At 40.0% G+C, this 71728-nt stretch overlaps 4 protein-coding genes across 7 annotated transcripts in view; 1 reads left to right on the top strand and 3 right to left on the bottom strand.

Annotated features, from left to right (window-relative positions):
* trpm7 (transient receptor potential cation channel, subfamily M, member 7) overlaps positions 1 to 27299 on the bottom strand; it is a 41871-nt gene extending 14572 nt beyond the window's left edge. Inside the window, exons 1-21 of the mRNA XM_072695834.1 lie at positions 27190 to 27299; positions 13863 to 13942; positions 11974 to 12012; positions 11666 to 11861; positions 10797 to 11010; positions 9484 to 9608; positions 9114 to 9285; positions 8773 to 8947; positions 7789 to 7912; positions 7285 to 7357; positions 6508 to 6608; positions 5786 to 5920; positions 5189 to 5242; positions 4893 to 5033; positions 4088 to 4219; positions 3284 to 3561; positions 2755 to 2983; positions 2497 to 2649; positions 1540 to 1683; positions 358 to 486; positions 23 to 274 (exon numbers count right to left, since the gene is read on the bottom strand). Of these exons, the coding sequence (XP_072551935.1) occupies positions 23 to 274; positions 358 to 486; positions 1540 to 1683; positions 2497 to 2649; positions 2755 to 2983; positions 3284 to 3561; positions 4088 to 4219; positions 4893 to 5033; positions 5189 to 5242; positions 5786 to 5920; positions 6508 to 6608; positions 7285 to 7357; positions 7789 to 7912; positions 8773 to 8947; positions 9114 to 9285; positions 9484 to 9608; positions 10797 to 11010; positions 11666 to 11861; positions 11974 to 12012; positions 13863 to 13942; positions 27190 to 27192 (2949 nt within the window). The 5' untranslated portion in view covers positions 27193 to 27299. The remainder of the gene's footprint in view (positions 1 to 22; positions 275 to 357; positions 487 to 1539; positions 1684 to 2496; positions 2650 to 2754; positions 2984 to 3283; positions 3562 to 4087; positions 4220 to 4892; positions 5034 to 5188; positions 5243 to 5785; positions 5921 to 6507; positions 6609 to 7284; positions 7358 to 7788; positions 7913 to 8772; positions 8948 to 9113; positions 9286 to 9483; positions 9609 to 10796; positions 11011 to 11665; positions 11862 to 11973; positions 12013 to 13862; positions 13943 to 27189) is intronic.
* Positions 27300 to 29219: 1920 nt separating this feature from the next.
* Positions 29220 to 44365, bottom strand: LOC140575052 (signal peptide peptidase-like 2A). Of its 3 annotated transcripts, XM_072695184.1 has the most exons (17): positions 44169 to 44365; positions 43093 to 43203; positions 41568 to 41750; positions 41127 to 41216; positions 40678 to 40814; positions 39239 to 39390; positions 38886 to 38982; positions 37681 to 37782; positions 37303 to 37384; positions 37078 to 37152; positions 36520 to 36576; positions 36339 to 36392; positions 35071 to 35170; positions 34629 to 34709; positions 34194 to 34354; positions 32413 to 32446; positions 29220 to 30111 (listed from the first exon to the last, which is right to left on the bottom strand). In XM_072695184.1, the coding sequence occupies exons 1-17, from the start codon at positions 44217 to 44219 to the stop codon at positions 30071 to 30073; spliced, it is 1608 nt and encodes a 535-aa protein (XP_072551285.1). In that variant the 5' UTR covers positions 44220 to 44365; the 3' UTR covers positions 29220 to 30070. The 3 variants fall into 3 exon arrangements, with proteins under 3 accessions (XP_072551285.1, XP_072551288.1, XP_072551287.1); XM_072695187.1 differs by lacking the exon at positions 36339 to 36392; XM_072695186.1 differs by lacking the exon at positions 32413 to 32446.
* A 1777-nt stretch (positions 44366 to 46142) lies between these two features.
* On the bottom strand, positions 46143 to 53015 carry LOC140574903 (CDC42 small effector protein 2-like). The gene is made up of 5 exons (XM_072694970.1): positions 52973 to 53015; positions 51601 to 51901; positions 50445 to 50546; positions 48387 to 48462; positions 46143 to 46891 (listed from the first exon to the last, which is right to left on the bottom strand). The coding sequence occupies exons 2-4, from the start codon at positions 51652 to 51654 to the stop codon at positions 48391 to 48393; spliced, it is 228 nt and encodes a 75-aa protein (XP_072551071.1). The 5' UTR covers positions 51655 to 51901; positions 52973 to 53015; the 3' UTR covers positions 46143 to 46891; positions 48387 to 48390.
* Positions 53016 to 60031: 7016 nt separating this feature from the next.
* Positions 60032 to 64697, top strand: mibp2 (muscle-specific beta 1 integrin binding protein 2). Of its 2 annotated transcripts, XM_072695418.1 has the most exons (8): positions 60032 to 60304; positions 60947 to 61037; positions 61515 to 61563; positions 62406 to 62586; positions 63106 to 63177; positions 63428 to 63534; positions 63829 to 63913; positions 64466 to 64697. In XM_072695418.1, the coding sequence occupies exons 1-8, from the start codon at positions 60279 to 60281 to the stop codon at positions 64482 to 64484; spliced, it is 630 nt and encodes a 209-aa protein (XP_072551519.1). In that variant the 5' UTR covers positions 60032 to 60278; the 3' UTR covers positions 64485 to 64697. The 2 variants fall into 2 exon arrangements, with proteins under 2 accessions (XP_072551519.1, XP_072551520.1); XM_072695419.1 differs by lacking the exons at positions 60032 to 60304; positions 61515 to 61563.
* The last annotated feature ends 7031 nt before the right edge of the window (positions 64698 to 71728 follow it).

The following is a 71728-nucleotide window of genomic DNA, read 5'->3' on the forward strand; positions in this document are numbered from 1 at the left end:
CTGTGAACTCGAAGTTACTAACCATTTTGCCGATCATCATGACATAAGGTCCAGCCTGCTGATTGACGGCGAGAATGTCGAGTAGACGAACATACCAGAATATGATGTTCAGACAGTAAACAAGCCTGCCAGCAGTAAAGACGTTCCCAGAACCGAAGCGCAGCCCAAAGCCCACCACGAACATGATGATGGCAATGAAATCAGACAGGTTAAAATAGTCGCTGAACCACACTTTGATCTTCTGACTGATCTTTCCTCCCTCAGACATAAACATCTGCACAGAAAACAAACAAACAGTTTAAACAAGATCAGGCAATCTAAGTTTTGCTGTGCCTCTGTGGGGTGTTGGGAGAGTACCTCTCGGATCTTCTCAATGGCAGAGGTTAAGATGTATAGGATGACTGCCCACTCCTGCGGTGAGGGGAACTGTGGTAGTTGCACCAAAACCACATAGGAATAGAGCATCAGGAAGCCCAGGTAAAACAGCTGCAGAGAAAACACACACACACACACACACACACACACACACACACCTCAAAAACAGGACAAGCACAGTATTTTTTTTTGTATATATAAATATAAAGAGTAAAATAAAGCAGGAAGGCTTTTTAACCCTAACCCATGCTAGACACTGCTTTTAATGGAAGCTTAAATGGAATGACTGTGTCAGCAGCGGGGGCACCCTAGAGCATTAGACCATTTCATTTTTTTTTTGCCACTATGAGGCAAAATTGCTTGTGTGCTTTGAATCATTGTCTTGCTGCATGACCCAAGCCATTCAGCTTCAACTCACAAACAGATAAACCATAATTGCCTAGACACAGAATGCAGAAGTCATCCAGATTCTGATGCAGCAAAGTATCCTCAAATCAACACATCACTATCACCACACTTTATAATTGATATGAGATTCTGAAAAGCAGTTAGCTTTTTCCCCAGATATAATGAGGTCAATATTGGTCAAAAATCTCCACTTTAAATTCATCTGTCCATAAAATAAAGAACTTTCTTTGCAAATTTATATTTGAGTCATGAACACTGACATTAAATTTAAGCAAGATAAGTCTGCAGTTACATGTTGTTATTGGGTTGTTGGCCACTCTCTGCATGATTTGGATCTGAGAATGTTCAAACAAATGTCAGGTTCTCCATTTGTGATCCAATAACCACAAGCAATTCCACCTCACAATACTTCAAGAAACAAAATAATTTTTTGTATAAAATTTGAGGGACCAGAATGCAACAGCTTCACAATTTAAGGTTGGACTGAAAATTAGAATAAGTCAAAATAAGTATTTTTCAGCCAGTTTAGAGTGTGTGGGTCTCAGCGTGCTGATTATAGCAGAGTGTAACAATGTGTATGGCTGCAACAGGACTGAGGGCTGTACCCATGTGTGTCTGTGTGTGTGAGAAATTATGGACAGCAAGGTTTCACTGATGCTATCACCTTCACTAACACCTGACCTCACACCTGAGCTAATGCTGCTGGAAAACAGCCTGGAGCCACATGCACAGACGCGGAGCGTGGGAAGGCAGTACCGTGTTGGTCCAGAACTTGACGATTGGGGCGTGGTAGAAGGCGTAGAACTTGCGTGTGATTGGCAGACGCCGAGAACGTGTCACAACCTCAGTCTCATTCTTCACCTCCACATGCTCACTCATATGTGTCTCCTTAAACACATCCTATACATAGATGCACACCCACACACAAATTGAAAACACAAAGAGGGCACAGGAAAATGTTTCTTCTCTGATAAAATCTGTCTTTTAAAATCTACTGTGCTTTAAAGTCATATTTAGTCATATATATGACCCTTCCATTCCCATCATTACCCATCCTTATCTCCATCCATACCCAGTGACACCTATTTATACCCTTACCATTCCTAACCATATCTACTGACACCCATTCACATCACTACCTATTCCCATCCACATACCCATCAATTCCAACAGGCATTCACACCATTCCCATAATTTCTATTCATACCCATCATATCAATCCCCATACCCATGGATACACATGGACTCATACACATGGATACCCAAATTACACACCCATCACTACTAATCCCCACACATATTAATACATACCACAATCCACGGCCATTCATGCACATACCCATCCCCATCTATAAGTACTGACACCCAAACTTATTTACACCCATCCCCAAACCCACCAATACCCAACCCCTAACCAGAGATATTGATAGTCATCATGCGAAATGGTGGAATAAGTTCTATTAGGTTTTTAGTTACATTAGCTGTTTAGCTCCAGTGTAAAAAGCATGACCAATGCCATGACCAGGGAGAAGTGTGGGGTAAATTACCATGTTTTTAATTTAACTTGCTAAAAACATTAACACATTAGGTAAAAATGCTGGACACATTGAATAATGAAATCTTCATTTCAGAATTTTTAGGAGAGACCGTGAATGTGTATGTGTGTACCAGCTGTATGTCATTAGGAGAGACAGTGAATGTGTATGTGTGTACCATCTGTATGTCATCAGGGTTCTGCAGGTTGTGCTCACTGTCCTCCATAGTCATCTGGTGGGCATCCTGAGATTGGGGGATATGAGCCATCTCTGCTTTACTCTTGTACTCCAGAACCAGGATTGCAGGAAACACCAGGATACTCAGGATCACCTACACAAACATGCGCATCAATTAGAGTGGTTCGGTGTGAAACTCACTCTTAATGTCTATCTTAAACACTGAATTGTGCTGTTCGAGCTGGTGGAAGTTCTGCACCTTGTACCAGGAGTTTTTGCGCATGTTGAGCCGTCCCATCCACATGTCGGAAAGCAGCATCTGTGTGCAGGTGTGAGCCACAAAGGGCCGCAGGCGGGACGACACAGCCAGCTTCAGACACGTAGAGTTACTCCAGTTCTTCAGTTCATACGTCAACAGCTTCATCGCCATTGTCTCGTCCTGACGGAATGACTGCTCCAGCAGATCCACTGCCAGCTGACCAAACTCACTAAACACAAACCCACGGAGTTGGTAAGTGACAGAGAACATTTTAATCAGTTTTTCCTCCTTGCAGTTTTATTAAATTTAACCTTTATTTGTCTCAAAACGTCAACCAAGACATGTTAGGTCTGAAATCTGCTTTTTAATGAATATGACAGCTTCCTTGTATCCTCTCTGGGTGTGGGAACAGTGACATCACCCTAAAACTTTAAAAGACTTCCTTGGTAGCATACACTTGTGAATCTTCTGCTGCATCAGCAGATGTTTGAAGCTGCTTCTCTCATATAATTGAGTGAATCTGACTCACTTTGAGTACTCTTTCAGCTCCTCCGACGTGTCATCGACAACATCGCTTTTTTTGGCTTCATAGCACATGGAGCGGCAGAGTTTGCAGGCCACCAGGGCTTTGGCCATTGACTCCTCTCCGTGCTGCCAGAAGAACAGGGACATCTTCTGCCTCTTCATCAGCACAGCCCACACCAGCAGCTCGTTAAACGGATAGGGGAACCGTCGTGTCTCCGGATCATCGATATCCACCACTTCTTCCTTACTGCGCCTTTGCTGCAGATCACTGGATGACTCCAACTGAGGACACACACACACAGTAATTTAGTGATGATGGAGCAGCTGTGTGATCATGCTTAGGATACACATTCAACACTCAACTCGTCTTAATCAGTGCGTCTTCCTCGTCACATGCTTATCATAACATGCACATTTGCTTAATGCTGGTATTGGGGCAAAAGCCACACACGTCTTACTATTTTCAGAGTTTACAGTTTACCAATTACAGCGACATAAGATTCTGTGGCAATGGATGTCCACAAATCTTGTTACAGCTATCCTACCCGTTTCTTCAGTGATTCCATGACTTCGGTTTTGGTCTTGTGTGGAGATTGCGGTGTCAGTATAGTATCTTTGAGAGGGTGCTCATTAAGCTCATTTAATTATAAAGGACCTAAAACTACAAAACGCTACCACTAACATTAACAAGTGTGAGAGTGTGAGTGTGTTCTATTCTAAAGAAACCAGGTTAGGTTATTATACTTCATAACTGCAAACCCACAAATAATACAATCTTTCTATTAAAAAGTAGCAAAAACAGGCTCACCTTTGGTTTGTACGGTTGTGCGGTTTTGATAAAGTGGTTGTGCCTAGTTTTCTCTTTTTTATCAGCATGGATGCTGAAGGCCTCATGGTTTTTCCGCAGGGGAGGACCACTGGACGGGGCACGACCTGATCGCTATGGCAAAAGGACACTCATTACACATTTACCGACAGATACAAAATGGGCAACAAAGCAATTAAAAATTCATATTTGTGTACGGTTTGACGTTACCTTAAACAGTAACTATACAACTATACATTCATCACATTAAAGCAGCACTTCGCTCAAAATTCTAAACCTCTAAGTAACTTATTCATCAGAACTGCAAATAAGAAACTTCTGCCTCATGTCGTCTGATCTGAGCATACCACAGCAGCAGCAGCAAAGCCAGTAACATGTTTAAAACAGAATAACTGCTTGTTTTCTTACATTTGGTTGGTGTAATAATGGGCGTAAAGTCCTCTCTGAAAAGCGGTCTTAGCTACAATGACTTGGCAGGTAAGCTTAGTTAAGACCTGTTTGTGCAAACGGGCCCTGATCCAGATAATGAAGACCTTCCAGGGTGTCTGAATATTGGAGCTGGGTGTGTTGATCTGAAGCATTATCCTGGCACTTTTTGGTGCCATTTCATGTACCAACAACCTATACTATAACCTCATGAATGGTTTTACTGACCTGATGAGTTGGGTGTTAGTAAAAAAGCTACAGCTCACCTCAAGTTTATATTGCATCTCAAGAAAGTGCACCAAAGGTACAAGAAAATACTGCACTAGAGCACTTGAGGATGTGTTTGCGTGTGTGTGTTTACCCGGGTGTTGCCATGGAGATTGTTGTAGATTATCCTAAAGCGTTTACGAGTGTAGTTGCAGCGATAAGTCCCGCCCATCAGATACTCAATCACTAATCCCACGTCAATTAGTGTGATTTTATAGTTAGGAGGGAGATTTCCCTGCAAAACCAACAACAAGAACAAAGGCCATACTTAATAATAAAAATGTATGATATAATAATAATTATTATAACATTTTTTTAAAAACAACAACAACCACAAGAACATCAATAACAAAAATAATTATTATTCTGCAGAAAAAAAAGTGGTTGTACCTGTTTGACATCTCTGACAAGCTGAAACAGGTTTGGGTTTGTTGGTAACTGTTTCTGTGAAAAGAGAGTAAAAAAAATGCAGCTTTACACGGCATCAAATATTTACCACACACACACACACACACACACACACACACACACACACACACACACAAACCTGAACTGCAATAAACATGAACATTATTATTCTGATAAGGAGTTCCTGGGCTGATAAGGTGACCAATGATTAATACCTAAATGACCAAGATCAAAAACTGATTATATGAATGCATTAAAGTTCTACATCACTTTATGTGCATGTCTGACATGGTTTATGACATTCAGAGCAGTACGAATGTAACAAAGACTCTTATTGTGCCGTTCTGTTTTTGGTGTATTTCTTATATACTCTCATTAGTGTGGTGTTCTCCACTGCGCCATCCATCTGTGAGAGTTTATAGGAAGCAGATTTCCACTGCTATAATCTACACAGTGTAAGCTAAAGCTGAGAACTAAATAAGCAATTACTCAAATCTGTAATTTTGCCAATATACTACTTATTTTATTTTTTTGGAAAACACCATAATCAGCTGTTTAGAATTTAATGTGTGTGTGTACCGTGTTGTAAAGCTCTTCTAGCCGTGAGATGGTGAGGAATCGGTGCATGCTGACTCCGTTCTCTATCAGCAGCTTCACAAAATCCACCCGGTCCATGACTAATGCATCCAACATCGCCTGCTCCAGAGACTCCACCTATACATCCATACACACAAAATTATGATTTGCTTTGATCTGAATACAACTCATTAAGATAAATTAAATTACAACTCTTTAGGAAATTATATAATTTGATTCAGTGATACAATTAATATATTATATTCAATAAATAATCAGATTTGCTATTTATAAATATATATATAACAATAATTATTCAATTCAATTATAATTTCTCCAGATTCATATTCGACAATGATTCTTTAGGAGAAAATCAAAAATTTTATTCACTGCAATTCAATTCAACCCCATTTAGAATCATTCTTAAAAACACACAGACACAGAGTGAAATGCTGTAACTGGAGGAGCTGTTTACACAGTAGTGGAATATAGACAGTAAAAAGGATTCATTTTAGATTGCAGTCTCTACCTAACTATGACTGATTCAACTGAATGTTCTGTTTTAGACCAGCATTTCTGAGCAGTGGGAGTTCAGGCTGACCTCTGTACGAGCTGTAAGGTGTTTTCAGTGAACACAGAACATCAGCAATGTGATCCCTCAGGGGAGTTTAAATTTCCACTCTTTTAACAGAGGTGATGGAGTTTAACCACACATACACACTTACCAGTAACTTCTGTCCATAGACAAACACGTGATCTTTTGCTATGTCCACTCTGTTCCACGCCAGTGTCAGCACCAACTGGTCAAACGCAGACGCATCAGTGCCTGCATGCATACACACACACACACGGTATGTCACAAGAGCTGTTGTTACTGTACAATGACCAAATGGCTCATCTTTGACCTTCTCCCTCTCTCTCTCACACACACACACACACGCCAACCTGTACATACTGGACACAGTTTCCTATCCTATACTGGTGACGATGCTTTCACTGACTTCCTAAGCAAATTACACAAACTATACACTTCTACACTTCCCTCACTACACTAATAAGTGAATTAGTGAAAAAGTTCCTTTTTTTCTCCCAATTTGGTGCTGCCAATTAACCCACATGTTTGCCGCTGTCCCTAGCGCTAGCAACACTCCATAAACTAGTAGGACAAGGGCATGTCTCCTCTGATCCACGCAAAGTCAGCCACTACCAGGCAGCCAACACTCTTGGAGAGAAAAGACACACCAGCTAACAGACCTCTGTGCCAGCATTGCTTTAAGAGCACGGCCAACTGTGCTCTGGGACTCCAGCACAAGTGCACTTCTAATGGCGGACCACTATTCTTGCACACTATTTAGTGAGGGAGTGTGCAGTTTTCAATACGGGCTTTGTGTTTGATGTGAGAATGCCAGTTTATGTGTAAAAATGTTTTTGCAAAATGACTCAAATTCATCAATGAACAACGTCCCAGAACGAGACAAACTTTCTAAAGCATTAAAACATACCTTTCAGCAGAGCCTTCAGAATCGCCACATCAATGTCCTGATGCTCTTCTGAGCCGACATGAAACACAGTTATCTTTTATTGTTACAGTGCGCACACAGAGAGAGAGAGAGAGAGAGAGAGAGAGAGAGAGAGAGAGAGAGAGAGAGAGAGAGAGAGAAAGAGAGAGAGAGAGAGATATGATTATATGCAAAATGATTCACAATATACTGTGTATAATTTACTAGTTTACTACAGTTCTACATCATCACTATTGGAAATGTATGTAAAAAGCATAAAAGCCTATTCAACCTACAGCACTTTAGCTCTACCCATTCACCATACAGCAGTTTAGTCTAATCTGTTCAGCCTGCTGAAATTTAGCCCCACCCATTCAGCCAACAGTAGTTCAGCCCATGCATTCAGCCTACACCAGTGTAGTCTGGGGGTGGGCGGTTATTATGCTGTACTGAGTGTATCATGTAGGGATGCACAAAAACATGAATGTGAGTGTGTGTGTGTGTTACCAGCTCTTTGTTCTTCATGCACTCCATCAGAGTCTGGAACAGGTGAACAGCGTCATTCTGACTCAAGTTAAAGGTTTTTTTGATTGTTGCAACAATGTCCGTCTCAACACCGTCTGGAAGGCCACTGTGGGTTAATTCACACAAGCACACAAACAATTTCTGTAATCACCATTTGAGGAAAATCGCATGCACACACACACACTTCAAACACACACTTATCCAGCATGACTGCAGGCAGGGAGGCGACAATACAGAACTTCATGCAGGATAAGTGTGCCGGGAGCGTGTGTGTGTTATTTTCACCGCATATCTATAAACAGACTAATTATGGTGTTCACATTTACACTGTGTTATTTTATAAAATCCAAAAAAAAGGTCATGAGGTTTAACAACTACTTTAAAGTGACACTTCAGCAAAAATTCTAATTCTTGCTCATGGGTGCTGCAGCTGCAGCTGTTTTTAGCGATGTGATGTAGTTTGTCTATGTTTACAGATAACAGTATTTTAGACACTGTTTCCACACACCGCTATATTACCTGCATAACCTGCTCACATTCAGCCTCTATGTCATTCACACCCACAGCCCTTAAAGGAATGGTTCAGTGAAAGAGCAAGTTTACACAATTTTCCGTTTACCCCCAATGTGCTGGACCAGCCAAGAAGTCGCTGATGTCTGAAGATTGCCCCTGTAGCTCAGTGTCATAACATAGTAACATAGCTAACAAACAGTTCAATGTTTCTTTACTGCACACTAACACACTTCTCTTAATCTGATCAAACCCTATCCAGGTCTCTAAAAGATACAAAAACTTGTTTCTTGCCAGAAACTGATTGAGGAGTAACAGTTTTTGACCTGACAAAGAAATTGTGTGCCTTTCCAAACTATGTTGTATCCATTCAAAGCTTAGCTTTGACTGTTTTTATTCTCATTACATTTTATAACCCTTAACATCATCATCTGTCCTTGTGTGCGTGTCACTGACCCGTCATCCTCTGTCTGTTTGTGGACATATGACAGTATATCTGCGGCTCTGCCGGTTCCCTCACACACCACCACAGGTACAGGGGGGCTCTCCTGCAGGTACTCCAGAACAGTCAGAATCACATTTGGACCACCTTCAAATATCAGAGCCACCACCGGCACACCCTGACCAATACCTGTACACACACACACACACGAGAATTTATTTCACCCATTGTTTAAAAGCTATAGAAAAAAGAAACAGTTGAAATGTATCTCTTTTCCTACTTCTGATCCTTAAGTATTAAACACTGCATATGTGGGTTGGAGAAATAACGAGTGCAAAATGCAGTAGGAACGCACGAGCATGTATCCTCTGCAGATTTATGTGTTTCTCCAACTCTCTGCGCAGATTGACCTCCGCTCCGTATTTCCCCACGGTGCCGTCGTCCACCAGGATGAAGTGGGAGTGCAAGTTATTCAGCACGTTGAGTTTACTGAGGGGGTTTAGCAGCGTCTGGTAGGGGGCTACCACCTAAACACACCAAACACATACATGTTGTGACACTCTGATGTATTCATTCAATCCACAATACTACAAGCATTCACTAATTCAGCTGCAATGTTGGCAGACAGACAGAGAGACAGACAGTCAAATGAGAACAGAAGGGATCACATTTAGTGACAGAGAGGGGGGATGGATTGCAGGTGCAGAGCTATTAAAAGGTCTTACATCTCTTCCGATAAGATCATTCCTGTTTTCAATCACACCCCAGGGGGCAATGCCGATGGTGCAGATTTTCCGAGCTGATCGGGACGAGTGCTCTTTCAGTGCGTCACCCACATGTTTCGCCACACCTGGAAAAAACACACTAATCATTATGACTCTATATCCTACTGATGCTCTAAACCATTGCAGCTCTATTTCAGAATTAAATCATGATTAAATCATCAAAGCTCTACTTCTGAAAAAGCTCTATAGACCTGGTCATTAAAGTGCTGTCTGTGTACTGCCATGAGTCGCGAATTCCTCCTGGGTCAGCAGCAATGTTTGTTTTTGGTCTGGTGAGAAATCACTGGTGTTGCAGTGTAAGTGTGTGTGTGTGTGTGTAATATGCATGTAATATGCATGTCTGCTAATAATAATGATGTCTAATGTCCTCATAACTGAAGCTCTGAATAGCTGTCATTATGTGTGTCTGTGTATGTTTGGGTGTAATCTCAGACACACCACACCCCCTTTTCTTCCTGATGTTCAGGATTTTAAGAGTGTCTAATGTGTGTATGTGTGTGTATATTTAACAGCATATATATATGATGTATGGGGTTATACTAGCTAGAATGGCATTCTGGCACCCTGTATGGTCTTGGCAAAGGTTTGTATGTGATATAATATATAAAATATATAATTTGTGCAAGAAGAAAAATTCTACCACCTTCCAAACTCCAACTTTACAACAATAGGCCTGTAAATACTCTGATCAGCCATAACATTTATACCACCTACCCAATATTGAGTAGGTCCCTCTTATGCCACTACAACAGATCTGACCACGCAAGGCATAGACTCTAGCACAAAGTTGTTAGCAGCATATTCTTTATGTTCAGTAATTAGTGAAGTGAGGCCTCCATGGAATGCATTAATAAACCTTTGGTGCCCATGACCCTGTCGCTGGTTCATGGTTGTCCTTTCTTAGACCACATTTGGTAGATACTGACAAATGCATATATGAAACACCCTACAAGATCTGCCTGAAGTTTTGGAGATGCTCTGACCCAGTCGTCTAGCCATCACAGCTTGGCCCTCATCAGAGTGACTCAGATTCTTATGCTTGCTCATTTTTCCTGCTTTTTAACACATTGTCTTCAAGAACTGACTGTTCACTTACTGCCCAATATTTCCACTCCTTTACTGATGCCACTGTAGATGAAAATAATCAATGTTTCTCATTTCACCTGTCAATTTTATGTTAATGTTATGGCTGATCGGTGTATGTGTATAACTGAGTCTGAGGGTGTGTGAGCATGTATGTGCATGTTTCTTGCCTGTGTTAACTCCCCCGGTAAGTATCCAGGCCCCTGTGGTTACAGCTGCTTTAATGAGCCCCTTCCCCACCACCTGTTTGATTCGGGGGTGGAGGTCAAAGTTTTGGATTCCTCCGTGCACTGAGATGACAATTTTTGGAAGATCCATCTGCCACTCCTTCAACATCAGCCTCAGGATTGCTTCGGGCCGTGAATCGTGGGACAGCCGCACATACTGCACACATGCACAAAAACACACACACAATATGCAGTCACAGACAAACACAGGCTCTTTAGTGTTTCACTGAGTCTACTGTTTATAGTTCAGGTCAACTTTTACTGTTTATGGACAATAAAAATATTTCAGACTGCTTCATCTCATAAACGCGGCCCTTACTTTAAGAGTAAAGAGACATTAGAATCCACAGAGCAGTAAGCTCAATGAGTTACTCTAAGAACATAAATAGTTTACATTATTTTAAGACAAAATCAGTTAGCAATATTAACTGTGATGCACATTAAAAAGATGAATAGAGGTTACATCAAGCATGCTGTTCATGGAATTGTTTGTTCCCCCCAAAAATGTCCAAAAGTCTCTCAATACAGAATGGCAGCTTCTCCAACCTGACTAGCTTATCTTCCCAACGTAATGTTTAACTGGGTATTTGTTAATGTGAACAACTGTACATTTAGCTGAAACAGTAAAGTAATATGTGAACATTATGGGTTGTACAATGATGAGTTTTTACAAGCCAACAGGTTTGTGTTCAAACACTAATTGGTTAGTCACTATTACAAATGTGAAAATTGGTCTAAACCTTTGTGGAGCATTTCCAGACTACTAAAGGACATTTGTTTATATTAGTCAAACGGTGTGTGTGAGTTTATACCTTGGCTCTGTAGGAGTGTGACCCCCCTTGGAAGTTAATGATGCCATAGGCGTCAGTGGGGCTTTGCTCTGTGTGTTTCTCTACGCTCCACTCCTCCTGCGGCTGCTGTGCCTCCCCCAGCTTCACATCTGAATATTTCATTGCCAGACTGGCAGTGAAGCCCACATGCTGCCGGACCAGCCGGCCGCAGCAGCACCTGCACACGCAAAACATGTTAAAAAAGTAGCTATATACAGTGAGTAATAACAATAATAATATGTATTAATAATATGAATTATACTCATCATACATCACCATCATATTCTCACCTGACCAGTTGCTGGCAGATCTGGCATCCTGGAAGGCATCTGCAGAGGGAAAAAAATCAAAATCAAAATCAGCGACACCGAGGACTGGGATTTGAATGGCACCCAACATCATATTCCTATTTTATATGAATAAAGTTTTCAATTATAAGAGCTTTTTAATACTGTGCTGTTATTCAGAGACGAGTAAGACCCTTTCTCAGTGTGAGTGTGTGATTAGCGCCTTTGGTGGCATTGAGCTTTATCTACAGGCAGAGAGAGAGAGAGAGAGAGAGAGAGAGAGAGTCTCAAGGCCTCATGGCTTTTCTGACGTTCGTACACACAAAAAAAAAAAAAAAAAAAAAAAGGAAAAGAAGTTGACCCTCTGAAAAGTGCAGAGAAGCTGTTCCCTCCGAGGGGTGGGAGAGAGACTGGCACAATCACAGGAAGCCATTAGAGTTACAATCCAAACAGGAAGATCTGATTCTCAACCAATCAAACAGTAACTCATAACTCTGACTCAATAAAACAGGAGATAACTGCTGGAAAGTGTCAGTGATCTGGAGCTCAGTTACACACTTACTAACACACGTAATGAAATTCGGAGTCTGTGTTAAAATACAAACATCTCTAAACTTTCACTTTTTATATAATTTTATACACACACACACACACACACACACACACACAAACACAAAAACACACAAAATACACGGTCATATTAAAACATTATGACCTGGTTTGGAATAAACTTTATTATTACCCATGATATTAGCTCCACTGACCATATAGGAACACCTAATCTGATTCTCTGCATACTTTGTTAGCCTTCTTTCTCCCAGTTCTTCAATGGCCAGGTATTATTTGGATGGTGGTTTATTCTTAGCACTGACACTGATGTGGTTGTGGTGGTGTGTTCATGTGTGTTGCGTTGTTAGAGAACCATCCACCAGCCAGAAATATCCAGCCAACAGTGTCCTGTGATCACTGATGAATGACTAGAGGAAGAAAAGAAGACCTAACAAACGATACAGAGAAGCAGATGAACTACAGTGTGTAATTATAGAATTACAAAATGCTCCTGTATGGTCATTGAAGCTGATGTAATTAGCAGAGTTCATTCCAAAGCAGGAGTGGTCCTAATATTCTGATATGGCTATATGCATATATGCATTCTCCAATGTATTTATACAGATGTGTGGGTGTATGTGTGCACATGTGTGTGTAAGTAACTAGGATACAGCCGTGTAGCAGAAAGAGATGAAAAAGAGAGATGGAGAAAGAGAGAGAAAAGCTAGGGAAAGAAAAAGGACATAGCTTCTGCTGCATCAGCCAATAATCAGGCAGATTTCAGCCTGAGCTATATAACAACCAATCAGGAGAGAGAGATCAGGGTGATATGAGGCACATTCCAGTGCGTGTGTGGACTTCTCCTGGTTCCCCTCAGGAATGCTGGAGTAAATCTGCTCTGTCCTGCTTTCACACACATCTTTTGCCACTTGGGCCAGCGCTACAGTGATAGCTTGCCTAAAAGCTCCCCCCTACATCCCCCAGCCCCCCTTCTTCCCCAAAAAAGTTGTCCATCTTTCAAGTGCATCTTTATTTTAATACTGGACTAATAGAAGATTCTAGCCCACCAATTAGCACTGGGGCTTCAAAGCTTAAACAGCTAACAAGCAATAGAAACGTGTAGCCCACTAATTAGCATGATTTAGCTATGAGGGGGGCAGGGTTGTTTACATAGTTTCTGACTGTACACTTATCACACTTTAGTCCATACGTACAGATATCAGTGTCACAGAATGCCAGAAACCATTTAAGCAAGTAATTTAGGCAAGCAATAAGCTAGTAATTGGTGGGATGTAAGCTTAACCTAAAATTAAAGAAGTGTGTGTGTGTGTGTGTGTGTATACCTGTGAGGGTCTTTTGACACTGGCAGTATGTAGACACATTCCCTTTTGGTGAAAGTGCTTTCTATCCAGGATTTCTGGGACTGCAAAAAGAGAGAGACAAAGAGAGAGAATCAGTACATGCAAAATCAAGGTGGCATGTTGGAGCAAGTTTCTCCATCCAGACTGCTGTAGATCCGCCTCCCATGAAGCTCAGCTCACGTCATTCATACTTCTGGTGTGCTTGGAAGGGGCGGAGATTCTGGACAGTCAAGATTGGATAGTCAGACTAGAGCTGGATCTCCAGGAGCTTTGAGCTTAGTTGGAAGTGGAGCTGGAGATTGTCCCCTCAGGTTAAACATTCTTGTCATTCTGCCTCATCCAGACTGACGAATCGTTGGTGTTTTCACTCGGAACCTTTAGGGGGTGCCGATTTGGCCTGACACGTGGAGAGGGGAGGCAACCGCCTCCATATAGCATGATCTCACATATAATACTAGGTGAACAAGAACTGCCATATTTTCATGAAATGAAATGTGGTGCTTTGTATGTCAATTATCATTATCAAGAGAGCCAATCACAGTCACTCCCCCAATCACAGTCAGGGGAGGTCAGAAAACAAACAAGGCAGCAATAAAGACCAATCACAATCAGGGCGCAGAGTCTCGGGAAAAAAACAAGGTGGTGATTAGGAACAATCACAGTCAGGGGAAAGTCTCAACAACGTTGGAATAAACAAGGCAGCAATTAGGACCAATCATAGCCCTCTTTCCACTGCAGGGCCAAATGGTTACTAAAGCCATGCCGTACTGTTCCGCGCCAGTACGTACCAGTACGTACCAGTTCGTTTCTCTAGTTTTTCCTTTTGCTAAATCAGGGTCAGGAAGTGCCCGGGATCTCGTAATAATTACGCAACAGTCTCGCACCACAACTTCTAGCCTAATGTAGTTAGTTAACGCTAGCTAACGCTACATAACTTACTAAAGCCGCATGCGGAAATCCCACTCATTTCAAACCATGCCAGGAAGCCCATTCAATAGCTGTAGAATGCCAATTAAAGATGAAATCTCCTGGCATGAGTGTATGTTGATTTCAGTATGTCGTTAGCACTATGCTAACGTATAGCTATAGATGTGGTCCTGGCTGATAATAAAAAATCATTAACATATTCCAGCACAGCTGTTACAAATCAACTGCTTTTTAAGTAGCAGGGGTAGCACTGTTGGATGAGCCCAGTAGACTGGCCATGCTCATGTAGTCGGAGGATTGTTGGACAAGCCAGTCAGCTGGGCGGTGCTAACGCTGCGATCGCACTGTTGGATGAGGTCCGTAGCCGACTCAGGTTTGCTAAACTTGTGCTGCTGCAGTGTCTAAAGTGTACTTGTTGTATTTGTAAGCGCTCAGTGCTGAACCGTGTCCATGTGGAAAAGCCACCGGAACAGTTAATGAGGTGGAGATTAAGACCACTCACAGAAAGGGATCCAATCACAGTCAGGGGAGGGGTCTTAGAACTAACCAGGCAGCAAATAAAGGCCAATCACAGTGAGGGGGAGTCCTTGCTGACTTTGAATATTCCTGAATCTTCCTGTGATGAAACACTCAAACAGCGATTTTGGTATTTGAATACTGCCGCCTGAAAACAGTTGCACAGACTAATTCACTTCAAATAAGTGTGCACTGCCGCTATGAGCAAGTGTGCAGCATGCTGGAGCGACACAGACCCCTCTCTCTGGCTTTGAGGGCGCTTGCTAATCCAGTGCTGAAAGGAAACCCCAGCAGGATCAGAGGCAACTTAATGAAACAAATTTATGTAATCAGAGAAAATCCTGCGTGTTTGAGGTGCGGGTCCATCGGGGGCTTGAATTAACTCCAGCTCAAAAACTTCTCCGCCTGCACAGTTGGAGGGATTTAACTCTGAAGAATTTTTAATTAAACCTCAGTTCCTGATACCTGTCTACTCTCTTGCCCTGACACACCAGGGCCCTGGCCTTGCTTTGTCACAGTCAGAAACGAAACAAGCCCCTGCAGTTGCCATCGAGAGAGAGAGTGAGAGAAAGAGAGAAAGAGAGAGAACGCGAGAGAGAAAGAGAGAGAGCGCAGAGCAAAATACTCTGTAAAAGGCAGAGCTAAACTCACATGAGGCAATCACACGTAAGGGGTTGTAATAAAGTCATGACATTTAGATAACTCCACTGTAACGCCGTAATTACTCTGCGACATGTCTTGCGATACTGTATCGGTTCTCAAAAACACAGTATTGATTTTTTAATAAATGGTTTACTATGTAAAGATTGGCAGCAGACAGTGGTTCAATTTGTGTTGCGTTTAAACCTGACCTCTAGATAGCAGTGTCGGACTCTGTCCCCAGAGCCCCCCGTAATGACTGCATAAAAAGCTAACTTTCCCTCATTTTACTCAGATTTTATGCTCATGATGTTTTTAAATAGTATGACAGTTTTAAAAATAAAATTTGACTGGCAATAAAAAACTAAAAATAAAATCACAACATAATCACCTTGCTTACAGTATCACTATATATCGCAACATATATCTCACCCAAACACAAAGTGATCATCATTATACCAGATAATTACGAGATAATTACCAGATAACAACATAACAATGCTATGCATTGAGTTATGGTATAAAAATGAAGATCTGCTGTGGATGCTTAGCCTAGCATCTCATCTAACAATTAGCAGAGAAGCTCTCAACACAAAGGAAACAGTATAGGCCTGCACAGTGCACACTGAACTATAAGATGAAAGATTAGGTAACTGCTGTGGTGGTGGGCACCAGGATGCTCTGTGTTAATCTCTGCTCAGCGTAGGAGCTAACTTAGCAGTTAGCATCCTGGTTATCCAGGATTTTTTTTTACATAAACAGTAAAAACTATAGTAATATGATTTCCTGACCAGCTGTCTAGGCTGTCTATGTTTATTTACAGCCAGAGGGGAATAAACAAAAAGTCAAGTTCAGAGACTGCTAACAGTAGCGTCTCATTCGTTTTGGGCCTGCAGAACTTGGCTGATTGACTGCATTTGGGGCCAATGATCAATTATTCGATTATTCACCAAACTGTTACTTTAAGGTTTAATGGAAAGTTTGAAAAAGATACAATAGTCGGAAACTTTGGTGCTATATAGAACCCTTTTTGAAAGAACCCTCTACAACAGATTTTCTATGTATAGGAGGGACACTTTCACCAGGCAAAGAATCATATAAGCATCAAGCAAAGGGTCATTTGAATTGTCATGGTTCTACTTAGAACTATTGTCTTGACTACAGAACCCTTGAAGAACCCCCTTCATACAAGTGTAGTACCACGCCAACCCAACAAATCACACTTGGATGCTTAAACAGCTCTATTTATTATAAGTACAGCACAAAAAAGGTTCAAAGAGTCAAATAACATTTTGTTCAGCAGACTACAAAAAAAGCTTTTGTAGCCGGCGATACGTTGCCTTTAAAGGGTTCCATTATTATTACGAGTCTAAGACCTCTTTTATCCGTACTCTATAGAACCCTTCATCATTAGTGTGGTTTAAGAACGATCTACCTCCAATTCCGGATCGTCCTCTCTCTGCAGCAGCACCGAGTACCGGATCATACTGTTGCCCGTCCACCATCGCCAAACACACATACACACACTCACACAGTCCCTATTCCAGCTCAAAGTGATGTGTGTTAATCGCGAGGTGGTAGTGGAGGATGGGGGTATGCAAGTTAAAGGCTGAGCGACTCTCTTCCTCTCTCTTTCTGCTGAAAGGTTAATGAGTAAAGGGCCTGGCTCACCCAGAGAGAGAGAGACATACATCACTGTGCCTTTCTCTCTTTCAGTAACCAAGCACACACTGGAGAATCTCTTTACAGGTCTCACACTCTCTCTCTCTCTCACACACACACACACACACACACACACACACACACACACACACACACACACACACACACACACTACTAAGAACCAGGGACAGGCTGATATCTCGGTCAGCTGTTATTATCGGCTGATGCAGATGAAAAATTCTGCAGGAAGTTAGAAACCTTTGTAGTCCAGGTGCAGCAGGAGCTGCTTACAACTTTGCTTTAATATGGAAAGAAAATAAATCAACAAAGAAAAAAATATATATTTATATATGAAGAACTAGGAGTGTAATGATGCACATATTCATATCAAACCACCACAATAGGGATATCACAGTTAGGTGGACACATGGCAGCAGACAAAGACTGACAAATATAAGTAAACATAAACATAAAGTTTACAAGTGCGAGTTCTACCGTAAACCAGGTTTGCATGGCATTGTGGAAATTGTAGTGGATTTACAAGTATTGCTATGGTAACTGTAGTCTTTCTGTCTCCTCCACCTAAACAAAAATAGCTAAATAATGACTGTTTCTACTCACTACAGTTATGTAAGCTTGTGATTAGGGTCGGCATCGAAACAAGCAAACTTTCAAGCCAGCTGACAATCTGTACGTCCAGTCATGTTCAGTCACCTGGACACCCGTGCCAGCCATTAAGAATCATATTACGGCTGGATGCGTCATTGTTTATTTAAAAATCTCTTTTGTATCCTTTATTTTGCATTTTTGCTTTAGTGATACTCCACTTTTTTCCTAATTTTTGCTAATTGTTTTTTCCCCTCAAAAACACAATTGTATAGAAATATTTGAGATATTCTGGAATTTTCAAGATTTTCAACCATTTAATCAGGGTGGATTGAACAAGGACGGTGTGTCCACGTTGTTAGACAGACAGGGAACATTTTCCAAGACATGCGATTTACACACAACAGGCTGCAGCAGCTACCTCATAGGGGACTATACCAAACCAAATAAATCAATCAAAAGAAATTTAGGCTCAGCACATGCATTTCCGAAGGGGGTAGGGGGGCAATTGCCTTTTTCTGTTGTACCAAATTCATCCTGAATCGTGAGCAATCACAGATACGAGCAATGACAGACAAGGCTCACGCACACCAGCCATAAACACATAAGCACAAAAAAAGTGTCTGTGATGCGAATCTTGAGCTCAGAGAGTTACTAGACTTGTTTTTGCACAAATGTCAGAAAAAGAAAGACAACAGATTAAACCCTAGTTCAGCAACATGCTCTGATTGGCTCACGCTTCATCACAGAAAATTGCACACAGTGCTGAACGTATAAAATACTGCTGTACAACCTCCTAACGCACCACTCCACTGAGCACACACACTCACACAGAGTACGTTCCCACGCAGCCTCGCAGAAACAGCCTAGAGAGACACTTAACCTCTCTCATTTAGCCTGACTGCTCTTTTATTAGCGCACTGATAAGATCTCACACACACACACACACACACACACACACACACACACACTGTATACACACAACAAGGATCACAGTGGGTGACCATCTCTACTTAACACTGTAACAGTCTGAGTGCAAACTGCTAAACAGCTAAAAGTGGCCCTGATCGTTTTAGTGTGGTTGTTTATACTGAAGGTGCTGTCCATTCAGGACTACCAGTAGGCAGCCTTTTTAGGTAGCATGTGTGTACTCATAAGACAAAGGCATTCTCTTTCACAGGGCAGCACGCATTGAGAACTTAGCATTAGGAGCCCTTAAGCCTACGGCCTATGGCCTGTTATCGGCCCCTAAAAAAAACTGATTGGCCCATCTCAAATAAGTATTTTCCAACATTTTTTTCTAATTTATGATTATGTTCATACAGGTTACACTGTTTGCGACCTCAGGGACAAAGGAAAGTACAACGACCAGGCCAAGGAAGAGCCACATTTTACAGGAAACACTGGAGTTAAAATGCATTAAAGCTGTGAATATTCAAGCTGGGGAAAAAATCTAACAGATACATAGACTTAGTCACTTCTTAAGGCTCTTACAGGTTTTCATCTTTAAATGTGTCCTGTTCATGTAGATAGGCATTTTATAAATTCAACAGCATGTAAATGAGATGTATGCAGAAATGACTGCATAAATAACAAAACAATCTGGTGGAAATGGATTGAGTGATTAGCAAGTTACTGACGATTACTTTAGGAGAATCCCTATTAAGGGCTGAAATATATCATTTTTGGATTTTCAGTCTTGCTTTAGCATTTTAACTTTAATGCTTTCTTGCTAATAAGGCTATAGGCTTAACAGGCGAAGATAAACTGCTCTACGCTAAAAGGGTAGGGCTAAGCGACTGTAAGCTGAAAGGGTGGATATACTGTAGGTACATTAGTGACATCACAAAAAACAAACTGGGGAGTGATATATATAATTTTTACGAACATCAAACTTATTTTGCAAAACATGAATAAATAAATCAAAATACCTTCTTTCAAAATAAGAGTTTGATAAAGGCCCTTCAAAGGAACTGCACAGCTGATTGGTTTCTAGTCTGAAGGGTGAAGTCCACTCGAAGTAAAAGGAAAACGGGAATAAGGCCAAGGCTGATAATAATACTGACTGATAAAATACACATAAATATAAATTAACTACTGAAATTGTGCCACATGCTGCTAATCACACGAGTTATTTTGCCTACAGCAAGAGATCCATCATTGGTCCACTGCAATGTGGACTAATTAGCATATTCGCTCTTGACACACACCATGAGTGTGCACACAAGCTATTTTACTATATTACCATAAAGATGAAGTGTTTTTTCAAATATTTTCTGATCTGCTTTCTTTTGAAATGAGCAACAATGTTTATATGCAACCGTGCATCTCTTAATAAAGGCAGTTTTGTCCAGGTTAGGACAAAATAGTAGTATAATAGGTTAGATTTCAAAAATATACAGAAACTGTGTCTAAATTTGCAGTAAAATGCCATATTTTTGTTTCCTCTAGAGAATGTGTTGATTTGTTTCCACTTTAACTTACTCTAAAAATGGGGCGCACAAACTTTTGAACGCACGTATGCACTGTTTATTGAAAAAACACAAAAAAATAGAGATCTATTTTTTACCATATTGCCACAAAGATAGAATAAGTAGCTCATGCTATGAACACAACCAAACACAGGTCAGGCTTTTTCTGAGGAGCCTAAAAACTCAGAAAGTGAGGTGTGAAAAAGTTTGTGAACCCCTGCGCTGGTGTTCTCGATAACCTGTTCTTCACTTGCACGTTGTGTAACTGTGGCAAACTTTGTTCCCTCCCTCGTTGCGCTGTAACCTAGAGAAACACAGCTCAGAGGTTCTTTACCGCTTTCCCATAAGCCTCCACCTTATCTGCTCCAACAACTGCCCAGCGCCTGCTATAGTTGCATACAACACTTGCGTAAACTAGTTATTTAATAATTAAAGATTGGCTCACTTCATACACTGAAATTTATTAATGGTTCTAATAATGTAAAGCCAGTAGTTCTAATAAGCTCTAATATCGTTAATATCCAGAATAAAGTTCTAAGAATATTAATATTAATAATAAAGTTCTAATACACTACTATCGATATTTCAGAATTAACAATCGCATTCAGAGGCAGATAACTTTATTACATCTTCTTGCTAAAATACTTGAAATATTTACAAAAATCAAATAAGAATATTTTTTAGTTGCTGTTGATTTGTCTAAATTTGTTAAAATCGGCAATGTTTGCCTTCACTTTTCAAGTTTCAAGTGATCAAACGTATTTATATAAAAGGTGACTCAAACTAGTGTACATGCACGCACCACCCCCTCTACACGAGTTGGGAAATCACTGGCATGCAGTGCACATTTGCACACATGCGCAAGCATTCTTTTTTTCTGCAAGTTTTGTAAGATTAAAACCATGTTAAAATTTCACCATTCAATTTCTTCAGACATCTTTAACCAGTAACAGGCAACAGGATTCACTAACTCAGAGGCAGAAGCTATAATAGATCACATATTCCCACTCAGAGAACCGGATCTCTGCACGGTAATCTGTACGAGGATATGTACATTTCTTTTTAAATCTTTTAAAATTCATAACTAACACAATTGTGAGTTTTGTGCCACACTCGCATCTATAAACAAGTTTATAAACAGTTTCTACAGTTAATGAATCTGTAATTAAACAAGTCTACATGGTCTGAAGCAAGATCAGGTTGAAGTTAAATTGCAAGAGTGAAAGAGTGAGAGAGGCAGATAGAGAGAGACCGAGCAGGTGTGTGAGAGAGAAAAAGAACAAATGAACTACATACAAACTAAAAAAATACATTCTCCTGATTAAATACACATATTTCTAATAATATTAATATCCACAACTAAGTTCTAATAATATTAATATTCATGAAAACATTTTAATTACTATCTATATTTCAGAAGTCAGTCACATCTTGAGGTAAAAACTCTGGCTCTAAACACAACACTTTGACGGGACCTTCAACTCTGATCCAGCTGTTTGCCCCCCTAAGCTGATCTGGACAGTCCCAGGATTCAGTCCCAACTTCCACAGTTGATAAATGTTTACGTGCCGGTATCGCCACACTAACTACATCACAAGTATGCCTGTATCGTAGATTCCCGTATTTTGTGAATTGGAGTCAGGGAGAGACTCCACTCAGTTGGACCAGAGCCACCTGGCAGGATAGTCAGAATACAGTATTACCGGATAACATTACACTCAAAACATCCCCCTCCCACCGGACCCACTGCCCCCCGCTACACTACAATACAGAGCTCAGCTGCAAAGGAGCGGATTACAACACACACACACACACACACACACACACACACACACACACACACACACACACACACTTTTCCAGCACACATCACCCGAACCCCATTCTGAAAATCACACACTGACCGCACCTCCACTGCGTCCATTCCTCCCCCTCACTCTCTCGCCTGCCCGTATGAGCATTAGAATAAGCTGAGGCATGTGACACTCTTAAGTTACTGTGTGTGGAAAAAACTTTCCCACCGCCCCCCCATAACAGGACTATACGGAGAGAGAGAACGAGAGAGTGAGAGAGAGACCTGCACAGTTTAGCAGAACTATCGGCCAAGCAATAGTTAAAGCGATCAGCCTAGATAGTCGATCAGCCAATAAATGCTTGGTGTTTCTGGTGCTGCGCTACATTGTAAATGTCAGGTCCGAATGACTAGCGCTTTAAAACCTCGACTCTTAACTATATAGACTCTGGTGGAGGCGTCTGGTGGTGTAATCCCTCCACTGACCTGCAGCCACAGCGTCCCTTTAAACGGCTGCCCGGCCGTAATGAGGGGTTCTAGAGGGCTCAGTGTGTAAACCCCATAATCAGACAGGAGTGTTTATTGCTGCACTGAAATCCCACTTTAATGCCAATAAAGCAGGTTTTCAGCCATGAGATCATCATACTGCTGCTCGTGGGGCTCGTCTCGCTTTATTCCTGTTTGTTTACGCAGGACTTCAATCTGTTTTCATACATCAGACAGAATTACCACACTCAGACCGCACTCAGCTTAAACTACACTCAGATCACAGAACTACCTTCTGTTTTCATACATCTCACAAAATTACTGCACACAGACTGCAGTCAGAGTACTCTGGCCAGACTAAAGTACTCCACTCACACAAGCGTTTTTTTTCTGGACCCGGGAGAATCTGCTAGTGTGGTACTTTGGTCAAGTGTAAAAGCTGTTTCCCCAAGAACCGCTCTCCAGTACTTCTGGATTCAGTGGTCTGTGGTTCGCTTCTTGTGAGGCCCACCGCAGGTGTAGAAGCTGTCCTCTCACGGCGGCGCTCGTGGTGGTTGCGTGATTTTGCATGGTTTATTTTGTCATTAGACTTTTTCGACTTAACGCCTGCATGGCTACAACAATTCTCCTATGAGAATGGCTCATTGTTTACAGGTGTTCCTGCCATGACTCCAGCTCTCAAGCTCTGTAAGAGTGTTTGTATGCAAGGAAAATAAGGAAACCATCCATGGATTCCTAATGGAATTCTTCTGTGTGAAAGCAAACCAGTGACCATTAACCTCTCCCCTAAACGAGCCTAGAATCCGTCCCGAGTGCATACTTTTGATTCGGGACAAATATGAAAGGTACTCTGTTTAGATGTGCTCAATAATTTAAAAACCCTTTTGTCTGATTAAGTCCACTTGCAAAAGTTTGGACACCCCAAGTGAAATTAAGTGAACAAATCCTCAACAGAATACACACTTTAAACAAATAATAAGCTGGGAAACATTGAACATAATAACTTAATACATCTTGCAACACCCCATCAATCACCTGGGATTCCACAGCAACCATCTACTGACATCCTAGCAACCACATAACACGCATTTAGCAACACCCTAGCAACTGCAGAGCAACCACCTCTGCTTAAGCTGCGCAATCACTTCGCCTTTTCTACAAGAAATGCATTTTTACACTTTTCTAATTGACTAAAGGAAAGGGATCGCATCAGTGTCTGCCTCTGAGCATGAAAGTATTTACGAAACTTCAACAACAGAAGGAACAAATGAAGACGCCTTAAACACACCAACTACAGAAAACCTAGATCTGCTTTCAGCCTCAGTATACTTATCACACAATATCAGACACAGCAAAATAAGCAGTTTTAGCTGAATCCCGCAGCGCTGACTTTCTGGTGCGGACCCTCTACGCTTTTAAGACGACGAGTCATTTCATTAGCTCACTCAAAGTACAACCTCTAAAGGCTTTTAAAAGTTAGAAACCATGATTTCACAATGATGCCACACTGTGACACTGAACAGGAAGCTAATGTAATGTCAGTACAATTAGAAGTAAGGCATTTGGGCATATCCTGCTAGTAAGAACACGCTCATCGCTCTAGACCACGGAGAGCTCAGTGTTACAGCCACAAAACACAATTACATGTGCCATGAGCTGAAGTGTGCGCTAGCCAGTGAACTAAAGCTGACTTTCAAAGACTCTGTGTTTATAGTGTGCTCAATTCTGTGCTACACCATTTTTACAGTAACGGAAGCATGCGTGTCTAAACGTGCTAATGTGTGTAGTGTGAAAGGCATGTACTAAAGTCTGTGGTAAACTGTACAGAGCATATGCTAAAGCTTGAATTAAAGCATGTGCTAAAGCATGGGCTAAACTCTTAGTTAAACTTTACACTGAGTGTGCTAAATCATATACCATCATATTTATAATATACCACATATTAGCATGTAGTAAAGCAAGTGTGCAAAAGCATGTGCTTGAATTGACCACTGATGCCAGAGCAACTGACGTGCCACTGTCGACCTGTTAACCTGCAGTTAACCTCTAAAATAAACACCTATCACCTAAGAGCATGCCACAACATCTCGATAGTGTCCTCTGAGCCAAAGGTAGTTATTCCCACTATGAGGTAGGTGGTCTGATATGATAATGATTATATTCTGATATGACTGTGTGTGTGTGTGTATATATGCATATACACACGAGATCTGTTTAACGCTGCGTTATGCGAGTCATATTTAAGTCAAATCTGATAATGGACTATTTTACGTTCAGTGACAATTCTGTATCCCTCAGCTTGTCCAGAAAAGCGTGTCCCTAACTGGTTGCTTAAAGAGTGAATTAGACTTCCCGACTGTTTGGGGAGCCCAGGATGCCAAAGTGTCTATTAAAGTGTAAATAACAACGTACATTTAAGTGCATACTAAAGTGTCAACTAAAACTGAACCGTATACGACTGTCTGTCAGTGTGTGCCATATTAATGTGCGTGTACTAGTGTACTAAACCTCCCGCCCATGTTATGAGACTCTACGAAACAATCTTGATCCACCTCTCTAGCACTTTCTCTCTCCTTGTCTTTCTCTTTGTCCCGGAGGCACGAACGACACAGGTCTGTGGCTGTCAGAGAGGTGAATGGAGTCTTTCAGCACACTCTCACACAGTCAGCTGAATCAGGTGCAGGGTTCACAGAAAGGCCTTTAGAGGAGCCGGACGTAGGCCACATTTCGCACAGCTCATCACCTGCGTCCCCACTGACTGACGCCCACCGCTGCTTCCGCTAAAAACATTAAAAAAAAAACCCACAGAGCCGTAAGAGGTCCAGCAGGACACAACACGAACCAACGGCTCCCAGGTGAGGAGCGGCGGGGTAATAACCTGTCGTACAGTCTCAGCGGGGTGTAGGAGGGTGGGCGGTCTACTCTAATCTGCAGAGTCAGAAGGCAAGAGAGAAATGTGGAAGGATTGAGGGCGGTGTAATGATTCACAGGTCCGTCCTGAAGGATCAGGGTCCTGCCAGCACGCCTTCAGCCTGGCACACGTGAAGAGTGAAAAAGCCACAGCATAATAACACAACGTCATGCATGCCTGCGCGAGATCATTTAAACGCCCGCAGTATTCATATTAATATTAAGAACGGTTATTCAGTCATTGTATAAATAAAAAATATTCATATATAGAGATATTTATATATAAGATATGATACTTTAAAACACAGTAAATAATAAAGCGTATACCTATTTATGGTCATTTCCTGTGATTGTGTTCGCATTCATATACACTTTACTAAAAACATACATTATTTACTGCATTATACCATAATCAATCACAGGAAATGACCATAATAGACATACCCTTTAGTATTTACTGTATTTGTAGCATATATATATACACACACACACAAGTATTGTCTTAGCAGGTGTGTATAAAGTGTGTGAGACAGCCACACGACTCATATATAATAAACACACAAAAACATCATATATCAAATATGTGTTATTTCACACTTTGTGATTATAGCCCTTCATAGCCCTCATAAACGAGCAATCTTTAAGACAGTAGGTGGCTCAGGCTAAAGCTACTGACTTTGTAGGAGCGAAGCATGAAGAGCTGTCAGGAGTATCTAAACAACAAACCTCTGAGGTTGATATGTTTACAAATGTGTGGCATTAAATCCATGAGCAAAAGGAAAAGATTACCCCCCAAGAAGGCAGCTGTGGTGCATATTTCGCCAGATTGTCTCGGTGAAGTGTGAACGAGCTCAGCACACATCTGGCCGGCTTGAAGTTGGAATTACTCCGTTCCACCTTAAATGCTGCAGCAGTTTCATTCTGGCGCCCGCGGGCGCCAGAATGAAACTGCTGCAGCATTTAAGGTGGAACGGAGTAATTCCAGCCCGAAGCCAACTTCAAGCCCCGTCGGTTAGCATGGTAGCAGCAGCAGCAGGAGGAGAAGAAGCAGAGCAGGCATAACGGACAGACCGTGACAAACCCGACAAATCCTTAGCCACTCCTCGACTGTTATCACCACGATAATGGAAAGAGGGGGATAACAGTAGAAAAAAAAAATAATAATAATAAAATATTTCCCGGACCCCGAAGGCTGTCATGCGGCGCTATTGTCACCGGGACTCCTGCCACGCAGCACGGCCAACACGAGGGTTAGGTTGGGTTGAGAAAGGGAAAGCAAGCAGAGGACTAGAAGCCGTACCATTCTCTCCACCGTTGGGGCTCAACGCTCCGGGGACTTCAGCCATCTACGGGCGGCGGGGTCGCTGCTTAAGCCCGGCTGCGTGTCTCTCATTCCGCTGCGGATCCGCACTGACGCACAGCGCGCTGCCTGCGCGAAGGGTCAGCTGAGTCAGCCCGCGCGCGGTCACGTGAGAGAGCGAGCGACAGCGTAAGGGTGGAGCCAGTGCAGGCCGCGTCCCAAATCGAGGGTTGAAGGGAGCGAAACCTTTCTACGTTCAGAGACGACACCGAAAGTGTCGCTTCACAAACTGCAAATTAGTTTAGAGCTTTTAGCTAGTGTTTTTAAAAAAGTACTGCATGTTTTAATAAAGGGTGCCAATTCTGTTACATGAGTTAAAATATAGGGAGCGACAGTGTCCTAGTTGGTGCAATAGAAGCTCATCTGTTGCTGTACAGTATGTGTTGGGCATCCCTAAATCCTTCGTCAGTGGTCTCAGGATGTTACCCACAGGATGCTGATGGCTGGATATTTCTAGGTAGCGGACTATTCTTAGTCCAGCGGTGATGCTGAGGTGTTTAAAAACTCCAGCAGCACTGCTGTGTCTGATCCACTCGTACTAGCACAACCTACACTAACACACTACCATCATGTCAGTGTTATTGCAGTGCTGAGAATGACCCACCACCCAAATAGTATCTGCTCTGTGGTGGTCCAGAGGGGTCATGTCTATTGAAGAACAGGGTGGAGGCTAAGGAAGTATGCAGAGAAACAGATGGACAACAGTCTGGAATAACAGAAATACAAAGTGCTCCTGTATGGTTTTAATGTAATGGCTGGTCGGTGTATATCATATCTACAGTCAGTTGTTCAGCACCTCCTCTTTCTTATTCATACAGTTTGTAGGTTCTTGTTCAAATTAAGGCAGATTGCAAACTGCAGATTTCATTCCTCTTTGGTGCGTAATGATCGGGGAAACGTTCACAGGCACAATTGTTCAAAGTAGTGGTGAACAGAACCAGGCGTCCAAAGAGTTTAATGCCTCTAAACACTCTCTAGCAGAAAGCTATTACACTAAATGGTTGTGAAAACATGGTCTAATGACACGGCTTCACCGTAAATGTAATAAGATTTGAGATCTAAAACACATAAAAATGGTGGAGTTTAGTGCAGGCAAAAAAAAAAAAATAGCACCTTAAGATTTATATATATATATATATATCTGCTGTGGTCTGCTGTGACCTTTGCTTCATACCACCACCACTGTAGAGAAGAGATGCAATGCTAATGTTGCTAATGAATACTGGACGCAGACGGTCACCAATCTAATCTCCGTAAACACATTGTCCAAAAACAAAACAAAACAAAAAATAATAGTTTGGCGCAGACAAATAAATGTGGTTTACAAATACAGTATGACTTACTTTAGCCTATAAATACAAAAATAAAAGCTGAATGGTGAAGCAACTGGAACCACTTCTACCACAGCACAGGATGTGGCATCCCTCGGCACGCTGCTGTCCAGTTCAAAAGCATAACAGTGCTACAAAGCAGTACAATATGTAGAGGGTGATTATATAGTTCCAGTTTTAGCTTAAATGTTTAAATAGGTCCATCCACCCTGCGTTACAAAATCAATAAATGACCATCTGGATATTTTTTTGAGAGACAGGCTAAGATAAATTTTTGACTGTTTATGAGATCGGTGATGGTCTAGCATACCAAGCAGGTCTTGGCTGACTGACTGCATTTGGGATCATTGATCAATCATGTTACTTTGATGTTTCACTGAACCATTCCTAAAAACTCAAATTTACATGCACACTTGCACTGGAAGCTACAGATCGCCAAAGATCAGACTGATGAAGAAGATGGTGTTTGTAAACTCTCATTTTACAATCAGACTTTGCTGAACAAGGGCCAGTGTAACTACATACACACAGATACACACTTGATGTCAACAGCAGCTGGTCCTTATAACACAACTTCAAGCCTTAACACACACACACACACACACACACACACACACCTTTTCAAGATGCCCACAACAATTGAAAAGATGATAAGTTTTTTTTTATTTCTCCACCTTTAATTTTAAGGCATTTCAGGACAGAGGGGTGAAGAACAGTGATTGTGTGTGCAGAGTTATTGTGGCACAGGACGATTATTGTTCTAAAAAAAGAGAATTTACCGCTAATCTACTGAGTGTTTAAGGCTTTTATAGAAATCATGATTCCACTATTAATCAAATACACAAGGATCACACAGTACAGTACGCCCCTAAACAGACCTGCTCTGAGGGGGAGGAGTCAGTCTGGAGAATAAAGTGCGAATTATCATTATTATTATTATTATTATTATTATTACCATTAAATCAGTTGTGTCAGGTTGTTGCCGGCGTGGTATTATTCCTTAGCTCAAGCAACACACATATACACCCACACCAAAAAATAAAAACAAACACACCTACTCCTGATCAGCTAAGGTACCACTGGGCAGCCTTAACATTGCAGTGTGTATGTTATGATGGTTCTTCAGTTTTAGCACCTAAACTACAAAGTAATGGGTGCTAATATCCCACCAAATAGTTCTGCAACTACAAGGCTAAAGTAGCCAACAAAACATGGATGCTTATACCTCACCAATTATGTAGGTGATGGGGTATAAACTTAAATTTCTTGTAAATGACATTAGCCTTGTAGCTCCAGAGTAAAACCAAAGAACAATCAAACGTGTCTCAACAGAACCCCTAACTTTTTGGGGAAGGAGCGGAGTGGGGTTGGGGTCTTTGTACAACTGTCACTTTAAAGGCTGTCCCCCAAAATCATCAGTGTAAATAGATGAAGGTGTGTCGTTCTGTATGCTGGGTCCCCAGGATATAAAAACAGGAAAAATCCAAAAATCAGCACTTCCTCACTGCGCTGGGATATGCAGCCTCTCCATCTGAGAGAAAGAGACAGACAGAAAAGAGAGAGAGAGAGAAAACAAAAGGAACAAAAGAAAAAATTAAAGAAAGTAAAGAAAATCAAAAAGAAAGAATAAAAATGGCAAAAAAAAAAGAAAATACATAAAAAAGGAAGAATAAAGAGAAAAATAAAAACAGAAATGTTATTCCTCAGGAATTCAGATCATTCTACATTAAGATTAAACACAGACATTGCCAACATGGTCAGATGTTGACAAAAGCTTTCCTCTTCAATATATATAAAATTTTTCTATACAAGGACAGACAGGTGAGGGTTAAAGGCAGAGGAGTGGGTCTCTATTTGCTCCATGGCTTAGTGTTATAATGAGGAATCTCTCATCAAACTAAACCATGAAGATAAAGTCCAACACAGGTCCACAGATATACTTATTAACCTTGAATAACTAGTTAACAAAGCTAGCGCTATACTTTTAAAAGGTTAGAAATAGCTAGCTAATGTCTAATGTGAAAGAATGTGTCATGGTTAAATAGCTGGCTAATAAAGGTAGGTTTATAAAGGTTCAATTTAGATAAGCTAAAATATATACAAACTTTAGAAAGTTAGCGATAAAGCTAGTTATATCTCTAGAAGTTTACTTAGTTGATTAACATCTTGTTAATAAAGCCACATGTGTAAGTGTTAGCTAGCTTGCTAACAAAGCTATAATTATAAAGAATTACAAAAAGGTATTTACGTATACCTTAGCTATCTGTATTTTGTTAACAAGATATTTATGTATTTATAAATGTTAGCTAGCTAGTTAACAAATCTATATTTATAAAGCTTTTAATTAATAGATAATATTACTAGATAGTAAATCAATGTGTATTCAAGAAGGTAAGATTGCTTGCTAATTAAGCTAGATTCATAAAGGTTAAATAACTAGCCGACATACAGATTTATACAGATTACAGGCTCATATATATCTATATCTATATATATATATATATATATATATATATATATATGATTAACGATAAGGGTACTTTCAGAAAACACTAATGTTTAGAAAATGTGAGCTTATTCAGCTTCGGATATTTGATTTCAGATCTGGGGATGCCCTGTGTGTGTGTGTACACAGAAGATGAAGCATAATGATTCACAATGGAAAAGGATGAAGATTCTGGAAAACAGAGTGAGCACAGAGAGTGAGTGTGAGCGAGAGAGTGAGCGAGATGAAAGTGATGAAACAGCAGTGTGTGTATTACTGCGGAAATAAGTTTCTTTTCAAGTTCCAGCTTTTACACAGTTTCTAATTCAGTCACAAAGTGTGTTTAGACCTGGCATGCGTCCAGATCGGATTATGATCGGATCACGTTCGGAGACAGATCTGGTCCACATTCGATACAAGTGTTAACGAAATTTGTTTTCTGTGATCAGACATCATCAGGCAAGCAAAAATATGTCAGTCGGAAAAAAAATTTAATACAAATAAATTACTGTGGAGCTCGCCATCTCCCTCTCTCTCACTCTCTTTTGCTCATGTGCACTCGTGCTCGTGCCTAATTTCCACTAGATGAGAGTAGTTTTACTGTTTCTTCCCTTGCGATTTAAATAGTATAAAAAAAATAAATAAATAAAATCCTAATAGCGCTGTTATGGGAAGGCAAGAACCATTCATTGGTCCACCATGTTGTAGAACCACAACCTGGTTCCTTTAAACTGTTCACAGCCTGCCGGAGCAGGGCAAATTTAATGAGAAACTGTTGTTTACAGAATGTGAAATGGAAATGTTGCATGAATTGCTGTACTTTTATGTATGAAAATCAGACCTCAACTGGTCACACTGGGGACGCATTTTAACGAGTGTAAACAGAATCCGGATCTACTTTGATCCAGATAATATCCGGATACAAAATGCATGTTAGTGCCAGGTGTAAACAGGTGCTGAAAATCAGTGTCTAAACTAAATAATCCTAAAAAAATCCTTTTTTAGGCATAAATAATAGAAAACTGGTTTGCTTATACAGTGAAACCATTGTTGGTGCTACGTAGAAACATTTTTGAAAGGTTCTGTAAATAACCAGCTACCAGAGATTTTTCCTGTTTATAAACAATGATTTCGATCATGTCACACCATGCTGTTTCATTCTCCTCTGCTGCCCCCTAGCCATCACCTCTAGCATTGCCAGAGAAGTGGACTATTCCACAGTCTGGCAGCACTGAGATGAGAGAGAAGCTGGAAAGATCAAATGGAACAAAACCACAGCGAGCGAACGGAGGACATGTATGGATGGAGCAGGTGTAGCAGAGGGAGGGCTGAGGGGTAAAAGCCCACCTGGTAATAAAGGCTCCCGGGACGAATCCAATACCTGATGGAGATCAAGTAATCAGACATGACAGGTTTCCAGAGCTGAGCAGGGCTACAGATGAAGTGCACAGGAGCTACTACACACAAATGTGAACTCAGAGAAACTGGTTTCCTTTCATTAAAGCGACAGTTTGCCAAAAAAATAAAAATAAAATAAATAAATCAAAACAAAATCAAAACACATAAGCTCCCCCTCTTTTCGCAAATGTAGTCCATGTTTGGTGTCTGAAGTTTTTTTTTTTTTTAGGGAGTTACGAAGCTAACGTAGATAAGCAATATAAGCTCATACCCTACCAGTTAGAACTGTGCAAACGTGAGCTACATCCCACCAACAGGCACTATGCTAACTTGAGCTATACCCAACCAACTATGAAAACTGGAGCTACAAGGCTAATGTAGCTAAGCATGCCAGCATTATACCCCATCAATTAGCACTGTGAAACTTGAGTAGTTCGGCCAATTAACAAGTTTGGAAGCTTACATCCCACGAACTGGCATGCTTGCTAACTGCATGCCTAATTAGCATACTTTATATTTCATGTTTATATAGAAAAGTGCATTACACATTGTCAGCACAAGTTGCATTATGCTAACGGGTGGGGTATAAGTTCTTATTTGCAAGCCTTTTAACTTTGCTGCAAAACTAAAGAAGGAAACTGAAGACATCAAACACATTGGCAATGGAGAAGGGAAAATACTGTGTTTAATTTCTGGCTGAACTCTCGCTTTAACTGACTGCTAATGCTAAGAGAGAACAAATATTAATAACTGTTTATTAACGCGTGGAGTCACACTGACTAGTTGTAAATAAGCTCTATTTAAAGTTACACAGAGGACTTCAGGAGGAGTTTTAAGGGGGAGTTATGTTTAACATTATGCATTAAGCTAAGCTCTGTTAGTTTGAGCACACAGCAGCACAGACAGATTAGCAGGACTGGTTTTCACAAGAGTTTCATAGGAGATTTAATTTCTAACAACATTAGGGCATAAAACATTCAATGCTGAACACTTTCCGACAGCTATCGCCTGTGGTCAGCTGCTCTTGTTACTCACTTAGTGATACTGGTGTACAAATCAGGGCTCCAAAATGAAATAAATAAACAAATAAATCTCACAGAGTAGATACATTATCTTAACATTTACGTTCCTGTGTTCCAGCCTCAACATAAGGATCCTAAAGTGGTTCCAAAACACAGTAATTTCACTTGTGCGTGCAAACTACTAATGAACCTTTAAGCTGGAAAAAAACTTTAAGAACATGTGATGACGATTGTTAAAGTCTGTTTTCCATAACTCATTGATCCGGAGCCCTGATAGGTATAATTTAACTGAATTGATTATAAAATGGTGGAACTAATTCTAATTAATTACAATAACCGTATATGTTTTACTTAAAAATATAAAGTATAGAAACAAACACAAAACAACAATAAACTGTATTACATGTCTTTGCCATAAACAGCTCCTCCAGTCACATTTGTGCATTTATTGTATATTTATGATAATCTTATGAAAATAAGTTGAATCATAGTGAAATGAAAGATTTTACGATGCACTGAATCACCTCCTAAAGAATCATAATAAATAAAATCATAATGATTGTGATGAAATTAAAAGATTAACATGCATATTACTCATTATTAGGTAAAGGAAGCAGAAGCATTAAGCCCAAAGGACTGCATGCTTGTCCAATCAAACATCATTCTCTGTTAAACAGACTGTTCTTTGGTCCAATCAGAGGCACTAACCTGGTATGTCGTCCCGGCCCAGAACTGCCTGAACTCTTTGCGGCTGCAGGCGAGAATGGCGCTGGTGAGCAGAGTGAATGGCACGAGATACAGCAGAGCCGGCTGACCCATTTTAGACAGCAGCATCACTGCAAACGTCACCGCTAGGCCTACACAGTATGCTGTGCACACGCACAAACACAGAGACAGACACAAAGAGACAAAATAATAATAAAAAAGACCTTTTGAATAATAGTAAAACCAATTAAAAATAATTAAAAGTTTGCATTGAAAGTGAAAGTGCTAAATCTGCAGTTCTAGAGTGATGAATGTGTAGCTCTAGAGTAATGCTAAAGAAGTAGTGATCCCAAAGATGTAGATGCTAAAGATGTAGCTCTAGAGTGACACCAAAGGTGAGTGATGCTTCAGGTGTAGCTTTATAGGATGAAGCAGTACCGATGGTGCAGGAGATGAAGTAGATTCTGTTGGAACTGCCAGTCCACACGTCAAACCTGTGGCAGTACGCCACCAACAGGCCTAAAAGACACATGCAGGAGTCAGTGGGAATGTTAAAAGCCAAACACAGTGCTCATTAAAGATTCACACATCAAGGTGAATCAAGGTTTCTTTGTGCATCTTTCACTTTGGCTTGTCAACAAATGCATGTGTACAGCTGTCCATGAGGAAGAGCTCAAAATACTATTTGGAGTTACGACAGTGGAGTAAAAAGTGTAAAACTAGACTCTGCATTCAGCAAAAAAAAACAAACAAAAAAAACCCACCAAATCTTGCATAGTGCCGTTTTAAGTAACATCATGCACAGACTCTTGGTGGGCCGTTAGAATACACAGACTGGTGTTTGTTTTCTGTCTCCGTCTGGGTGGAAAGACGGCCTCACCTGGAACAATGATGTCACCATAGCCCAGGATGGAGAACTGCATGCCACACAGGTTCTGTGCCCAGGCTGAAAAGCGTGGGATACGCATCACCACAGGCAACTGCAACACACACACACACACACACACACACACACAAATTACTACTTTACACAATCAGAACCCCCTGAAGTCAAAATAAGGCATTTGTTAGTGTGTTAGTGAAATAAAGAGGCACACAGCACCGTACACAACATACACACACACACACACACACACACACACACACACACACACACACACACTAAATCAACTACATGAAAGAACCAGAAAACCAAATTCTGGTTTGTTTAGACACTAGAGGGCACTTCTAAGTGAGTCCAGAATGAAACGGTTAAAATTCTTGTTTATATTAATTTTTTTTACACAGGGAACTACTCTCGATTCCTCAAATCAGAAGAGCATCAAATATTTTAGCAATGCTGTCAAAAAAAAGCAAATATTCAAAGACTGTAGAGCCCTAATTAGACCTCTAGTTAGAGGTTGCGGTGGGAATATTACGTATTACTATTACAATCAGCCAATGCTGACTCACAAAAACCCTGCCTCTTAAAAAAAAAAAAAAAACACCACTATTGAATAATACTGTTTAAGTTTGATCATGTACTGGTAGTAGTAGTGACTTGACGACAATCCGAAATTTGGGCATATCTGTGCAAATGACTTTCTAAGTGTAAATAAGTAAACAAATCCTCTACAGAGAACAAACGTAAATATGACATTTTCTGCACATGTTAAAATTTATTTACAGTTTTTAAAAAGTGAAAAAAAAAATAAATAAATATATATATATATAGTCAAGATTCCCACAAAACCTACAGGAGACATATGTAGCATCTTTAGCTTAACATAAAGGCTTCAAAATCATTGTGATGATCCACTGACCTGATATGGTGAGAACAGTGTTTCCAACTATAGCGGAAGACTATGAGCAAGAAATACCAGCCTTTGCATAATGCTAAATTTGATTTACGTAAATAAAATAAATGTAAATAAAATAAATGTTCTCTCTAGAGGACGTGAATAATTTACACTTAAAACATCATAGGGTTTGACCATGACTGCTAACACTTAAGAATACAACTGCATGTGTAAGTGTGGCCAGAGCTTTTGAGGCAGAGGCTGGAATAGAGCAATAGTTTGGGATAGACTTAGCAGTTGGTCCTTACAAGCGCTGTATGTGTGTGTGTGTGTGTGTGAGGCCCCCCGTTCCATTCAGAGTAAACCTTACTTTTTCATAGGACGGCGAGGGGTCAGCCGGGACCTCCACCACATCACCATCGCCCTACAGATAGAGCCCAAACACACACACAAACAAACAAACAAAAACACACACACAGCCCACATGGTTAATGACTGTTACAGTGCAAGCTCACACATACGCACACACATACAACCACACAAACATTTACCTTCTCTCCTCCAGCACCCGGGCCAAGCGCTACCTGCACCATAATGCTTTCTCCATTCTGCAAAAGACACACACACACACACACACACACACACACACACACACACACACACACACACACACACACACACAAAAGGAATGTCCTCGTTGAGTTTTTCCTCAGTGGTGTGTTATGGTGAATACTGTCTTGTTCTTATTTAAAACCCACCACCTCCAGTTTGCTTTATTTTATTGTTTATTACTTGTTGATTGTTGTGTAATCCAGGCGTCATATAGCAGTTAGTCATTTTTACACAACCATCTTCCAACCTTCAGAATGCTTCAGAATTAAACCACTGCTTCTGTCCCTGTGCCTTTAAAATCAATCTGATGGTGCTGATGGTTGCCCTGTATTTTGTCTCAATTAAAAAACAACTCCTAAAACACTCCTGAGAACTGCAATATAAATGGGTGGAGCTAAACTGCTAGGGGCTGAGTAGACCGATATATGCAAATGAGTTGTTCTTGTGACTATCTATTTAATGTCAACTTAATGGACATTATTACAAAAAACACTCACAGGTGTGAGGAAGGGTGTGATGAAGACAAAGAAAACATCATAAACCAGCAGGAGACTGAGCAGGATCACACAGATCTGAAAGAAAAACACATGTCCCTTATTAATACAGATACAAGTCACTCCATCACTACAGCACAACATTACACTGCATTTTATTTTCTTAACTGCAGATTCCCACGGGACCAAAAAAGGATGCCAGTGATGGCAAAGCAAAGCAAACAGCACCTTGTAGTTGGAGAGTGTGATAGTCTTCATGAAGTTCAGGCAAAAAGCAACACCCAATAGATCCTGCAGGATCCAGATCCACCTGCACACACATGGATGCACACACACACACACACATGCCCACATGCACGCATTATTTCTCACTTGCCAACTCTGAGGTATGGTCATACACATGCACCATAACATCTCCAGTAAGCTGGTGCCTCTAAACTAGACCACATCCTGCCAACATACTCTCTCTCATACACACACACGCACACGCACACGCACACGCACACGCACACAAGCCACTGAGTCTTAAAACAAGACCCAGTCAGTCTAGTCAGAGTGTGCATGGGAGTGTGCGAGAGAACGTGTGTACACACGTCCACACGGTACCTGTCCTCGTTACGGTAGACGCCCCACACCACCGCCAGAGTGATACACACAGCAGCCAGCAGCAGCGACCGCACTGAACAGCTCCGTTCTCCACACGTCACACTTAAGAAATGCAGTAGAAAGGCATTATAAAACTCAACCTCTGTAACCTATCAAACAAGTCCACAATATTTACAACAAATCCTAATGTGCAGTTACTCTGTGTTGCATTAAATTAATTCTTTTTTAAAATTATTTATCCACATGGCTGTTGCCAAGTTTGGGCATCTTAAAAGAGTTAGTACTTAGCAACTCCACCTTTGGCAAAAAAGTACAGCTTGAAAATTCTTTATATAGCAGCCTTTTATTTATATAGTCTTTCAGATCTATCCACAAATTTATGATGTTTAACCCAGGGGACTGTAAGGACCATTTCCAAAAAGCTTCATTTGGGTCTTTAAGTAGTCTACTATGGTTCTGAGGTACATTTTGGATGATTCTCGTGTTGTAGAAGCCATCCTCTTTTCAGCATCAGTCATTTGACAGTTGCTTTCGCATTTAGCTAAAAGGATTTGCTGGTATTTTGTGGAATCCATTTTTGCCTTCACCCAAGTAACACTGCCAATATCACTAGGGACAACAAAACCTCAAAGCATGATAAATTTGCTGGCAAGTTGACAAGGTGTACGTCTCATGAAATGCAAGATTACGTTTGTACAAGCAGTGCAGAACAGTGCATGACCCTTCGGACTCAGAAGGAGAACTTTCCTGAAGGTTTTGATTAGCCTGCCCTATTTATTTTGACCTCCATAGATCACCTGAACTGCCATATGTTAATAACATTCAGCACTGCACAAACCTCACGCTGACAGATTTGTGCAGACGTTGTTTACTTTGCTTTTCAAGCCTCTAGACAGTTGTTTAGGCACAAGGTTTAAAGAGTCAGAGAATTTAAAAAGCTTGGAAAATTCTTTCAAAACTAGTGACATGTCTTACAGACCTTTCTGGAAGTTGCTCCTAAGCAGGTCTGATGGGGTCAGACAAGAAATAAAAATTTTCCAACACGTAGGGAGTCCTACCTTTGGCAAAGGCCACATTGTGAGCAAACACTGCTAACAGCAAGCGGTGAAAGCAGCACTCAGAAAAAGGTTTTAGAGCAGTACAGAACACTTTCTTAAAGTAATGCTAGATGTTTTAAAATAGTTGACTTAATTACGTGTGTTTACCTGAGTTTACTGCATCCTATTGCATTCATGATGGCATCAAGGCAGCTGTAGAGTGCTGTAGCCGAGGCCAGACAGAATATGACGATGATCACATACACTGCAGGACACAATCAGAAAAATCATAGTCAAACCGCATCTCAGTCTATCCAGCCTACTGTAGCTTAGCCCCACAGCAGTTTTCAGAAGAGTGCTTTCTAAATGAGGCACAGCCCATTAGAACATAGGTAAGTGGAACTGTGTGTGAAGCTGTGGGTCACTGACAACAAAACAAACACTTATGTTATCCATGCTCCACAGGAAGCCAGCACACCTGAAAAAGTTTGGTTGTTTAACCAACCATAGAGATCACTCACCAAGCCACTTGTAGAAATAGTACATGAGCACAAGCATCCCACACATCAGCACCACAAACAGCAGCACCTTAAGTGGGGAGTACAGTGACAAATCACCACTGTCAGCTCTCTCTTCTCCTCCAGACAGAACTGGTCCAGCATTCTGCTTCTCTCTGAACACACAAACACACACAATATTTAAATGCTTTTTTCACAATACACAATATGCATCATAATGTTTTAGTGTTATTAATATTCAACCCTAATGAGACACTGTAACTCCATCTCAGTTTAAATCACAATTTATATTTACTGTACGCATGTCATGACAAATGTTTCACAGATAAATATCTGACTAATAATATGAGCATAGAGTTCTCCAGCTTCAGATGTTTTGACGTAGCTCGCTTGTATGCTACACCACTATCTACCGTTCAGACAGCATGTGTCATTTTTAACTCAACAATTCAATAATCTTAATCTTAAAGCAACACAACAGAAAATTGGCCTTTCTTGCTCATGTGTTCACCCAACAGTCTGGTATAATTTGCAATTTGCGACCCTACTAAAGGACATGTTTTTCTGGATGAGCTGAGAGATACAGGACAATCACTGAAATTAAACGTCACATATGAGGTTACGCAGCATTAGGTTGCACATGCTGCAGTCAACAGCATGCCGAGCCTGGAGTAGCAATGACAGCAAATATATATTCCCCTTATTACAGGTCAGTGAAGCATCACAACGATTTATAAGCTGTTACTTTAAGGTAAAACGCTACACAGTGTTGTTTTTTGCTGCATTATTAATGTTGCCTTAGTGATATCATGTATTGTACTGTAAATTCTATCATAACTAGCATGTTAGTTTGAGGCTATTCCTTGAGTCCAAAACAGATTAGGACTCTATGATCCAGTTCCTCTGACCCAGATAAAGATTACTCCCAGACAAACGGCCAATGACCTTACAATTTAGTCCTAGACTAGGCTGAATTCAAGTCGATGAAACACTACCCATAAAGCACAGATTTAGTTTCTAACATAGCACATTTACGCAGCAGTGTAGTAACTGCTATAGGGTCATAGGGAAGTGAAATCAGGACAGGGATGTGAGACTGCAAAGCAGAAAACAAACAAACATATGATCAACCACTATAAAATTAGGTACTAATTCAGTCAGAGTTACTGTATACACAAAGTGTGAGCTGAAGCCTCTCTCAGGGTTGAGTACACTGAGGTGGAGCTACAATCTCTCATTAGGGTGAATATTAATAACACTCTAAATGTAGGTATTGTGATATACACTGAGGTGGAGCTACAGTCTCTCATTAGGGTGAATATTAATAACACTTTAAATGTAGGTATTGTGATATACACTGAGGTGGAGCTACAGTCTCATTTTTACCATTGTTCTGTAAAGCTTGCCCAATCCCAAAACTGTTGCTATGGAGGAACACTAACCTCTCTGCAGCGCCGCTCCAGAATCCACCCATGCCAACAGTGAAGACTGCAAGGGCAAGCATGACGAGGATGCTCACATCAAATGCAGGTGTGGGTGGAGCATACAGTTGCGCCTCCATCTTCCTTAAAAAAAACACCTGACACACAAAAGGAGAGGCATTCAGTTTCTATCGGACTATAAATATTAATTTGTATGAATATCATATCAATGTACTTATATATAGATACTTTTAATGTTCCCTGTTTATGTTTTTCCATTGCTTATCGTCATTATTAAATCTAGGGCAGAATGAAATGCCCACTTAACCTGTTAAATGTTTAACAAAAACATCAGGTGTTGGCTGTGCCCGCTTCCGGTTCAAATGCAAATACAGAAAGACACTAAACCTGAACATGAAAATACTGTTATCGACAGAGTGAGAAAAGTTTTCTTCCTCAGTAGTTTTTACCTTTTGGATGTCAAGGAAGTCTCGGTACCTCATCAGAGCCAGTGGAATCTTCACTTTCTCATATTCAGTATCATTGGCTGATGGGGTCACCTGAATAGGCGATAGGAGATATAGGCGAGAATAAAACCTTGTGTACTTATACATGTTTTAAAAGAACTTGCTTGGTCATTTTCTCGTGTTTAGACAGCAATTTCTGTCTACCACAGCATCTTCTTGTGATAGATGGTGCATTCTATCACAGTGACCCAACCATATACATTGCCAACAGCTCACAGGTCAGAAACATACTATAGATGTGATGGGGGAACATCTAGCTGATATGAAGGGCTGATACTGGCTGTTTACACTAATTTGTTGACCTTTATAGCTCACCTCTGTCTGGTACAGTTTCAAAGCACTACACATTGTTCTGAAAAATATTGCTTTAAACCAGATTCCTACCATGTTTTCCTTGCTGGTGATGAGTAGGACAGCTGCACCCAAGTGCTGAGCCACCTGAGCTTTCTGGCTGAAGGCACACCCACCTCTCATCACGGCCACAGCTTTACCTGTCAGATTCACCGGTAGCAACCCCCCCGCATCACACAGCAGACTGTAGGTCAGGTTCACCAGCTCATACTTCACCTGGAAGCACACACAAATAAATACGCACAAACTCTAAATCAGTTTAATAAAAGAAATAAGGCATCTCAATTAGACATATCATTAACAGAAACAGATTTAGTAAACCTCAAATATCTGTATTTTATTCATTTTACAGCACTTACATTCTTTATCTGATTTTCACCTCCAAATTGGACTGCCAATTACCCAACCTGTATGTAATATCTCCATCACCAGTGAGGACGGACTAGCATACTAGCATACATATAACACATGCACAGTCAATCCGCTTATTTTTCATCTTTGTTTTCCATATTGTTGCTCTTGGAGTTACGATGGAAACAGTGGTAGTTTAACCCCCTGGGATGTAGATCAAAACAATTTTCAAGATTCTTCTGTCCAGAGCACACCAGTTCCAGAAGTACTGATCTTTTGTTTAAGAGTTCTTAACTCTGGCAAACCTTAATCTTACCCTTTTTTTGTTTGACAGCATGGCTTGCTGTCAAATGCTGTACTTTGACATCCATTGTGAGCTACCTGTGTCCCATCATGACATTTTAGGATAGTTGGAGACTTCTGTTCTTGGACTGGCTATGTTGGCAGTTGTTTTACTTGTAAATTATTTTGCGGAGAGTGGAATGACTGATTTCCAATTCTATTTGTTCTGAGATCATTTTAAATCCCTTTCCAGACTTATATGCATCGACAACCTTCTCTTGGAGGGTCTCTTTAAATCTCGCTGTGGTTATACCACTCACCTCAACATTTTACAAATGATTTTTTTTAAATATAAGTTTCTTCAGTTTTTCACTTTTTTAGTTATATTACCCTTATCTCAGAATATTGCTAAACGAAGATCAAATGTCCCTATGTTCAAACATGTTAAAAAAGGCAAAAGGTGTTTGTGGGGTGTTCTACTTGTTTCACATGGCTGTATCAGTGGTGGTAGCTGTATTTGACCTAAATGTCTCAGTCAGCCCTCATTCTAGTTTGTTTTTCTCTATCATCTGAATACTTCACTGACTTTTGAGAGTAGGGAATTTACAGGACCCGATGTCAGTTTTGGGGACTATTTTGCCACACATGCAAATCTCAAATCCATGGTAAAACAGTCTCTTAGTATATTCACAATCAGATGGAGTAAAAACCTCCTTGTTTCTACACTCACTGTCCATTATGTCAGCTCCACTCACCCTACAGGAGCACTGTGTAGTTCTAATTACAGGCTGTATCAGTCAGCCCTCGTTAAAGTTGTTTTTTTTTTTCTCTCTATCATCTGAATAATGAGTGTGGGCAGTGAGAGAGAGTACACCTGCACTGCTGCCAGTTTCAGGTCTAAGCTGGTGAGGATGGATTCACTTACAGCACTGCTGAGGGAGTCAGAGATGTTGGACCATGAGGAGTTGTAGACGAGACAGTATTCCTTATTAAGAGCCCCATCTGAAACATGCAGCACTGCCTCTTGGCACTCTCCCTGAAACAAAGCAAAGCAACAAGGTTTTATTTCAAATAGTGTTTCTGTTTATAGACTCCATATATGAATATTATTATAAGTAGTAGTAGTGTGGCACTTAATATTTCTAATTTAACTGAATGACTTTAGTCAAAGCTTCCGATTTATTACACTCCAAACTCTCAGCAGAAACGGTTTAATAAATTAACATTAATGAAAACAAGTTACTTTGACTCTTTTTTACTTTTTTACAATACTGGAACCCATTTAGGTGCTCTATATAACTTTTTTAAAGGTTAAAGGAACCATGACAAGAGGTTTTCCTTATATTTGGCACACTCTTTAACCAAGCTAGGTGCCTTTTAAGCTTACAATGATTATTATATGACTGTTGGTGATTAAGATGATGATGATGAAGATGAAGATGATAACAACAACAACAACATGTGACTAATAACATAATATGGACCTGGTCTGAAACAGTATCGTGCTTATTGAGCGAGCTCTATCACTAGCTCGATAACTGCAGCCGTCCACTAGTAAAGACTGACACCTGCTCATCTACTGGACAGCCTTGGTTAACCAGTTTACTGAGAAGTCTCCTTGAAATCCCCCTCGGTGTGAACACAGTGAACACAGCGACAGGCAGCCTTCCCCAACACAACTCCAGCGTACTGTGACTGCGCTGCTGGAAACCCCCGCTGCTCAGCTTCCTCAAACTTCTATTCGACACACTTTACGTACACCATACTTTCCCCCCACACACACCAAAAACTCAACATGTGCTAACAGAGTAGATCAAGACTTATTTTGTAGTATGTATCATAACAACCCCGAAAAACCCTCCGAAAAGCGCCCTGTTGTGGCATGTTTATCCGAGGCATGGACGGGTTAGACAGCTGGCTCTCACTCAGCTAAGCTAGGCTAGGCTAAACTGGGCTAAGCTCAGCTAGGATAGCTAACATAACTCTAGCTGCATTTCCCACCTTGTAACACAGGAGAAGCACGGCCAGGGTAATCCATAGTTTTGCTGTCATGTCGGGATGATCGGCATTAAAACATGTAAAGTATGATAACCAATGGTAGCTGGACTCTGACAACGCAGTTAGTTTCTATTTAGCAGGGAGTGCTGGCATGTTTCCACTCGCTGGGTGAAGTTCCTCTTCCGCAGCGCCTCCATCACATGAGCTGCAGCGGTGCGGGGGGGTGTGTGTGTGTGTGTGTGTGTGTGTGTGTGTGTGTGTGTGTGTTGGGGGGGGGGGATTTTAATACACACTGCATTATATATGATTTTAACCCCATTTGACATCTTTATTTACACTTTGTTTGGCTGTGGATTGTTAAGTGGTGATCAACTGGCCATGGCAGGTAAGCATTGCAGGGTTGTCACGATACCAAATGCTGATATCGATATCTTGTTTGGTATTCAATGCTCGAAGACAAACGATATTGTGGCAAAAATCTAAAAGCATGTAGTATTCTCCTAACATGAAATGTTTCCTGGTGTCTAGTTTTCAATTCAGTTTCATTTACTTATCATTTCAAATGCGGATAAAAAATATAGGATTATCAAAATCTTCATATTTCAGTGGTTGTCATACTTGGTGGTGGAAATTGTTTATTGTAGAGAAATTAACAGACTTATCAGAGTAAGGGATTTATTTACATTTATGGCATTTAGCTGACGCTCTTATCCAGAGTGACTTACAAGGTTACTCGTATTACATAGGTGGGCCAATGTAGTGTTAGGAGTCTTGCCCAGGGACTCTTATTGGTGTAGCGCAGCATACGGTCACCCAGACTGGGAATCGAACCCTGGTCTCCCACATGGTGTAATAGCTCACTGGCAGCTAGTGGTTTTGGGGACTATTGTGCCACACATGCACATGTTCCCTCCTGCAATTTTAATGGTGTGTGATGTAAAAACACATTTTAGACCCAATGTCTCAGAACCATGGTAAAATCTCTTGTATGTGTATTCAGTGTATTCAAACCCAGTTGAAGTAATAACTTTATTTGGAGGAGGTTTAATAAAACTTTAAAACTCTTTTTTTTTACTTTCCTGAAATGGAGCATTTCACACCAAACACACTCCGAACGGCTTAATTCAGATCATAATAGTTTAATGTATATACTATATACACTGACCGGCCAATATTACAAAACCACCTCCTTGTTTCCACATTGTCCATTATATCAGCTCCACCTCCATACAGGAGCACTTTGTAGTTCTTTAATTACAGACTGTAGTCCATCTGTTTCTCTGCATACTCTGTTAGTCTTTTTTCCCTCTGTTCTTCAATTTGGGTGGAGGTTCATTCTCAGCACTGCAGTGACACATACATAGTGGTGATGTGTTAGTGGTGTTGTGCTGGTATGAGTGGATCAGACACTGCAGTGCTGCTGGGGTTTGTATAAATCTCAGCATCACTGCTGGACTGAAAATTGTCCACCAACCAGAAATATCCAGCCAACAGTGTCCTGTGACCACTAACTAGAAGGACTAGAAGATGACTAACACAAGCTGTGCAGCAACAGATCAGCTTCTGTCTCTGAATTTACATCTATAAGGTGGATCAACTAGGTAGGAATGTCTAATAGAGTGAGCAGTGAATGGACAGTGTTTACACACTCCAGCAGCACTGCTGTGTCTGATCCACTCGTACCAGCGCAACACCACGTCAGCGTCACTGCAGTGCTGAGGATCACCCACCAACCAAAGAATACCTGCTCTGTGGTGGTTCTGTAGGGTCCTCCTGACCACTGAGTAGATATATAACTCACAGTGAGAGCTAGCCACACAGATTTGGAAACACAGTTTGTGTTTTCATTTGTTACAGAGATGGTTAGCTTTCTTATTAATCTTGCTCAAAATGTCATTTTGAAGGTCATTTCCCGATCAGTGTAAAAATCAGTGTAAAAATGAAATGTACAGATTTCACACAAACCAAAACACCATATGGTGCAATCAGCCATTTTATTTGGGCATTGGAATTGAAAAATGAACAGCATCTGTACAAAAATACTTCCCAGTTAAGGAACTGAATAAGAGCGTTGGGAGGAATATTACAGTGAGGTCTGCACGGGTCAAGTTTACTGAAAGAGTGCGTTTAAAAGCTTTAAAAAAGGAAAAGGAAAAAAAAAAAAAAAAAAAAATGGAAGGGAAAAAAACAACAAAAAAAAGATATTCCACAACCCAGGGAATATAAAACATATGAAAAGGTATAAAATACAAGAACAAAAAAAGCAAGTTATTACAAATGCAACTAGATTTCTAGATTGGCTTTTATCTTTCTCTCCTCATCATCATTCAAAGTTCGCTTGTAATCTAGAGACGATGCCTCAAAATGGGAAGTGGCCCAGCCACCGTATTTATTTTCTTGTGAGGCGAATCATGAAATAAATATGCGTCCATTCAGAAAATGGAAACCAGATCATAATTGCTCACACAAGTATTAGTATCAATCGGTAACGCTTTATGTTCCTTGGCTATTTGTACAATACGTTCAGAGAGCTGTAAGCGCATGACAGTGCTTCTGTTACAAAAATATACACAACCTCTCGAAAACAGTGGTCCGACTCTTTGGATAATCCAGTGTGGCGGTTTGGGCTTTTTTTGTTTCCTTATTTTTGAGTCCAGCATCCCTTGCTGTTCAGCAGGTCTCATACACACATGCACACACACACATTCTCCCACAAGTCATACACCCTGCAGAAACACAGAAAAAAAACTGTTTATTTAATTATGTTATATTTATTTAATTATTACCTGGTTACTTTATGAATCTTGAGTATTGATGAGGATTATAACTGAATAAGGCCAAGCTACGAGAAAATGCAAGTGTAAAACACCCCAAAGACTGGAGACGCATTTGACTACCAAGTGTAAATGCATCAGGATACAATCCAGATACTAGTCACATGAAGGGAACAGGTGTAAACGGGGTCTCGGATATTCAGATCCAAAGTCCAGTGTAGTTTAAACTGCCTATTTTTCTAGATATGCACAGGGGTCATAAAACACACTAAAGGTGGTGATTCAGCTACATGAGTTCTGGAAACAGTCAAAATCATATTTAACAATGTACTTTTTAGACATTTTTTCCCACAACAAAAGACACAGAAACATAATAAATAAGTAAATAAATTAACAAATATACCAGTCATTGTGTTTATTCTAGCAGTGTGAAGGCCTGCACTCTAAACAATAAAAGGTTCCATATACTACTGAAAAAAAGGTTTGTTATCTCCCAATAATAGTGGAACAGTTTCTGATGCTACTTTATAAGTACAAATGTGTGAGGACATCACTTCTAAAGAATGCATTCAGCCTATTCTTACGTTGCTGATATATATGTACACATACACACAAACACACACACCCCTTGTCTAGTGTCTGTAAAGAAGTATGATCAATAAAATAGGACTCTCTGGAGCAAACGCCAACCTACTGGCACCATGCCTAATGCCTGGCATGGGCTATAAGAGTATAAAGCCCCCTAGCATTGAGATGTGGAACTTTGTTCTCTGGAATGATGGATGGTGCTCCATCTAATACTTTTGGGATGAGTAAAAAGCCTTCTCAGGACAGTACAGACAGTTACTCCAACAAATCAGGATAAACCCTTTTTGTTCAATGACCAATTGTCCCCATACAGCACATGCAGAACAAATTATAGAAAGATTTTACAAAATCATCTACAAACACTTTTCCATCAGTATTACATGACACATATTATTTAATATTATTTCTCGAAAGCATAGCCATAATCAGTTTCCGCTGATATCCAATTACACTGTCTTTTCAGGCAGCACTATTACTGTGTAAACAGATCCGCCAGTTTCATTTGCATATACAGTGTATGGTTATAGCTGGAATATGGCGGTGTTCTTTTTAAACACACTCCAGTCACCTCCTCGGCCCAGCTCCAATTCTCTGGAGTTCTCTGGCTGAGTTTTGGTTATTCTGCCTCCCAAACCATACACTTCTACACTTCACTCCGATTATACTATTATTTAGTGTGGGACTGTGCAGTTGAAAACATGACCCTGGTGTCACTTGATGTAAAAGTTCTTTACACTCACACACCTGTATTTCAAACATGGCTGTGAAAGAGTCATTTGTGTCTCCTTTAGTTTTAAGAGTGTGTGTGCTTGTGAATATCAGTGTTGCAGTGAGTAATAAAGATAACAAACCCTCTCACCTGGTCACTGGACGTTCTCGGGTGTGCCGTTTCCATAGCCACCTTTTGATTTCATCTGAGCCTGGACTGAGTTCACCTTAATTACAGAGAAACGAAACACAGTTACACATGCTGACACGATGCACTCCAACAAAACGCCAACAAGTGTTGTCTTTTTTCTTTTTTAATAAAAAAACACAACTGTTGATAACACATGCATATAAACACAAACAGGTGGAGCAGTGTTGCTGAACTTGCATTTTAAGCAGCCAGTCCACTTCAAGCTCTGTATAAAAGCTTAAAAATACAAACTTCCACTAAACATTACTGTCACTTGCAGCACTTGTTATACAATGTGAGCACTGACTGAGAATTTAAAATGGACTTGAACTTCCTCAAGTGAAACAGGGCTGTCTACATAGACCTATGGAAGCACTGTCATATCAACACTAGTCACAAAAGAGAGAGAGAACTTGTTCATGTACATGAACCCCTCCGAATGTAAAACATTACATAACCTGTCTTGATTGATATACGGTGATACCTTTTTATAGCTTAAAGAAAGGTCTAACTAAATTTTGTTTAATCTTTTCATACTTAATTCATACTTTTATTTACAATAGGAAATTATTTTTACTAGAGATATGCCATTTGTGACTAGCCAAAACTCCATATTAGGTGAGTTGCTGCAGCTCTGCACAAGGTTATAGGACCCTGCAGTTTCTTGTTCAACTGCTAGATGACAATAAGTAACAATAACCACACTCATGGCTACAGAACACTATTAAACCTCTCAGAGTGTGTTTGGGGTTTGGTAATGTTTTTACATTTATTTTATTATTATTTTTTTTTAAACCATATTTGACTCAAACTTTCACATTTGCAGAATGTGTGAAACTAAAGTGACTTGTGGGAGATGAAGGGTAAAGACTTAACCCCACTAACTGAAAACCCATCTGGAGAGTACATCATTCAGCCCAGTACAGCGAGTATGAACAGAGCTAGTAACCACCACCAACACTGAGCTTAACAGAGCAGTTCTGCACAGGAATTCACAAGCTCTCTCAGCTGGTACAGCTGGAGTTTAACAAAGATTTAAAATGTGATCAAGTACATTTCATCTTGAAAGACAATGCACAGAACATTACAAAAGCCCTGCACAAGGGTTGATTACTAAGAAAGGTTAACGTGGATCAGTATTGATGATCGATATCTGCTCAAAAAACATTGATTGGTCCAGCTCAAATATTTTGCTTAAGTTAGTATAGTTAAATAATGAGAGTTTTGTACATTTTAACCCTCAAACACTTTTGTCCTCTTTCATAAGTAAACTTCACGTGAACCTGAGCCTGTAAAACGAGCCAACTCCAAAACTGTTATGCAACACTCTCAACTTTATATGTACTCCCCCAAGCCAATATACACCAACTAGTGACATTCTTCAAGGCTACACACAATAACTAGTTCAGGAGAATAGGAAAGCAAGGCAAAAAAGGCTAAAAGCAAACTCTAGGCCAACCAAAGCAAGTGTCTAACTGGTAATCTAGCATGTGAATGTCTCTGGAGCCGGTCGAAAGTCTAAAAGCTAACCCAGTCGATTGTCTACAATCTCTTTAGCAAGCTAACCGCACAGCAGCACTATGCAGCAGCACTCTGGAATTATTCAGTTTTACAGCTGTTCTTGATACAGTTTGAAGCTAGGCTAGGCTAGGAATGCTGCAGCTTTAAGGTGCATCCATTGCTTACACAGGCATTCTTACACAGCTTGTATGATCTGCAGAGATGCGCTCATGGGGCTAACTGAATCAAATCCTCTATACAGTAATGTTCCAACATCTAGTGTAAAGCCTTCCCAAATAATTAGTTACTGCAGGAAAGAGGGATAAACTACTTATTAATAGCCTTGATTTCAGATAGACAAGCTTTTAGGACCCACAGAGTGACTATTCCTTTTATAAAGAGACCAAATTCTGAACCCTGACTGTTGGATAAGGTCATGTGCTGGTGGTATTATAAATGTGTGACTGTGATTGATGGTATCAGTGCTGCTGGGCGGCAGAACACTTTTTAGTGACTCACCGCTGATAAACCCATTCCCATGTCCCCTGAGCCCACATGTGTCATGTGCACAAAATTGGTGGGTTCTCCAATCATTGTCCGATCTATCCTCCGCCTCCGCTTCTGCAGAACACACACACACACACACACACACACACACACACCATAAACTATTAAATAAACTGTACAACATCTAAATTTTTAAAAATTCAGAACTACACTCTTTACAGTCAGTAGCATGTGCTGATGTTCTGCATTGTTATACAATTGCTATACCTCTTAATGTGTTTTTCCATAACTTCTATTGCTTAGGAAGAGCTTAATAGAATGCTGTTCACCCACCCCTGAGAGACTGTAGCTCCACCTCAGTGTATATCACAATACCTACATTTAGAGTGTTATTAATATTTACCCTAATGAGAGACTGTAGCTCCACCTCAGTGTATATCACAATATCTACATTTAGAGTGTTATTAATATTCACCCTAATGAGAGACTGTAGCTCCACCTCAGTGTATATCACAATACCTACATTTAGAGTGTTATTAATATTCACCCTAATGAGAGACTGTAGCTCCACCTCAGTGTACATCACAATACCTACATTTAGAGTGTTATTAATATTTACCCTAATGAGAGACTGTAGCTCCACCTCAGTGTATATCACAATACCTACATTTAGAGTGTTATTAATATTCACCCTAATGAGAGACTGTAGCTCCACCTCAGTGTATATCACAATACCTACATTTAGAGTGTTAATATTCACCCTAATGAGAGACTGTAGCTCCACCTCAGTGTATATCACAATACCTACATTTAGAGTATTATTAATATTCACCCTAATGAGAGACTGTAGCTCCACCTCAGTGTATATCACAATACCTACATTTAGAGTGTTATTAATATTCACCCTAATGAGAGACTGTAGCTCCACCTCAGTGTATATCACAATACCTACATTTAGAGTGTTATTAATATTTAACCCTAATGAGAGACTGTAGCTCCACCTCAGTGTATATCACAATACCTACATTTAAAGTGTTATTAATATTCACCCTAATGAGAGACTGTAGCTCCACCTCAGTGTATATCACAATACCTACATTTAGAGTGTTAATATTCACCCTAATGAGAGACTGTAGCTCCACCTCAGTGTATATTATTTCAGACTCACCGGCTGAGGCTGTTCAGCAATGCAGCAGCTGAAGCAAACCCAGAACTCCGTCATGTTGCGTTGTAGGCTAAAACTACAGCTACTTCCTCCCTGACACACACTTGTCACCCTCTTCTTCCCCAGAATCGTACGAGGATCTTTCTCGTCTTCCTGCTCAGGCCACAAGCGTCTGCCGGAAGACGATTACGCCAAAGGCTTGAAGACAGGCGTTCCTCTCCAGTGCTGTCACACAAACACACACACACATGCACACAATCACACACACACACGCGCGCGCACAGCTGCTGTGAGCCTACACCTCCTGTAAGAAGCAAGACATACAGCATTAGAGAATTATGACAGTGTTTTCTGATCACTGTAAATCTACATCAGGGCCCCTGCCTATGACACGCCTGTGGTTTGGGTGACATTTCCTCACTGCAGTCTGAAGGCCCACAGATGGCCTTTATTTACATCAACAGCACAAGTGCTGCTTATTCACTCATCTCAAAGAAGGCCAGCCTTTTTATAACCACTTCAGTTATAATGTGGACAGATGTAAGAAGTCATGCACACTCAACCGATGACTGGAGAGTGATACACCTTTAACCAATGAAGCCTGACAAAAACAGGAAACTGGTTATAAGCAGCTCACAATCTGAGAGCTTCTGGATTTTTGCCTTTTTATACACTCCATCCTCTAAAATAAAGAGTAAGAATACATATAATGTGATTGACTGGATATTATAAACCTTCTGGAGACCAAAAACCTCCCACTTCATGTGAATGGGGTCGAATTTTGCGTTCCACCTTAAATGGAGCTCACTTCATTAAAAAGCCAACTTCAGCCCAACACTCACTACTTATCTACTGTTTCCAACTTTTTCCCCAACAAACCTCCCACAACAGCATCGTGGCTAAACTACAGGGATGATGAGGATGACATTTTAATCAATTTCAGATTGAAACAAACACATTAGGAACAAACAGCGCCTCTATATCCTCTGTAGGCAGGCTAGGCTAAGACATGCTAGCTAGATAACTACACTGAGATTAAACAGTCTTTTAAAAGCTAATCCTAAATTATACATCCTACACTTAAACCACTGCGCTAACAACGAGACTAAATTGGCTGGGTATCGATTCCTGATCACTAGAATAACGTTTAATCACAGTTTATTTCAGATGGACGGGTTAGCTAACTCATTAGCCGCACGCCTGCTAACGAACCGACCGAATGAACCGATCGACTTAATTTGACTTTATTTCACAGCAAAAAGGCAACGATCGGGTCTTTTTTAGCGCTTATCAAGTCTGTTTCGTGACATACAAGTGCTTATTTTAAGAACAATACCTTAATTAATGAAGTTTAGGGGGGAAAAGAAACCCTTACCTCGGCTACTTCCTCGAAGTTGCTGTCAGAAAAAAAAAGTTGAAGAGGCTCTGTTCAGATTTTTCTTTCCACACTCCTATTCAGGCAAACCCCACCCGTATTCCGACAAGTCCCGCCTACATACTCATATGATTGGCTGGTTGCGTCACCGTGCTGCGCTCTGATTGGCTGGCTGCATTTGCTCTTGTGGTTGGATTGGCGATTAGTTCGTCCTGGCATCGCCAACCTTCAACCAATTATTCGCGCTAAAGAGGTGTGGCTTTTACCGAATACGGGTGGAATTAGTCTTGATATGGGTGTGGTATGTCGCAAAACGGGTGGAAAACAAACAAGAAAAAAGGATCTATAAATAATGCTCGGCGGAAACTGCGCTGTGCTTGTTGCACTTATTGTTTGTACGTCAGCGGATTTGCGTCTAACCAAATCTTGTTCGTAAAATCGATATTGCTGCGTTTTTCCAATTCGTCTAATTAGTAAAAAATATTGTTTTATAATGTTATGTGTGTTTTATTTAAGAAAACAATACTAATCTATTTAAGCTGTGATCATTAGATCGTCTCAAACAACGAAAAGGTTGGTGAAGTACAGCCACCAGGTGGCGCCACTGCCGCGTTTAAATTGATCGAGTTATTATTTATAACCAATGGATGTATTTATAATATGTTTTTGACTTTCTGTCACTTTTTGTCTCTTGTCTTATTTTATTGTTTGATTACTTTAGTGCTTTCCCCAAAACCTGTAGGTACGCAGATGCAGCACATGTACCATTTGTAAAAGACAATCTTATCAGTATCACATCAGTTTAAGGGCGTATAAATCATTTATGATGTAAAAGTAACTTTTCCACAATGTTTTACTTTAGTTTTGAATAACTTTTTCATTACAGTATTTATTATTCAATTTCCTGCACATGCTTTAAGTTTTTTTGAGTTTATGACAGTATGGAATAGTTGTAGCTTAGTTTCATTTACTTTCACCAATTATACTTTAGTTGTTTATGTTTTCACCCACCCAATCTAAAATGTGTGACACTGCTTTATTCAAACTAGATTATAGAGAGGCAGTGACTCAGCTGCATACACACACCACGCACCACACACACAGTGCTTCAGCTGGACAGGCACTATGCCCAACCTCACCGTCATGCTGAACGCCTCACTTTCCTCTAAACCAATATAACATTATGCTGTTAGATCATTCAGCATAGACAGTTATAATCATAGGTGTGTAGAATATCCTTAACCCATCCTCCACAAAAGTAAAAGCACCTTTCCAAAAAACACTCAAAATAGACTTAAAGGGGAATTCCACTGATTTTCAAAATGTTCTGCATAATGAAATGGATAAGATGTGAACAAAGTCATTCAGAGTGGATTTACTGTGAAATGTTCCAGTCTGGAGAAATGTACAGTTAGAATTGCTCACAGTGGAGGTGAATGGAAGCAGATTTCTGAAGAGTTTAACGTCTCTTAAAACTCTCTCACAGAAAGCTATTACACTAGAAGAGTCTGAATACACTATCTGATGTATGTTGTATTATCTAATGACACTACTTTACCAACGAATAACAGAACTGTAAAACCACATATCATTAAAATAGTGGAGGGAAACATTCAGGTGTGGTGATAAAGAAAACTATTTTTTTATTTGCAACAACATTATATATAAAACTCATAAAACAAGTGTAGATTGATAGTTTAGGATAGTAAATAAAATCATGGTAGGTCCTGTCACCCTTGTAAATCCAACCATTTCACACCAAACTCACTCTGAATGTGTCTTTTGAAAAGTTGGCACAAATTTTAAGTATTAAATAACTTCTAAAGTGTGTGTGTGTGTGTGTGTGTGTGTGTGTGTGTGTATGTGTTCTGGGAATTTCTCTTTAGTTACTTTACCTTAAGCTCAATTCTAGTTAAAATCTTAAGCTAAACTCTAATAGCAGTGTTGATGAATAGATCTGTGAGCTATTTTTTCCTTGTGGAGTCAAGGAAGTATAAACCCATCAGAATTTCACTTCATTACATTGAGTCTTTTATTGCTTACTTCTGGTTATTGTTACCGTGGATACATGGCCAAAGCACCACATGAGCTTGTTTCCAGAGTCAGGGTTAAGCCTCGGCCCAAACCGAAAAGGCTTGCCTGTGCTGAGTCACCGCTGGTTTTGCAATTGAATCCACACTGCGCCTGAACATGTCTGAGAAATTAATACACTATACGTATAACACAGTGCATTAGTGTGTGATTATCCACTAGGAACTATTCAGTTTCTATATCTATCTACTTATACTATCTACTGTACTATGACCTATCTACCAGTATTCATTAACTACTATGAATCATTTAATGAACTATTCAGTAAGTACTGTTTTATAATTCAGCATCTACTATGAATGATTCAGTATCTACTATGATTTATGTAGTATGCAGTATGAATCATCCAGTATCTACTATGAATTATTCAGTTTCTGATATGATTTATGTAGTATGCAGTATGAATTATTCAGTGTTTACTATAACATATTTAGTATGCAGTATAAATTGTTTAGTATCTACTATGAATGATTCAGTATCTACTATAATGCATTTAGTATGCAGTATGAATTGTTCAGTATCTACTATGAATTACCCAGTATCCACTATGAATTATTCAGTATCTACTATGATTTATGTAGTATGAAGTATTATTGGTTAGTATCTACTATAATGTATTTAGTATGCAGTATGAATTATCCAGTATCTACTATAAATTATTCAGTATCTACTATAATGTATTTAGTGTGCAGTATGAATTATCCAGTATCCACTATAAATGATTCAGTATCTACTATAATGTATTTAGTGTGCAGTATGAATTATCCAGTATCCACTATAAATTATTCAGTATCTACTATAATGTATTTAGTGTGCAGTATGAATTATCCAGTATCCACTATACATTATTCAGTATCTACTATAATGTATCTAGTATGCAGTATGCATTGTTCAGTATCTACTATTATGTATTTAGTGTGCAGTATGAATTATCCAGTATCTACTATAATGTATTTAGTGTGCAGTATGAATTATCCAGTATCTACTATAATGTATTTAGTGTGCAGTATGCATTATTCAGTATCTACTATAATGTATCTAGTATGCAGTATGCATTGTTCAGTATCTACTATTATGTATTTAGTGTGCGGTATGAATTATCCAGTATCTACTATAATGTATTTAGTGTGCAGTATGAATTATCCAGTATCTACTATAATGTATTTAGTGTGCAGTATGCATTGTTCAGTATCTACTATTATGTATTTAGTGTGCAGTATGCATTATTCAGTATCTACTATAATGTATCTAGTATGCAGTATGCATTGTTCAGTATCTACTATAATGTATGTAGTATGCAGTATGAATTATCCAGTATCCACTATAAATTATTCAGTATCTACTATGATTTATTCAGTATGCAGTATAAAGTTCCCCGCTTGCTTTGATCTCTGCCCAGTAACACATATGAGTAATGTGAAGCTGCACTAGGACGCAAACGGCTAAAGCTACAAGTGGTGTTAACTACTATTTAACTACTAGCATATCTGATCCCCTATTCATTTCTAAACACCACAACCAGGATGAGGAAAAAGTGTGAAATGTTTACCTTGCCTGCTGCTTTCTTTCATTGACAGTAAGATTGCAGATGCGGTGACGGATGGTAATATGTCACAGCTGAAGTTAAAACATGTCTGACAGCTTAAGCTACACTTCAGTCCCAAACCACACGCTTTCATACTTTACTGCAATTAATGCATTACTGTGAATATGCTACTTAGGGCGGAGGTATGTAGAGCAGGATGTAGGTTGGAAACTCTAAACTCTTTCCATTTAGGAAGATATGAGCCACACGTGCCAACTTCACAGTTTCATAGATTTGTTCTAAAAATGTAGGCTGTTGGTTGCTGTCATTATTGGATGTATTAAAACACACCAGCCATGATCATATAAAACATTAGTAAGCAGCTTTACTCTCCCACATGCTGAGTTGGAAAACTCACACCCTGGTCTGGATAAAATGGGGGAGGCGAGTCTGTAAATAAGTGCAGTCCAAATCTTTTTATCAAATAATCGAATTATTTGTATGTCGGTCTAATATCAAAATGTCTGCTTGCTGCAGCTGAATCATTTACTGTAGCTGCACTAGTTCCTTTATGAGACATAAAACAGTAGTTTTAAAGGCAACATGTAAACACATCATTAATGTTTGCTAGCTAACCATCGCACAGTAGTTGCCCGTGTCCGCTAGTTTATGCTGGGGCCTCAGATAAAACAGTTAGCTTGAGATAGTAAGATATCTACAACTGCTGGGCCAGCTAGCTAGCTTCTGTGTTGGCTAATTTTAGCTAGCAGTTTTAGCTAACTTCAGCTAGCTTTGGCTACCTTCAGCTAACTTCTGCCAGAGTTGATAAATAGACACATGAAGCCTTTTTATTTAGAGTAGTTAGAGTTGTGTCTATATTAGGAGCTCTGGGTGTATGATAAGGATTTCGAGGTTGTTAAAAAGTGGAAATAGACTAACAGTGTTGAATCATGCTAAGCTAACACTAGTGTGGACTAAACCGACATCATGAGTTCTGTCCAGTGTGGGTGTTAAGAGGTTTTTGGAAGTTTTAGGCTACAGCTGGTGTTAGTTTTATTCGTTAGCACTGGTATTTGTTAGCATTATTATTTCATTTTTTTAATAAGCTCATAAATCAGATGATCCAGAGAAACATATGGGTTTTGGAATGTGTCTTTATCACAGGGTGAGATAGCAGGGATTCCCTAAAACACTGTTCATTTCTGTCAGAGAGAAATCCAGCTGAGACCCAGAGCTTCTAGTACAGGCCGGCTACAGAACACCGGCTTCAGAGGTCTATTGTTCAGCTAATCTACGAAAATATATGCTGAAAAAAAAAATCAAGGCAAGTTATTATTTTAGACATGTGAAATTGACGTTGGTGAAAAGCTATGTCAATTTGGTAATAAGTTAGCACCAACATTTTGGCCATTTTTTGTTGGTTATCTTTAGCTGACTTTGGGTAACTTGTGCTAATTTACGTCAGCGTTTATGAGTATGTCTATAGGGATTTCCTGGATGAAGTGAGGTGGATGTGAACTGGTATAATTACAGGTCCTGGGTTTGTGACCCTGGTTTAGGCCCTCTGAGCCTCAAACTCGTTCCGCTGCCTACAGTGTATTTGTATGTGTGTGTGTGTGTGTGTGTGTGTGTATAACAGTGGATGTTTTGGTGGTAAAAGATCGTCAGCTCCATTCCAGTGGGCTGATCCAGACGCAGTGTGGAGGAGGAAACCACCACAGCCTGTAATCCAGACACCATATGTGTGTGTGTGTCTGTGTGCGTGTGTAAATATGTAAACGTGTGAAAGTGCAGTGCAGGGAGTGGGAGAGTCTTCAGGACAGACGATAGGAAGAATCTTCATCACCCTCAGAGAGTGGATAGTAAATCTCACTGTCCTCCAATGCCGCACTTCAACCACACTTTTAATGCTTCAATTATATCCAATTATACTTTTCCTTAATTCTACTTTATTCTATCCAAGATTAAATTTCCTCTTTTTTGTTTCATTCTACTTTGTTGTATCTACTATATTCTATCATCATTTTTATTCAGGTCTATTCTGTTCTATTCTAGTCTGTTTTATTATACACTCCTATTCTACTCCATTCTGTTATGAGGTTAATTAATTCCTATTCCATGTAAATCTACTCTTATTTATTCTATCCCTCTGTCCCTCTATCCCTCTCATCACATTCTCTTACATTTATTCTGTTTAAGTCTACTCTATATTATTCTAAATACAATTCTACTCTGTCCTATCATTTTTGTTTACTCATATTTCATTATATTCTTTTAACTGTGCTATTGTATTCTTTCACATTCTGTTCTGCTCTGTTTTATTCTAATATTGATTAAAGACTGTTCTGTTCTACTCTATTCTATTTTAGTTGCAAGACAAGACAACCATATTCACCATTTGTGTGACACCATCTGTTGGGCACAGATGGAATTTGGCCTCCGCCTTTAACCCATCCATGCACATACATACACACACATACGCAAGTGATCACACACACACACACACACACAGTGACAGTGAGCAGTGCCCAGGGAGCCAGAGAGGGTGAAGGGCCTTGCTCAAGCTGCCCAACTAGAGGTTAACTAGAAGTAGTAGTTAACACTGTCCAGCTAACAAAGTGAGTCTTGGGCCAGCAAGCAGCCCAACAGTGAAAGCTTGCCGAGCCCAGGTATCAAACCCACAACCCTGTCATTAAAGCCACCACTGCCCCAATCTACTCCTGTTCTATTCTGCCCTCGTTTGTCTTGTTTTCTGTTGTTGTTTTATTGTGTTGTACTCCACTGTATTCTATTCTTTTAGTTTTACTGTATTTTATTATACTCTATTCTTTTCTATTCCATTCTCATTTCACATCACTCATATTCTGTACAGTTCTACTCTACTCTATTTCATTTTATCTTATTGTTTATCAGAGAAAAAGAAAGGAGAGAGAAGATAGACATAAAAGAGAAATATAGACAAAGAGAGAAAGAATACAGAGGAATAGAAGAGAGAGGAAGAGAAAGAGAGAGAGAGATAAACAGAGAGAGAGAGAGAGAGATAAACAGAGAGAGAGAGAGAGAGAGAGAGAGAGAGAGAGGGAGAGAGAGAGAGAGATAGAGAGAGAGAGAGAGAGAGAGAGAGAAAGAGAGAGAGAGAGAGAGAGAGAGAGAGATAAACAGAGAGAGAGAGAGAGAGAGAGAGAGAGAGAGATATGGAGATGGAGGAGAGAATATAAACACATTCTTTATAAAGCCACACTGTTTAACTCTATTTTAATGGCCAACGCTGTTTTTTCTCATTCTGACGTGTGTCTGGATGTGACGTATTCCTCTCTGATTGGGGTATCTTGAACGTATTCCTCTCTGATTGGCTGCTCATGTCTCCTTCCATTGGCATCTTTCTGCTTAAATACCCAATCAGGGAATCCGTCGTGGGCAGTAAAGCCCCTTGTGCTTGCAGCACGCTCTCTCTTTCCCTCTCTGTGCCTCGTGCTCGCCGGTGAAGCTCGTGCAGCTCCGCGTTCTCGCAGCACCATGGAGCAGAAAAGTAGCTGACGGCACGCGACCCCATCTCTCTCTCTCTTTGTCCATCTCTCCGGTGCGCGCGCGCTCTGACCCGGGTCCTCCGACTCCCACGAGTTGTCGTTTTGTAAAGAACTTACGAACGCGAGCCCGACCTAACGATCGTCTGCGCGCCGAGTGTCCAGGATGAAGTACGTCATTGGCATCGGCGGGTGAGTACGTGAAGGAGGAAGCTGAGCACGTGGTGCGGGATAAAGGACTGCAGTGCAGTGCAGTTTCCATTTATTATAGAAAAGGACGTTATTAACGCGTTATATACATGTAATAGCGCAAATATATGCGCTAAATGTGCTTAATGACTCGTAATTGAGGCTCAGTGTACAGTAGAAATGTTATTAATTGGTAATAACGACATCGTTAGCACTCTAGCATGTGGCTGGTAGACGAGAACGATATTGCCTGTACAGTAATTCCGTCCATCTGTAGTAAATTCAGTTCCTTATAAACACAGAATTACATATTTACTGCATTAACAATGTTATAATGTCATAAACACTGAAATATTTTGCAATAATATGCGTTAGTAGCTCACCAGATATAATTAAGCAAATGCATTATTATTGTTATTAAATATAATAATACATAATACGTTTCTAGTACTAATTCTGTCCTTCCAATAGTGTGTAAAAATATATATGCTTATAAATGTATTATAAACATATTTTATACATTATAACTGTTGTAAAACAATCGTAAGCATAGTTATGAGATATAAATACTTAAATGAGAATTTTGGTATTATAGTAATGTTCCCACATATTTTGTTAACAAAGTGTTTTTTGCTTGTGTTTCAGTGTAACTAACGGGGGTAAGACCACCCTGACTGACAAACTATCCCGAATCTTGCCCAACTGCTGCGTGGTGCACCAGGATGACTTCTTCAAGGTGAGTACTGAGCGTGCAAATGTGTGTGTGTGTGTCTGTGGTAGGCAGAGCTGTTAGTCCTGCAGTAAGCCTGTACAGCTACTGTGTTAATACTAAGGGTGTAATGCTTCCAGTTCAGCGTGTAAAACAGTGCAAAAGAGTGCAACGATGTTTGTAAACATACGTCAGATGCGTCTCTAGTTCTTTTCACTACTGTCAGTGATCAGTTATATAACTAATAGCTCAACTGCACTGTTTTATTCATTTTGAGGTAAAGTGTTATATCTGATCGAATCGAATCTTGACCTCAGAGCTGAAAATTTTATTTACATATATAGTATAGTTACACCCTTAGTATCCAGTGAAACTGTATCAGGGTCAGTTTGGCTTCATAGCTGAGGGTTTGACTTGGTATGTGCTGGTAAATCAGCTGAAAATCGTCCAATCGGCCGCTGCCGCTGAATGTACACCAGTACATCTCATCCATGTATGTTTCAGCCCCAAGATGAGATTGAAGTTGGTGAAGATGGATTTAAGCAGTATGATGGTAAGCCGGGGTCTTCTGGCTGGGTTTGATCTTTGTTTGTGTTTTGGTGTGTGTGTGTGTGTGTGTGTGTGTGAGAGAGAGAGAGAGAGAGAGAGAGTGAGCAAGAGAGACTTACACTGCCTCAAGATTGGGGACACCTAGCTTTCAAAAAGTAAAATGATTCAATTCAGCTATGACTTTTTAGAAAATTATTACATTCAGATTCTTTATAAATGATTCAGTTCAACTAGGAATCTATATAAAATTACAATTCAGTTGTGATTCTTTAGGAAACCTTTATTTTAATTCAATTCAATTACTGCTTTGTAATTTTAGTAATGGTAATTTAGCAATTAATTAAATTCAGTTATGATTCTGTAGAAAACTATTCAATTTTATTACAATTCTTTAGGACACATTCAGTTCAGTTCATTTTTCAGTATGATTCTGTTCCAGTCGCCAAGTGTAGCTGCTTGTACCCTTTTCAGCAATTATGACTACCGATAGCACGTGAACACAGCACGAAAAAACATCTTAAATAATTTTATATATTTTATATACTTTGTAGAAAACAATTCAGTTCAGTTTTGTAGAACATTCTCAAATCCAGCTACAATTATGTAGAAAATGATTTAATGTGTAACAAAATCTTGGATTTTACTGTGATTCAGTTCAGTTTGACAGTCTTAAAGTAACTGATAAAAAAATCACATTGTGAAGAAGGCAAGGTGTTTCCAAACTTCTGCCCTGCAGTGTGTTTAACACAGCCTGCATGCTTTTTTAACGAAGACAGCAAACACCCGCACCACTGTTTCGCCACCTCATTGGCTGTTTGTGTGTGTATGTGTCTGGTGTGTGTGTAGTCATCACAGCTTTGGACATGGACGCCATGATGAGCACCATCTATGCCTGGTTGGACAACCCGGTGAAGTTTGAGCGCTCGCACGGCATCAACAACACTCTGGACTCTGAGATCATCCCCCGATCCAGAGATGAGGACACGCACATCCTTATAGTGGAGGGGTTTCTGCTGTACACCTACAGGTGAGACAGCTATCTCACACACACACACACACACACAGCACTGCTAGATTCACAATAATTAAACAGTCAGAAAGGAGTTTTATTTTATATATTTTTATTTTAAACACCATATTTTAAACACTATTTTATTTTAAATCCATTAATATTGTTCTTGATGTTCATTGACAGAATGGGCTTCAGTATCAATGCTAATCTTATGATTAATAATTGATTATAATATTAAGGACGAAAATGTGATTTGTGTTCTACACCAGCTGAAAAAACATATGGATATGTATATTCAATGGATATACAGCCTTAGGGGAGCAGATGTACAGCTAGCAGTGTGAGTTATAAATAGAGGGCATACTGAGTGCATTATAAATAGGATGTGAGTGGAATGGAATGTGCAGGTACATAATTATCAGTACATAAATTTAGCTCTGTGCAGTTAAAGATCGCAGCGGTCATGATGTAGACCTCAGCGCTGTGGGGCTGCTGTGGAACAAATTCTAAACAAAATTCTCTGTTTTCCTGCAGACCCTTAATTGATGTGTGTAACCAGCGCTACTTCATATCCATCCCATACGAAGAGTGCAAAAGGAGGAGATGGTGAGTAAAGAAGCTGTCTGTCTGCTGTGTTTACACGCTTAAAAAGGGCTTTTAAAGCATTATTTAGTAAAGGAAATGTTTCTGTGTAGAACCCTGACACCTCAATGAACCCTCTGGACGTTTAAATGGCTCTTAGCATTGATGGAAAACCTTTTGTAGATGATTATGTATATTATGTAGTCACACTGATGAAGCTTGATCTTCTCTCAAATTAACCTAGTCTGTATGTGTGTGTGTGTGTGTGTTTTAGTTCAAGGAATTATGCAGTGCCTGACCCACCGGGTCTGTTTGATGGTCATGTTTGGCCCATGTATGTCAAACACACGAAAATGATGGCGGACCTAGCAGTTGATGTTGGTAAGTAGTTCATGAACTTGTGGAATTTGTGCTTGTTAATCATCAGATAGCGAACCTTTCTCATACTTTAAAACGTTCTCGGTGGCTTGGATGCAGCCAATTGGTCTGCTTGGTTGTTGCCATGGCAGCAGCAAAGACAAATAAGAATGGTTGATTGAGAGGTTGCATTGCCACAAAAATACAATGATGTTGCATTTTCAGTGGTAATAAAAAAGACAAGATTCAAATGTAATTTAACATCTGAATGAATGGCCTTAAATATCACTAAATGTGTGTGGGCTTGTTTGTTTACAGTGCAGCTTGATGGAACCAAGTCGAAGGAGCAGCTGTTTAACGCTGTGTACGGAGACGTAATCAACAATATCCAGAATGAACAAAGGTGAGCTTAGCTCTCTACACAAAAACACAGCAGGTCACAGACCTCACCCTGGATTTCTTTCTTACTGAAATGAACAGTGTATTAGAAATTCTCTGCTATCTCACCCCATGTGGTAAACACACATATTCCAACCCCCATTTGTTAATTTCACTCCTGAATGTCTCAGGAACCTCTGAATTATGAGCTCATTGAGGAGCCAAAATCATTACTCGCGCAGTGCTAGCCAGTGCAGACGTCTGATAGCTGACATAACAGAATTAGCAGTTAGTTTTCTCCTCCAAGCGTGTTGAGTCTCAGTGGTGCTGTGTGGGTTTACTAGTCTTCACCTTCCCAGCACCCCTAGCATTGTGTGATAGGGTAGTCCTAACTACTTGGGGGCTTTGGAAATGACCAAATTCTAAAATCACTTTTTTCAAATAAAAACTCGAACTGATTACATGCAAATGAACTGCACAGAAAATCATGCATTTTTTAATGTATAAGTTACAAGTGCCCTAAATTCCTTACCCCTCCTGAACTTACACCAATGTATGTGTTGTGTTTGTGTTCCAGGTCTGTGGATCTACTCTAAAGCCTAGCAGCAGGACGACGTCATCTCTCAGCAGCAGCAGCAGCATGTACCTGCCCAGACTGTGTCTGTGTTAATAACTACTCCGCTACATGCTTTTTGGCTTGTGTTTTTTATACTCTCCATATTTATTGCCTTTTTTTAACGATACCTAACTGCTCTGGATATGGTTGCAGTCGGCAGCACAACTCAATAAAAAAAGGAACTCCTGGTGAAGGTGTGTTTGTTTCGTTTAGCAAAGATGCTGTTGTCTTGGATGCTTCTGTGTGGTGGAAGTTTGATTTAATGGAGGCTGTGAATCACACACACACGCACAACATTCACTTCATAGTTATGACTCTAAAATCCAATCCTGTGACCTTGTTTACCGAAAGCCTCACTCTTTCCCCGCCTGTTTGTGGGCGTCTGGTGGAGCGTCCAGGCCACATCCTGCTGCTGCCAGAGTGCCCTGTTCATTATGGTTTTCACTGCCGGCCACTTTTCTTAAACACAGGCTCCAAAACCAGCACACTGCCGGTGACCCGCTCAAGGCTGTGTCACGCCCATCACCCAGGCGACCAAGCTGCATAATATACAGGAGCCCATCTGTAGAGTCATGTTGTGCTCAGAAAGTTTCCACCAATCACTATTTCCTGTTCCCTACACTGGAAAACCATGTGCAGTCTTCCTGGGATTGTATGATCATATTGATCATATGATGGATATTCTCCACTATGTTTTTGGACACCATTCCTAAATGTGTTTAAGGGCACATGGCCTTTAGACTTGTCTTCATGCAAGTTTTATTCTGCAGCATAACACAACCATAGAGAAAAAGTCTATCAGTTTATTACAAATGTACTTGACAAACTGGGAAATAGAAAATGTTGCCTGATGCACTTGTGTGAGAATTCATAACTAAGATATACAATCAAGAAAACGAATGAAAAATAATGAATTGTTATAATTATAATGTGATACTGGTTAACAAGCTTCTTTACCTCAGACAGCCAACCAGAACACGATAGCTAATGGAGTCAGTGAGCTAATGTAACATTTCAACAAATCCAGCTAAAGTAGATGTTTTGTACAGTATGATTAGCAATACTAATTAAGTTTTGACATGCGAGTGTATGAGGTGTGAGAGGGAGACATGGAGGTTTTAGTTAGTGCTGTGTAAAAAATGAGGGGCTTTTCTTGCATTTTGTGTGTTTAGCGCTCTATACCACTCAAGCATGCACACAAACCATCAACCATGATCAACCTGGAACCGCCCCGATTCACTGTCCCTACTCTTGAAGCCAATTATTTTCAAATATGAATTTAGAATACTCCCAGATAGCAAAGTTATTATGACCCAAACCTAAACCACATACAAATTTAGTTGCGACCCACATCCCAGGAATGACAGTCCAGAACTGAAAAATGTTAACCAAATCTAGGGATCTAAATTGCTGGTTGGGCTTTTGGCCATTTCAGAAAGTACTGATTTAAAGGTTGCATTGCATATATTGCAATGTTGGATTTTTTGGACACAACTACAAAATATGTTTAAGGGGTCTTATGTCTCATGTTAACATTACCTTCATTGTGCTGTCACTTACCTAGCATCTCTACTCTCAGCTGCCTGATCAGCTACACCCCACACGCCGTATTCTCTACATTGGAACAAAAGAGACACTATATAACACAATATCATACAAAGAATATAAAAGTTCCCTATGAAACTCTAGTAGAATTAACTGAAATGCTTCACTGATGTTTATGCACTACCTATAGCTGTGTTTGAAAGAATTTTGTGATTTGTAAGAAATGCGCTACTACGCTGCTACACGACATACGCTACTACACTGTGTTCAACATGGCCCTAGGAACGGATGTGGTGATTTTGAGGCCTTAGACAAAAGACTGGAAAATGACCCCCTGAATACATATTTTTAAATTCATTCATTCAGGTCCTCTTATATGTTGTGTTGCCATTCTTTACCTGCTGCTTTACATGTATAGAAGAGCAAGCCAAGTGTAGATGGCAACATTAACTACAACATGACCCTGAAAACCTGAAAACCATACTGACTATCATATACTCCACATCCAATGACTTACTCATTTTAAAAGAGTCTTAACTAATTTGTATTTTAATGAAGCCACTAATGAGGACATGGAGGTCCTAGATGACTGCTTACATTTGCCCTCAAACCAGCAAATTAGAAATTGAGTATTTTTGAAAGCAGATGTTTTTTTTTATCCTTTTACCAGAACATTAATTGAATGAGTTTACATTTATACATTTATTCAACTAAAATGGTGACAAGCTCAATAATCATTTGTGAGTACATTTGTGACCTCACTGTTGCGCATGTGTTGAGGCCTTGAGAGTGGAGCCAGAGGCCATCCCGCTCTCACTGAGCGGCGCGAGATAGTGAGGCATAATCTGCGACTTCAAGAACTCTTCAAAGTTCTCTGGAACATGATCTAGATGTTACATAATCATCTGTAAATGTGTGTGTGTATGTGTGTGTGTGTGTATACATGATCACATGAAAGACCCACTTTCGTCCATGTCCCTCAGCACATGCTTGAACATATCAGCTCCAACAGCTGCTGTAAAATATCTCAAACACTCTGAATACTACACCTTTTTTACGTTAAGCCCTACAATACATTACTTATTTTCTACAATGCATAATTCAGTACTCACTATGATATAACCAGTATCCACAATTAACTATTTGTACTGTAAATTATTTAGTATCTACTAGTGATTATTAAGTGTCCACTATGAATTATTTATATCCTCCTTAGTATCTATTACCCAGTGTCTACTAGGAATTATTGAATTATTGAATTATAGTGAATTATTTAGTATCCACTGTGAATTACTGAACCTTAACTTTACATCTATTAGTCAGTCATTCATCTTATTATTTATAACCTACATAATTCAGTATATACTATAATTTTTAGCATTCACTATGAATGACTTAATATCCACTATGAATTATTTAGTATCTACTATTAATTATTCAGTATCCACTATGAAAACAATTTGACTGCTGTCAGAAACTCTCAGTTTTTTCATGATAACAAATGTTATTGTAATTGTCAGACTCCGCCCACCCTTGCCTTTGCTGACTTCATATCTTTCAGTCTTTGTCTGGTGCATGGTTGGGTGTGCATGTTTGAGTATATGGTCATGTGCTCAATGCGTAAGTTTACCCTAAAGCCTGCACATATTTGTTTATGCTCGGTTCTGTTTGCTAGTTTGTGTTTCAGTCTTTTAGTTTCCTTTAGTTGTGTTCTATCTTTCAGGTTCTTTAAATAACCGTGTCTATGTTCATGGTTCTAGTTTTGAGTTGGCTTAATTAGAGTCGTGTAACTACATCCAGCCTGCACGCAATCCACAACAATAAGAATGACGGAATTTTGTCATTTTGCCCATGTTTAAGTATGTAGGAAGTTAGGAAATGCAGGACAGTTTTCTTATACTGAACAGGAAACAAACACCCATAATTATACCTTTACACTGTGTATGCATACTGGCAGGTAGCTCAACAGACTCCTCGCCATCTAGAAGCACAGTTATTGTCGGATCCTGTTCAGATTATTTAAAAAAAGTTTTTTTCTTTCTTAAGTGACTAATATATGTACAAAAGTTATATTATAGTTATAATTTAATAACTAGACAATATCTGGATCACAACTAACAACTCACTAATGAAGTAGCATTCTTAGGTATTCCCTGGTACTTTCTATGAGAACTATTAGTTTTACCATTCAGTTTCAAGTATTGATATGAATAAATAACTTGTAAAATAAATGACTGTAAAAAATGTTAAAAGTCAATCTGATGCATCCATGTGCCGTGTACTTGCATCCTGGTGCTAGTAACAACTTAAGAACCACCAAGACCATGAACTGGAAGCTGCTGGAATGCCAGTGTCACTGTCTACAGTCTAACGGTTTTCACATCACCATAGACTGAGAGGCTGCCGTCCAGTAAATTCTGTCTAAGATTATGTCACATCTAGACAGTTCAAACTTGGACTCGATTAGGAGTTCCAACAGGGCAAAGGAATTGATAAAGCAGGCTTACATTTCACTTTTGGAGTGGCCTGACCTCATCCTGAGTGACAATATTTGCACTGTGCTTAAAAGTTTAACCTATGCCAGGTAGCAAACACATTTTATTGACATCTAACAATTCGGCCTAGAAGAGTGGTCAAATATCCTACCAGAGATTCTGCCAGAAGCTTGTTGATGGCTACCAAAAGTGCCTGGTCAAGGTGCAAGGGACATATTACAAAATATTAAATATTAAATATTTTTGACCCTGTATGACACTGCACATGTTGTTGATACACAAGCAGACGTTTCTTGAACTAACGTTCAACATTTGACCCAGCAGGAACACACACACCTCATTATGACACTCTGTGTATGCGCATGTGTGTTTAGCACAGTGGTGGCTGTTGCACTGTGGTGTGAATGGCGTACAACACACCGACTCTCAGAAACATACCGTTCTCATTCCCTCCACACACACGCACACACACAGAATGCTGAGATAGCTGTTTTATTGTGATTATCCGTAGCATTTGGTGTCCCTTTGTCCACACGGGGAAGTCCCATGGCCTAAACCCACCACACACATATATACACACACACAGCTGCTGAGATTTGAAGTCCGGTCAGAATGAACAAAAATGTCCCACAGAAAAAAACATAACCCAGAAACGGTGAGTTCAGTGCTGTGGGGGAAAGCCCACTGTGGTTACAGTAACTGAGGGAGAGTGAGAGGGAGATTTACTGCTATAAAAACAATGTCACAACACTATCCAACCTACACAAATCAGCCATAACATTAAAACAACCTGCCTAATATTATGTAGGTTATTCTCATGCCACCAAAACAGCTCTGACCTGCCAGGGCATGACCTCTTTGAAAGTGTCCTGCAGTATCTGGCACCAAGACATTAGCAGCAGATCATTTGAATCCTGTATGTTGCGAAGCTGGGGCCTTCATAGATCAGACTTGCAAAAAATGGGTGTGCTTGGTCTGCAACAATGTTTAGGTGGGTGGTACGTGTCAAAGTAACATCCACATAAGGGCAAAGTCACAGGGTTTCCCAGCATCCACCCTTTTGCCTTCTTCCTCTTTTATTGTTTCCTGGTTCCTGGTTTCACTGGTTGTCTTTGCATGGAGCACATTTTGTAGATACTCGCCACTTTTTACTGGCATCACAATTTGGGCTCCTGGTAAAGTGGTTCAGATTCTTATGCTAACCTATTTTTCCTGCTTTTAACACATCAGCTTCAAGAGCTGACTGTTCCCTTGCTGCCTAGCATATCCCACAACCTGACAGGTGCCAGTGCAATGAGACAATTTATGTTATTGACCTCTCAGTAGTTTTAATATTATGGCAGATTATAGTTTATGATTTTGACTTTCTGAGAGGATTCTTTTGATCTAGAAAAATTATTGCAATAAATTGGCACATCTTTTTTTTTGAGATATAATAATAATAATAATGTCTGTTATTGTGTATAGCAAAGCAAGTAATAGATTACTTGATTATTATATTTTAAACCAGAGTACCCTTTTGATTTACATATTTTACCGGTTTAAAATCGCAAAAAAGGAGAAGAGCCTGAAGCAAAAGCTGGGTACTCTGTATAGTCAGTGCTTAGTAACACCCTATTTGGCTACTATCACAGCTTAGAGGTAGTCAGTTGTGGATTTTAAGGTGTGTTTAGGATCATTATCCTTGCTGTAGAAACCATTCTATTTAATTGAATCCATTCTTCCAGTGAAATGTTCCCTGTGCCTCTGGCTGCAACACAAGCCCAAAGCATGATCTATCACAGTCACCATGCTTACCAGCTGGAGAGGGGGCGTTTTCTACCAATTCTGCTCACTTTTTCTCCAAACATACCATTGCACATTGCTGGTGGACTACTTTTACCCTTTTGAAAGTGAAATAGTACTACAAATCAGGATGTAATGTGGACGATAATGCTATCCTAGCTGTGGCTTAGATGTTTAAATAATCACTTTTTCTGTAGCTTTCAAAGATTTGTTTAAAATAAATAAATTAAGATTTAGTGTGTGTATACGTATATGAGACTGATGACAGTCCGAGTCTCTTCAGCAAAAACCCCTCCTTTAACACAACTTTTGGGTCTTATTTCGAGAGCGTATTCAGAAAACAACAACCTTTCATTTATATACATTTGCTGTAGCAACTCTCTTACCTAAAGCAGACCCATCCTCCTTTCAGGGCTGATAGAGTTGGTTAAGGTACGTGAAACAGGCTGTGTTCTATAGATCTGTATGTAATGCGTAAGGGTCTGTACAGTCGCATGGGGTCACAACAGTAGCATAGGCTCTGGGGCATTTGGTTCACAGTGTTTGAGTGAGAGAGATAAGCAGAGTTATGTGTGAGAGAGCCCCACCACCCCAGCCCACCCAAACATATGGGAGGGAGAGATGTGCGCAGCTGTGCCCTCTACAGGCCTCATATCTGAACAGAAACACACTGCAAGGTGCAACCTGCTATTTAGTCACAGAAACAGGATCGCCAGGTGTGCTAAAAAGTACCTTCGCCTGAATCAAGTCAATCTTGGACTCATCTGTCCTCAAGACCTTTTGTCATTCCAACATTGCAGGCTCTTTTAAGCACCTTTTGGCAAACCTTAACCTTAAACCTGGCCAATTTCTGTTTTTGCATCTGGTTTTCAGTGGAGTCTCTGTTCCAGATAGCAAGTGTGCGCTAGTCCAGTGTTGGGTTAAAGCAGCATTATGTAGCATTTTTACCTTAAAATAACAACTTCATAAAATCATGTTGATGCTCCACTAACATGTAACTTTGGCAGAAGATAATGCTCATGAAAAATCATATATTTGTCAAATATTTCTCTTCCGCCCTAGTCCATGTGCTTCGTTCACTTCAGATGCCGGTTCTGTATCTCTCAGCTTGTAAAATGTGTGTGAAAAGTGTGCAGCCAATAATGGTCAGTGGTCCTGCACTGCACTGGTGATTTTACATGATTACAACTAGCTATGGGCTACCATTACCATGATCAGCATTCTACTACTATTTTAAATGGGGAAAGTAATATACATAATGTTACATAAAAGGCTAATTTACACTTTACATTTAATTGTATAAACAGAATTTGAAAAAGAACACAAACTATTATTTCATTCATTTAAAAAATAGAGATATATATTTATGTTATACGCCTCACATCACCACTACTCCTTT

This window comes from Salminus brasiliensis, chromosome 13, assembly GCF_030463535.1.
Source record: "Salminus brasiliensis chromosome 13, fSalBra1.hap2, whole genome shotgun sequence".
NCBI classification, from domain to species: Eukaryota; Metazoa; Chordata; class Actinopteri; order Characiformes; family Bryconidae; genus Salminus; species Salminus brasiliensis.

What these genes read in the sequence shown, in the direction of transcription:
- LOC140575052 (XM_072695184.1), bottom strand. Translation starts at nt 44,219, where the DNA reads ATGACAGCAAAACTATGGATTACCCTGGCCGTGCTTCTCCTGTGTTAC. An exon ending in TGCTTCTCCTGTGTTACAAG is followed by an intron (nt 43,204 to 44,168) that starts GTGGGAAATGCA and finishes GCTTTGTTTCAG; the next exon opens with GGAGAGTGCCAAGAGGCAGT. An exon ending in GGGCCGGGACGACATACCAG is followed by an intron (nt 32,447 to 34,193) that starts GTTAGTGCCTCT and finishes GATCTCCATCAG; the next exon opens with GTATTGGATTCGTCCCGGGA.
- LOC140574903 (XM_072694970.1), bottom strand. Translation starts at nt 51,654, where the DNA reads ATGACGGAGTTCTGGGTTTGCTTCAGCTGCTGCATTGCTGAACAGCCT. An exon ending in TTGCTGAACAGCCTCAGCCG is followed by an intron (nt 50,547 to 51,600) that starts GTGAGTCTGAAA and finishes TGTGTTCTGCAG; the next exon opens with AAGCGGAGGCGGAGGATAGA. An exon ending in TGGGAATGGGTTTATCAGCG is followed by an intron (nt 48,463 to 50,444) that starts GTGAGTCACTAA and finishes TCTGTAATTAAG; the next exon opens with GTGAACTCAGTCCAGGCTCA.
- mibp2 (XM_072695418.1), top strand. Translation starts at nt 60,279, where the DNA reads ATGAAGTACGTCATTGGCATCGGCGG. An exon ending in ACCAGGATGACTTCTTCAAG is followed by an intron (nt 61,038 to 61,514) that starts GTGAGTACTGAG and finishes TGTATGTTTCAG; the next exon opens with CCCCAAGATGAGATTGAAGT. An exon ending in TGGATTTAAGCAGTATGATG is followed by an intron (nt 61,564 to 62,405) that starts GTAAGCCGGGGT and finishes GTGTGTGTGTAG; the next exon opens with TCATCACAGCTTTGGACATG.